Below are 72089 nucleotides of genomic sequence, written 5' to 3'. Positions count from 1 at the left end.
CTAATATTATTCATACAGATGGGGCACTGTCCACCCTAAATAATAAACCTCTGCGTAACAGTGATTTAAACATGAATATTGGGAATGGTGACACTTTTGTCACGCTGATCCTGTGCAAAGTGTTTTATAAAATAGACTTCATTACATTTTGACTTACACATATGTGTAACATCTCATAAACTCTGGAGATGCCATGAGACTGTAAATGTCGTAAATAAATGTGATGGTTAAGCACATTTTGAAAACAAAGTATTTACATTTAAATTGTTATCATTTCTAAAAAAATATAATAATATTAAAAAGGACACTAACAAATGCTGGGTGATTCAATAAAGCTAGATGGCCCACCTACAAGTAAGAAACACAAATGTGTGTTACATCTGTACACAATTCTTTATTTATGTTAATATTAATAATTGTAACCTTTTTTTTAACAATATTCCTTTTCAAGCTGATTATTTTCAATTTAACATAAATGGCACCCAGGAAGAAAAAATATTTGGTATAGGTAGCATTCACAATAATATCAGGACTGACCCCCTCTTCATCCAGCAGCAAGCATGCTTAGCAAATAATGGACTACTAGCCTTATTGAAAAACCTACTTCCTGATCAAAATAATTACTGTGTAGCATGCTAGCGGTCTCCCTCTTCTTAATATAATGTGCCAAAATCGAACTTTAATAACACCAAACAAACTATCCAAGCCTTAACAAGTAACAACCAAACCAACAGACACACACACTTCAAAACCTCATACTAGCAAAAAAAACAAGTAGAGCAATACAATACAAACTGACACAACTCACAAAAGTACAAACTATCACAAGAAACAAATGCTTCAAAATCCTCCAAAACCCAACAATTAACTAACAATCTACTAAATACCTCAACAATCTCCTAAGGCTCTCCCTCTGAAAACAAAAATGTTACTGTGCCCTTTGTGACAGTGTTCAATGCTCTATGATGTTTTGTGATGTATTGTACTGCCTTTCGCGTATGAAGTTACTTAAAACATAAATGAATAAGGATGCGTACTAAACGTTATGCAGCTGCCCACAAATATGAGGCTACATCCTCCAAAATTACGTTTTGTGACCCAGACTTTAATTTTGGGATTGATAATTTAGTACAGAGTGAGTGAATACTTTATTGTTTGGTTACTCAAAACCATTACATTAAAAACCAGAATACAAAATTACAAAAATTAAAATCGAGAGAGTATCAGCTAGCAAATCTGTATAGTGGTTCCTTGGACGCTGGTGAGTGCAGTGAAAAAGGGGATCATGGTAAGACAACCCGACATGCGTCTGCAATGTCTCTATTCGTGTATGCCCTGGGTGGCCATCAGCTTGGACCGTGTCTCATGTATAAACTTTCCAAAAGAGGCCATCTGTTTTACCATAGTTAGTGTGTATAGTTGGTAGATCGCCTCCTTTGCGGTGCGTGACCCCACTTGTCTTAGGATAGGCCTAAGGTAAAGGCTACGAGCCATGCACAGAGCCGGGCAGCGAAATAGAAGGTGGGCCAATGACTCTCGTTTGTACCTGCAGAGCCTGCATTCCCGTGCACCTGAGCCAGCCTGTTCAGAAGCGTATAGTTCTTTTAGGGGCAGGGGGTGTAGTCTGTAGGCTAAAATCTTGTGAAGCGCTGCGCGGCCCACGGCCTGCATAAGATGGTATTTAGGGTCGTGCACAGTGTGCGGCAGACATAGGGACTCGTGAAAATCTCTTTTTGCCAGTGACTCCAGGTCCAGTTCAAGCAAACGCGCGCGTACTTGTTTTTTGATCGCGTTTTTAATGGCAGTGTAATTAATGTGTTTGGGGTTCCAAGACTCTGTGGCAAGGTTGAGAAGGGCCTTTGCCACGTTAAGAGTGGCCGACCAGGGGTACCCGGGTTCCATGAAAATATGTTTCAAGACTGCCTTGAGTGTGTTCTTGCATGCCGCTGTTGTGAGGAAGTAATATTTACTTAAGGCGGCCATCTCTTCCAGATTTTGCTGGTTGAGCGAGAACTCTAGATGGACGAGGGTGTTTCTGGTACGCCTTGGTAAGTGGAACAGTCTCTTGTAAGCTCTGCAGTGGATTTTTTCTAGGACCTTGTTGAGTTTGCCCGGGAATGCTTGTTGAGCATAGTTGAGGGCCGGCATTAGCTTGGCTTTTAGTACTCTTTAAATAGCCGTTGTAGATGGGCTATGTAAAGAGGCTTGTAACTTGCAGAGGGCATAGGTGATGGTTTTGCCTTTGCCTTGAATTTTCTTTAAGTGGGCGCTTGAAAGCCCCGACTCTTAGTAGCAAAGGCCCAAGTAGATGTATCGCTGTGTGCTTTCCAAGGAAGGGTGACCAAGCCTCCATCTTACTGACTTTTTCTTTGGATAATGTCCGAAGATGATTAATTTTGACTTGGAGGGATTTGCTACCAGCCTGTTTTTGTTGTTATATACTGCAAGTGCCGTCAGTGCCTTTTGTAGCCCAATTTTAGTGTGGTCCAGGAGTACCAAGTCATCAGCATATTGCATGAATTGGATTTTGGTCCCTCCGATCTTTGGGGTTGCTAAGGCTGCCCCAGTCAAGGCCCTCGCCATATCCGCTGTGTATAGATTGAACAACAGTGGGGCCAAAACGCACCCTTGTTTAAGGCCTCGATCTGTGTCAATCTTCGCGGATGCGGAGTCCCTCGAGAGTTTGATTCTCACCCACGTTTTCTGGTACAAAGACTGGATCGCTCTGAGCAGGTATGGGTTGATGTTCCATTGGGCCAGCTTTCTCCACAGGATGGCGGAATCTACCCCATCAAACGCTGCTGAATAGTCAATAAAGCAAGTGAATATGGGGGGACTTTTGCGCGACCGCGCTTGGTGGACCAAAAAAGAAAGTGCGGTGATGTTATCTACTGTGGAAGACCCAGGTCTAAATCTGGTTAGGCAGAATGGGAGAAGGCCTTCTTCGCTCGTCCAGTCTGCAGGATCCCTCAGGATGGCACTAGCGTAGGCTTTTCCCTCGATGTCCAGGAGGGCATTCATGCGGTAGTTTGATGGATCTGTTTTGAGGCCTTTCTTGTGGATTGGATGTATGAGCGAGCCTCTCCATGAGTCTGGCACCTCCCCCAAAAGCCAGCATTCAGAGTACAGATGGGTCAGAGTTTCGGACCAGAATTCGATGGTCGCTTTAAATAGGTGGCCAGGAAGGCCATTCGGACCCGGTGCGCCATTTTGCCTGATGTTTTTTAGGATTTTAGACACTAACAATTTTACGGGTGGGGCCTTCTCTTCAGTGACCGAATCTGGCTCATCACCTACTATGGGAGCGTCATTTTGCTGGAATACAGGTCCGTCTTCGTTATAAAGTGCTTTTACGTGGGCAACCCAGATGGATGCTTCGAGGGAGTTTTGTCTATGGTTTATATATCGCCCAAGGTTGCTTAGATAATTCCAGAACTCTTGCGATTTCCCGGGACTCAGCAGTTCGAAGATTTTTAGCCATTGCGCTTCACAGTGATCACGTTTTGCAGCCCACACCTTCTTGGAATGGCTTTTTCTAGCTTCTTGTAGTTGTTTTTTATTTAAGCTTGTGACGGTTTTACGGAAGGCTTTTCGTTTCGTGTTCAATAGTTTGGCGCTTGTTTTGATTGCTTCATTGTATCCATAAGCAGTTGGGGGATGCCAATGAGTTGTTATATCTATGTCCCCATGAAGTATCGCCGCCAGGGTCCCGGTTATGCCGTTCCATGTCGCTATTGCGCCCTTCTTCTGTTCACTCGGTGGCCAGCCTGTCCAAGAGTTCTGGTTTGGGCTTGGTTCACTTCCCTGTTGCTTTGTACTTGCAAGTTGTATACTTGGTTTTGTATTGACGATGCTGAAGCTGGCTGAAGTGCTACAAAAGTAGCCAGCGTCGTCGGATCTGTTGCAGCATTAATTATGTCTGAAACTTCCGAGGTTGGCTCAGTTATTTCTACCCTTTTAGTAGTTGCTGCTAATTGGGTCGTTTGCTGACTCTCGGTGTGACCAGGCATCTGGTTGTCAGGCCGTAGCCATTGCGGATAGATCTGGATGCATAAGATTTGTTTTTGTTCACCTTGTTGAGTTTTTTTTTAACTTTTTCTTTTTTTTCCTAGATAGGATTTGGGGTTCTGGACTGATCGGTTTAGTAATGTGCTGAGGATCTTGGTTTTTAGCCTGATTCAAGGTGGCGTTTGTGCTGCTCACGTAGATCGTTCCTGGAAGCTCCGCGCAGGTGATCTTTTCTCCTTTATGGGTTTCTGTACTACAACTTCGGAAATTTGTTGAGCCTTGTGTTTTTAAAGAAACCTGTGCGGGATCCTGTGCGGTTACGCTCTGGTTCTTACTTGCTTCTTTCTTAAGGTCCTCTATTAATGTGGTCATGATATTTGGGAGTTTTTCTAAGCTGTGTAAAATTGGACTACAGCTGCATGGCTCTGGCTTGAAGTGTGTGCTGTCCTGTACTCTGCGGATCAGGGAATTAAGGTGATCCAATTTGGAGTCAATCCCAGAGATCAGGTTTGCCACAGTTTGTAGTATATTAATCTGGGAGTCAAGCTTGTCTGCATGCATTATTGCTGCGCCTGTCATTGAAATTAGTGCCTCGTTGATCAATGATAAATGGTCTGTGATGGCTGGGGGCTTCTCCCCCTTATCCGTGTGGCTACTCACTGATGTTGATGGCTGGGCCGTTTTGTCTTGTTCCGGGGTGTTCCATCTTGAAAGGTTCAGTGACTGGTTTTGGAGGGTGGCTGATGATTCTAGGATTCCTCCTTTGTTAGATGCGTGAATGCTATTAGGCACGTCGGGCGAGTGCACTCAGTTTGCCAAGGCTCTTCTTTCACTGTCAAAATGTGTGCTGTTTGATGCGTGCGCGTGGATGCTCCGTTTGGATTCGGGCTCAGTTGAAAGTCTTCCGGTTGTTGATAGGTCGGGGCTGTGATTCTGACATGCTGACCTGGGTGCAACCCTGTCAGATTTCTCTAATTTGGGGGGTTTTCCACCCTGGAGCCTGATTATTGTTGGTGAAAAAGGTATGCCTAATGCCTGGGTGGCTATAGGGCTTGGGGTTTGCCCGTCCTCCAATTCTCTATTGGGCGGTGAGCAATTTGAAGTCCTGGAGGATTCGGCTGAGTTAGTTGCTTTGGGGCACAGAAAGCTTCTTATGTCTCTGATCCCTGCGGTGCCATTAATGGTTTCTTTGGCGCCAGGCCGAGGTGTGTGGCGAGTTGACTTAAGCGGGCTATGGATCTTCCCCGAAAGAGTCTTCCCCGAAAGAGCGGCTGGGGTCAGGGCTGGGAACGATGTCAGTGCTGGAAGCACGATAGGAGGTTCCGGGGATGTCGGCGTTGCACCGGTAATTCCGGATGATCCTGAAAGTTCCCCGTCCCAATGCCCTAGCCCTGGGTGCAAGCCCCCGGCTCCTGGAGGATAGAAGAGCATCGCCTCCCGTCTCCTAGCTGATCTGTGGGGGCGGGGTTTTTCCTGTGATTGTATTAGAGTCGAGTTGCTTGTCCTCATTATTTGCCCAGTATAGTTGCTAGTATAGTTGCCTTCCTGATTCAACCAGGGGTGTGCCCACTGTGGCGGTGGGGAGGCTGAGGTCAACAAGTTCTCCTGCGGGGGTGACCTACCGCCTTAATGTGATAGGTAAAGGTGTCCTGCCCTGTCCTGCCCTCACCACGTGCTGCAACTGTTCCTGCTGTGCAGCTCCTACTCAGTCCTGCTCGATGCTGGGCAGGGCCCCTGCCTCTGTCCCAAGAGCTACCTGGAGGATTGAGGCTCTAGCTTTTGCTACGTGTGCACCCCCCCAGCGCGGGCCAGCAAGCTTCGCGCCTTGCCGCCTTGGCGCTGACTCACCGGCTCGCCAGGCCTCCTGTCTCCTGGCTCCTGGTTTTCCCTGATTTTTTTTTAGTTTGATGGTGGAGCTGGTGGGGGGGGCAAGTGCTGCTAGGCAGGGCAGGGCGTGGCAGTGACTCCCCCCACCTGCTGCTACAGGTGCAGCGGTGTTGTTATCGCAGCGCTTGACTCAGCGCTCACATCCGCCTGCAGCTGCCGGCTGCAGCTCCTCACACGCAGTGTGGTGGCGTGGCCACACGGCTGTCCAGCGGGGTGCAAACGGCTTCCGCGGCCCTAAAAGATTCTCGGCCAAGCGAATAGGCAGTGGGTGGGGGCCGGTGACCTAGTGGCCCGATCCTTTTGCTGCAGCAGTTTTTTCCGATTTTCCTCCGCGGCGGAGCGGCGATGATGGCCGCGTCTGTTGTGTTCTGGCGTTCTGCTCTCTAGCGCCACCTTGTGTTCACAACGGAGTCTATAATTTAGTATGCATTACTATTTCTATGCACTATATGTAAGTACATTTTTAAACAATGATTTAGCTAACATTACAATATAATACATTTAAAATGATTTAAAAAATGTAATATAAATGTGTGCACATTTTTCTATAAATTGTTTGCATGAAAATTAAATGATAGGAAATAATTATTATGACATTGTTAGAAATTAAGGGCCATATTAGCAAGAAGCTGGTTAAAATTATCACTGTTTTAGTGGCAGGAAACTGATGAGGCGATGCGTCGGTGACGGCCCACAGAGTGAAGGCGATTTCCAGGGCAATGAGCTGGTTCTGAAATACAATGCATCGATTTTCTCCAAGAAACAGTTGAGTTGCATCGGTTCCAAGGGCAATGCACTGCTTCCAGAAGCGATGTGCCAGTTCTGCTAGGCAATGCGTCAATTCTGTTCTCGCAGCAGAGAATGCTTCAGTGCTGAAGCAAAAACCTTAGGCCCACTTCCAATGGTACAGTTGTAGGAGCGGGAGGTTGGAAGTCTTTTAGGTCGCAGAAACTTCAGATTAGGAGAACAGCCAGCCTTTGAGTCACTCTGGGTACAAGAGAGGCAGGTCCAGTCCTTCTCACCGAGGCAAAGAGGGCAGCAGGTCAGCACAGTAAGAAAGCAGTTCTTCCAGAGAAGCAGTCCTGCAGAGTTGCAGCCCATCAGTAGCACAACCGTCCTTTTCTTTGCAGAGAATCCTCAGGTCTAGAAGTGTACTGAATTTGTGGGGTCTGAAGTCCAGTTCGTATACTCATTATTGCCTTTGAAGGGGAAGAGACATCAAAAAAGGGCTTTGAAGTGCACAGAGGCTCTCCCTTCCTGCCCTGGCTCTGGGGGTATGCAGCCCTTTGTGTGGGAACTAGACACATCCTATTCAGGAGTAAGTGTGAGGATGTGCCTAGCTTCTCTCTCCCATCCTGGCAGGATGACCAATCAAGGTCCATCAAGTCACACCTAAGCTCTGTTTGTGTGTGACTGCAAGGAATACACAAGGTCCAGCTGTCACCCATCCCAGACTGATCAGAGACAGACTACTGGCACACAGAGTAAAGAACAGGAAAATGCCAGCTTTCCATAAATGGTATTTTTGAAATTGCAATGATATATTCAACGTTACCAATAAAGAGGATTTGTCATTGATCATCGACAGCCCCTCCTAGAGCTTCACTCAACGCAGCTGCTAGACTCCTCACAGGCTCCAAAAGAAACAGTCACATCTCCCTGACCTGCGAGCCCTCAACTGGCTACCTTTTGAGGCGAGAATTCATCTGCCAATCGCTTGTATGACACACAAGGCATATCATTTCAAAACTCCGACTTATCTAGCTCAGAAACTGGTGTTCTCATGTGGTAATAGATCCAATAGGATCTCCAATAATCTCCTATTGAAACCACAACAATTCGTAAAGAAGAAAACGTACAACTGCACCTTCTGAAGAATGGCGCCCAGGATTTAGAATGCGAGACATAGACCGTCTACTGCATTCTTCAAAAAAGAAGTGAAAGCTATTCTCATGGCTAAAGTTACTTCAACTTTCCATATACACCTGTAATATATTTATTTATATAGTATTTGTGAACTTTCTGTATTTGACTCACCTATATCTCTCTACGCTTGTTTTCCATTACTTACATTTGCACTGTAACACGCTCTCATACCCATAAGGGTCTTGTTCGAGCTATACAAAACCTTCAAAATAAAATTAAAATAAAATAATTACAATTCCATGGGTACTTGTCCTATCTTCTAAATACATGCTACTTTGCCCTATTGGCTACATAGGACCTAACCAAGATTTGAGTAATATGTATCAAAAGGGGTGTTTAAGGCTTGCAGGGGGTTTCAAATGCTAAGTCGACATGACAGTTGGAACCGAATGCGCAAGGTCTGAAGTGGCACCCTTGAGACATGTTTTAGAGTGCTACCTGTGTGGGTGGCACAATGAGTCCTGCATGCCCACTAGTAGCATTTAATTTATAGCCCCTGGGCATGTGTAGGGCAGTCTACAAGAGATGGATTGATAAATTAATGATACCTGTTGTGGATAAGTCAATCAAACCATGTTTTAGGGGAGAAGCACATGCACCTTCGCACTGGTTGGCCAACAAAAAGAATTCAGCAAAATTGGAGTCAATCAGGCAAAATGTTTGGGGGAAGACCACCCTAAGGCAATCAGGTCTAACAAAGTATCTGAATAAATCAGCAATCTTACTTGAAAACTATATTGTTTTAATGAAGGTATAAATCATGTCATCATTTTAATATTATAAAGCATGATATTTTCCCTATGATTGAAAATTAAAATATAACAAGTGCAAAATAAATTGAAAATGAAAATAGAAACCAAAAATGTTTCATTCTATATTCACATGCAAATGACATTCTCTAAGAAGTAAGCTTCATGTAAACACTGTATTATAAAATAAACAAAGTAACAGCAACACAGAAGAGGTAACGGTATGGAGTAAGATGGCATGAAGACACGATCAGGAATCAGGAAGACCGTACAAGATTGACTGACTGATGTCTATTTGGCAACTTTATGACACACAATATATATATATATATATATATAAACATATATATATATATATATATATATATCTATATCTATATATATATATATATATTCACTGAAAAAACCATAGGTTATAGACCATATATAGTTAGGAATTTGCATTTACAAAACCTTGAAAATTCACTGAAAAAACCATAGGTTAGAGACCATATATAGTTAGCTGGACATTTTATTGACATAAAACCAATGAAATTCCATATATAGTTAGTTGCACTAACTATATATCGCGCACCCGCAATCCACTGCTGATGATGTCACATATTACATCATTCATGACATGGTCAGTGACATCACTGATGACATCACTGATGACATCTCAAATGACATCACTGATGACATCACTGATGACATCTCAAATGACATCACTGATGACATCATCTAGTGTCTGTGTGTTTTTGTAAAGTTTAAATATGTTTTACATATTGAAGAATGAGTGGATGTATGGAAGACTGAGTGTGTGTGTGGCTGGCTGGGAGGTGTGTGACTCTGTGCATATCAATGTGTACTTGTATCAGTGATTGTATAAGAGAGTAAGTATGTGTTAGTATATGTGTGAAAAGTATGGTGTTCTGTGTTTAACTGTATAGATGAGGAAATCGAAGTGTGATTGATTCTTCACAGGACTGACTAGGTGTATGAGTGCATATGATAGTGTTGTATTAATGAGTGACTGTATGTATGAGTGATTGTATGGGTGAATGAGTGAATGTGTGTGTAGACGTAGGAATCAGTGAGTGCGTATGTAGTAACTGGTATTGGTGTGTCATGATATCATCAGTGATGTCATTTGAGATGTCATCAGTGATGTCATTTGAGATGTCATCAGTGATGTCATCAGTGATGTCACTGAAGTATGGTGTTCTGTGTTTAACTGTATAGATGAGGAAATGGAAGTGTGATTGATTCTTTACAGGACTGACTAGGTGTGTGAGTAACTCCATGGATGAGTGGCAGTGTGTGAGTGTCTGCATAGGTGTATGAGTGCATATGATAGTGTTGTAATAATGAGTGACTGTATGTATGAGTGATTGTATGGGTGAATGAGTGAATGTGTGTGTAGACGTAGGAATCAGTGAGTGCGTATGTAGTAACTGGTATTGGTGTGTCATGATGTCATCAGTGATGTCATTTGAGATGTCATCAGTGATGTCATCAGTGATGCATTTGAGATGTCATCAGTGATGTCATCAGTGATGTCACTGACCATGTCATGAATGATGTAATATGTGACATCATCAGCAGTGGATTGCGGGTGCGCGATATATAGTTAGTGCAACTAACTATATATGGAATTTCATTGGTTTTATGTCAATAAAATGTCCAGCTAACTATATATGGTCTCTAACCTATGGTTTTTTCAGTGAATTTTCAAGGTTTTGTAAATGCAAATTCCTAACTATATATGGTCTATAACCTATGGTTTTTTCAGTGAATTTCATTGGTTTTTTAAAAGCTAATATCTATAGCTGTAAAATATATTCTTTATTACGTGACGTATCACGTAGCCACGTGAGACGCCTCATGACGCGTCGCATAACCGTGACGTATCGGCTCTGCAGCGCAAACAAAACCCGTAACGTAAGCGTGCCGGAGCACGCTTACAGATATATATATATTTTTTAACCTTAATTAGACAAAATCCACACGTGCACATATCTTGAGGCCTTGCAAAGGCACATCAAACAAACAGTCCCTACAATTTTGCCAAGTTTGCTGGAAATCTATTCCCTTAATTTTTTTTTTACTGTTTCTCTTGGTTTTCCCCTTGTTACGCTTACCGGGACGCTACCCGGTACGCGAACCGGACGCTCCAAAAACACAAGATGGCGGACTCCCGTTACGCTGCCGGTTAGCTGCCCGGTTCGCGTACCGGGAAGCGCCTCTACCGCGAAAAATGGCGGGGGACCTTAATATCCCCCTCATCAATCCTAGGGGGTCAGGAGGGGTTTACCTTGCCCCCTTTCCTTCATTTCCCCCTTCGTTTTTCACCACATCTTGTCTCTCGATCGTACCGAGAGACAAGATGGCGGCCGCTCCGGACTGTTTAGAATGTTGACAGACACCGGAGAGCCAATCAGCTTCGCTTCGCGAAGTTCCGTTACGCGTCAGGTACGCGAACCGGGGCGCTAACCGGAGCGCTGTCACAGATATATATATTTTTTTAAACGTTAATTTCTCAAAATCCACTGGAGCACATATATTGAGACATAGCAAAGGCACGTCGGGCAAACCATATCTACAATTTTGCCAAGTTTCATGTAAATCTATTCAGCCGTTCGAGCTAAAAGTGAGTCCAACCGCCCTATGGAAAAATGAATGGGAAAAACGCGTTTTGGGACCCCCCTTTTTTCTCGGCCCCCCTTGACGAAACCCCCCCCAAATTTTCAGGGGCTGCTCAGAAACAAAATGTGCCATTTTACTGAAAATTTCAGCCAATTCCGTCCACAAACGCCAAAGTTATTAGACATAGAATTTTCAGAAATCCCATAGAGAAAAAATCCTAACTATATATACCCACTGGCTATCGCCAGTAGGTAATATACATATATAAACATATATAATCTGCATATCTATATAAATATAAATGCATGCATACATATACATATATGCATACATATGCATGTTATTTACATGAAAGTTTTAAAAACACTAATAAAAGCAAAGCTAAAAAGCCACCTCATTACAAACAGAATGGCTTTAACTTAAACGAGGGCGAGATCTATTGCATTTTCAATGCTTGTTTACTTTGGTTCTACCAAGAAGGCATTCAGATGTGTCACACATTTGCCATAAATTCTGAATGTTAGCACTCTAGTTGCTCATTAGATCACTGTAGTAAAGCTAGTGCTCACCAGGGAAGTCTGCTGCTAATCATGGTTTGCAGCCATTTTCCCGCATTTTTTATCCCGCAGACTTTCAGTCCGCATACCATTATCCCGCAAGGTCATTGACCTCGCATACCATTATCCCGCATTGTTTCAAAACGCATGTGCATTTATCGCGCATGCCTTTACAAAGAATTACGTTTTAAAGGCATGTATGGTAAATGCATTTGCGTTGTGAAAACCACGATGACGAGAGAGGTAAGTGGGTTTGTGTTAATTTTTTCGTGGGTTAGTGATTGTGTAGTGTAGTGTAGTGTTGTGTAGTGTTGTGTTAGTGTAGTGTAGAGTTGTGGTGGTTGTTTAGTGTGGGTCATGCTGGGGGTAGTGTTTTAGGGTTTAGGGTTGTGTTGTAGTGTTTGCGTAGTGTAGGGTCATGCTGGGGGTAGTGTTTTAGGCTTCAGGGTAGTGTTGTAGTGTTTGCGTAGTGTAGGGTCATGCTGGGGGTAGTGTTTTAGGGTTTAGGGTTGTGTTGTAGTGTTTGCGTAGTGTAGGGTCATGCTGGGGCTAGTGTTTTAGGGTTTAGGGTAGTGTTGTAGTGTTTGCGTAGTGTAGGGTCATGCTGGGCGTAGTGTTTTAGGGTTTAGGATAGTGTTGTAGTGTTTGCGTAGTGTAGGGTCATGCTGGGGGTAGTGTTTTAGGGTTTAGGGTAGTGTTGTAGTGTTTGCGTAGTGTAGGGTCATGCTGGGGTGTAGTATTTTAGGGTTTAGGGTAGTGTTGTAGTGTTTGCGTAGTGTAGGGTCATGCTGGGGGTAGTGTTTTAGGGTTTTGGGTAGTGTTGTAGTGTTTGCATAGTGTAGGGTCATGCTGGGGGTAGTGTTTTAGGGTTTTGGGTAGTGTTGTAGTGTTTGCGTAGTGTAGGGTCATGCTGGGGTGTAGTGTTTTAGGGTTTTGGGTAGTGTTGTAGTGTTTGCGTAGTGTAGGGTCATGATGGGGTGTAGTGTTTTAGGGTTTTGGGTAGTGTTGTAGTGTTTGCGTAGTGTATGGTCATGCTGGGGGTAGTGTTTTAGGGTTTTGGGTAGTGTTGTAGTGTTTGCGTAGTGTAGGGTCATGCTGGGGGTAGTGTTTTAGGGTTTTGGGTAGTGTTGTAGTGTTTGCGTAGTGTAGGGTCATGCTGGGGGGTAGTGTTTTAGGGTTTTGGGTAGTGTTGTAGTGTTTGCGTAGTGTAGGGTCATGCTGGGGGTAGTGTTTTAGGGTTTTGGGTAGTGTTGTAGTGTTTGCGTAGTGTAGGGTCATGCTGGGGGTAGTGTTTTAGGGTTTAGGGTAGTGTTGTAGTGTTTGCGTAGTGTAGGGTCATGCTGGGGGTAGTGTTTTAGGGTTTAGGGTAGTGTTGTAGTGTTTGCGTAGTGTAGGGTCATGCTGGGGGTAGTGTTTTAGGGTTTAGGGTAGTGTTGTAGTGTTTGCGTAGTGTAGGGTCATGCTGGGGGTAGTGTTTTAGGGTTTAGGGTAGTGCTGTAGTGTTTGCGTAGTGTAGGGTCATGCTGGGGTGTAGTGTTTTAGGGTTTTGGGTAGTGTTGTAGTGTTTGCGTAGTGTAGGGTCATGCTGGGGGTAGTGTTTTAGGGTTTAGGGTAGTGTTGTAGTGTTTGCGTAGTGTAGGGTCATGCTGGGGTGTAGTGGTTTAGGGTTTTGGGTAGTGTTGTAGTGTTTGCGTAGTGTAGGGTCATGCTGGGGGTAGTGTTTTAGGGTTTACGGTAGTGTTGTAGTGTTTGCGTAGTGTAGGGTCATGCTGGGGGTAGTGTTTTAGGGTTTAGGGTTGTGTTGTAGTGTTTGCGTAGTGTAGGGTCATGCTGGGGGTAGTGTTTTAGGGTTGTGTTGTAGTGTTTGTGTAGTGTAGGGTCATGCTGGGGGTAGTGTTTTAGGGTTTAGGGTAGTGTTGTAGTGTTTGCGTAGTGTAGGGTCATGCTGGGGTGTAGTGTTTTAGGGTTTTGGGTAGTGTTGTAGTGTTTGCGTAGTGGAGGGTCATGCTGGGGGTAGTGTTTTAGGGTTTAGGGTAGTGTTGTAGTGTTTGTGTAGTGTAGGGTCATGCTGGGGGTAGTGTTTTAGGGTTTAGGGTAGTGTTGTACTGTTTGTGTAGTGTAGGGTCATGCTGGGGGTAGTGTTTTAGGGTTTAGGGTAGTTTAGTTGTTTAGTGTATGCTAAAGGCATATTCGTTCTAAAAGTTTTCGTTATTTTAATTTGCAGCCTAATAGTACATGCGGGATTTCGTCATATATTCGCTAATCATACTTTCTATGGCAAAATGAACCCCCTCATTTTGTTCCTTTTTAAATTAAATGTTTTAAGAGTTACCACTTTATTCCAATCAAGATGGCTTCAGGTGTGCCATACCTTTGTAATAAGTAGGACTGTTAGCACTCTAGTTGTTCTTTAGAACACTCTGGGACATTCTGTCATTGGGCTATAGTTGGGCTACATCTGGCTGATATTTGGGCTACATTTGTTTTTTTTGTCTCTGGTGGCCATCTTTGGGCTACATTGGGCTACATTGGGCTACATTGGGCTACATTGGGCTACATTTGGGCTCCAACATATATATAGCCCAATGTAGCCCAATATATATTTTTCAAAGTTAATTTTCGTAAAAACCACTGGAGCCTATATCTTGAGACATAGCAAAGGCACATCGGGCTACCAGTCCCTACAATTTTGCCAAGTTTGGTGTAAATCCATTCAGCCGTTCAGGCTAAAAGTGAGGCCAACCGCCCTATGGAAAATTGCATGGGAAAAACACGTTTTGGGACCCCCCTTTTTTCTCGGACCCCCCTTGACGAAACCCCCCCAAATTTTCAGGGGCTGCTCCGAAACAAAATGTTCCATTTTCCTGAAAATTTAAGCCAATTCTGTCCTCAAACGCCAAAGTTATTCGACATTTTCAAAAATCCCATAGGAAAAAAATCCTAACTATATATACCTACTGGCTATCGCCAGTAGGTAATATATATATATATATATATATATTGAGAGTTGTACTCTCTACGCATGCGCAGCCTCGTTTCCAAGCCCATGTTTCTTTCTTTTCCTTCAAGTTCGCCAAGCAAAGCTGTCCTCATTTCAGGTATTAAATTTGCCACTTTCTTTTCCCGGGCCGTGTGTGTCATCCGCTGCTATACTTTTGTAATATATTAATAAACATATTGTATTTATATTTATTTGAAATGTAGTGTCAAGGCACCAAACGTTGATTGCATACTAGTAGTTTTCCACCGTATTTTTATTATATCTGTTACTTTCATTTTACATTCCGCTTATCTTCTCTATGATCGATGAGATTTCTGCCACAGGCACCACGGTGTTTGTCCTTGCCCTCTGATGTTATTGGACTTGGTCACACGTATACCTAAAAACTAATTTGAAGCACCTAAGCCACCGCCATTACAACGCGTGTTCGTCAACACAAAGACATTATTATGATTATGCGTTTATCATGCATGGTAAATGTTTACTAGTTGTAAAGGCATGCGTGGTAAAGCCATATGCGTGCTAATGGCTTCATGGTGACGATCACGCGTGCTTATGACCGCGTTGTAATGGCTGTTGCCCTCAGGACACTGCAGCAACCGGGTCTGGGCGTGGCGGACTCCAGGGCACCAGGCGGAGGGCACGCAGCCCCTCTCATACAATATAGTAATCTTTGTAGGGTGATTGTTTCCGTGGTTTTAGGGGCGTCTTTGAGGCCCACACACTTAATTTTGTAGGGGGTTAGGTTTGCATGGGAAAATGTCGCAAGAGGTTTGTAAATGTGGTACACATTGTTTCGTATTACTTTGATTTCTTTACCATGTTGTAGTCTATCCAGAGAAAATATAACTCAGTACTTTTCAATCCTACTCTTGACCATCTTACTATAGTACTTCAACATTATAAATATTATTTTTATTGTGGACCGTCACCCCCTTCCACAAACAAGGTTTTTTATTAATGTTTATTAGAACAATAACTGTAAACAAAACTTATTGATAACTATATTATAAACAACTAGAAAAATAACTTTTAAAAAACAATATTATAAACAAATTGTGAAGTGGGCTCCAAAAGACCTACGATTGGTAATCTGCAAAACAAAAAAAAATTAGAGTTTAGAAGTATGTAGATGTGAGTATGCCTGGTACATTTCGATTCTATTATAGTGCTACGTTCAAGTAGTGTCTATATGGAAGTGCCTACTGCGTTACTGATATAAAAGTGGCACAACGAGATTGTACATAATGCATTGCAATGAAGGCATTGTATATCTAGGCCTCTTTGCTTACACTATAAACACTGCGGCCAAACACTGCGGCCAGTGGAATTCACAACTTCACTTTAGCTGTTGTTCTACAAGTCAAATCAGACAGCAGTGTCTATAAGTTTAAAAGAGAAAGAGAAATGATGTCACAGAGAGTGAGAGAGAGAAAGAAAGAGAAAACAACATTAAAACTGTCTCGCAGAGTCGGGAGTTGAGATTTTTTCATGACGTAGATTTACAAGCTCCTAGCATCATTTTTCCCATGGTAAAAGTGACCCAAAAGTGGCGTAATAAGCTTGTAGATCCGTTTGCCAGGCTGTTGTAACATATCTGTTGTCACTGCTCGGAGGTAATTATACATTTCAACACAGTGAAGCTGCTGCACACTACCCACTCTCTCCTTTCACAAATAAAGGTAACACTACGGTTTTAGGTGTGTAGTGTGCCTAGTACATTTCAGTTCTGCTATAGTGCAGCGTTCAAGTGGTGTGTATATGGAAGTGCCTACTGCGTTACTGACACAAAAGTGGCACAACGGGATTGTAAATATGCCGACTTATTTCAAATGCATTGTAATGAAGGCATTGTATATGTAGGCCTCTGTGCTTGCCGTTGTATAAACACTGCGGCCAGTGGAATTCACAACTTGAGTTCAACTGTTGTTCTACAAGTCAAAGCAGACAGCAGTGTCTATAACTTTAATAGAGAAAGAGAAATGATGTCACAGAGAGCGAGAGAGAGAAAGAGAGAGAAAAGAACATTAAAAGTGTCTCGCAGAGTTTGGAGTTGAGATTTTTTCTTGAAAAGTGAGACGCAGGTTTACCAGCTGCTTGCGCCACTTTTCCCATGTTAAAAGTGACAGAAAAGTGGCGCAATAAGCTTGTAGATCTGTTTCTTAGACTGTTGTAACCTATCTGTTGTCACTGCTCGGAGGTAATTATACATTTCTGCACAGTCAAGCTGCTGCCCACTACCCACTCTCTCCTTGCACAGATAATTGGTTGTTGTTTTGGAAACAAAATTCTTGTCACCTAGTGCCATTGGCATGATTGAAAGATGGTGCTCTACGTGTTGAAGAAGCCTTCACAGTAATCAAGAGAGTTCACTACTTCAACTCAGATAAGGTTGTATATAGCAGACTGGAGATAGTAGCGTCCAAAACTTTCAAAAAGAAAGAGAAACGATGTGAGAGAGTAAGAAAGAGAAAGAGAAAAAAGAACTTTAAAATGTGGGAGCAACACACACGACAGGGGAGGGGGTACCTGAAGCCGGGGGCGCAACCACAGTCAAAAATATCGGGGGGAGGGTTAGAAATAATTTCGGGGGGGTGTTAAGTTCAAGGAAAAAGACTGGAGCTGCAGGGGCTGTAAGCGGGGGGGATTTCAAAGACTCATTAACAAGCAAAATGTCTTTAAAAGACCTGTGAAGTACTCAGGTGCGACTGTTTGTGGGCACAGGAAGCAATCTCATCCTAGCTGAAGCTCCGAAAGCCCAATGTGTGTTTTGCGCGCCTGCTGCATACTACAGATTCTCTCCTTTCACAGATAACTTGTCGTTGTTTCAGAAACAAGCTTCTTTGCTCACCTTGTGCTATTGCCGTCGTCCTGGTTACATAATCCATCGTGAAGCTGTACATCTAAAAGATATTAAAAGAAAGATGTTATAATTGGTAATTGTTGCTATATTAATTTGGAGATAAATAATATCGCGCTTTTATAGACGTTCATTGTCACATTTCTACAAACTGTTTGTATTGTGAATATATTTCGGACATTTCAGTGATTATAAAAACTACTGCTTTTGGGAAAAAAAACTTAAATATGTAAATTAATACATTATATAATAGTGCGTTTGTCTAAAATACTAAGTCGCATTTTTGTATGTAGTCAGCTACAACCCTTTGACTCCTTCTGATGCGTACTCAAGTCTCACTGCTCACCTTTTCATGGAAAAGACACCTTCTTCATGATGTAGTCCCAATCTCCAACAAAGAAGTCTCATGGTGCTGAGTCTTGATATCTCTATGGCTAACAACATAATCGTGCTCCCATCATCATCATCATCGCAGGTTCTTCACCCGCTCAGTGCTTCGGGCACCACTAACTCAGTGACCAAAGAGGCCACACATGTAGTGGTGGGCCCCTTGTTCGGTGCTTTGGGAACAACTCTAAAAGACATACAATACGTGCACTCCGTCTTTTTCATACATAGGGTCACATGTGTATTGCGACGGATATGCTGAATGGGTGTGGTGTGGGTGTATAACAGCCATGAGGGAGTGTGTGTGTCGATCTGACAACTAGACTTGCAACTAAGAAATCACTACAATGGAAATTTGAGCCATGTACTGTTGTTGTGTTTTCCTGGTAGCGTAAGAGGGGCTTTCTTTTTTCTACGTGACGTTACGATACAGTCACGATGTATGTAGCCTATTTTGTGATGCATTTTATTGTATAATGCGTTTCAAACACTAGTTGTGATAGGGTGTTTTTAAATTAAACTGTGTACTCTGCTTACGAGTTTGTTGAGTGTAGAAGTATTTTTTTTCTATTTTCTATTCTATCATAATTGTGCTGTCTTTTCTCCTTTAGCGTGCAGTACAATATTATTTTATAAAATGTATAACTGTTGAAATCACCTTTGAAAGTAGAATGGAAGTGGAGGAGTGTGGCTCACTGATTAGAGCGGCAGACCCTGATGCAGAGGTCTGGCCCGGGACCAGGGTTCAATTCCCGACGCAGCAGGGTCCTGAGCCCAAAATGTCCACGGACTCGATAATTCTCGCCTCGGTGCCTATTCTAATCATGGGGTCCCACGCTGCAACTCTGGGCAATAGTTGCTTAATCTCTACTATGGCAGCCCACCCGCTGCGGGATGCCTGGCTTTCACCCTGGGGATACCCAGTAGGGGTTATCTCACAGGGAAAAGCCAGGACGGGTTCCCAAGGCAAGCGCCTTGATGCCTTCGGGTGATACGTGCGCTATATAAGTCGCAATACAATGGAAGCATGTAACCTGCTCTCTGTGATGAAAGCAATGCCGGCTCCCGCAGGAAGTGGTAGCCGGCTGGGACCGTGGAGGCCTTGGGGCTCTTCCCACGGTCCGCAACATTACATTTGAGTCCCAGGGGATAAAAAATTTGTGATAAAGGCTAATTTTTGGGTTGCTCTAAACAGAGCCCTTGTGTTTATTGTGAGATTTTAGTACCTACAAGTAAGTACCAATGCAGAGTCTATAGTTCAAGAGGAAGACTCTGTTTCCCTCATCTGTAAAATGTACACCGTCTCTCCTATAGATGTCATGCATATTGAAACGTAGATTTTTGTGGTAGTTGGACCCCATTCTATAGTCTCGGTAGAAACAGATTTATTCACATGTTTCCCAGCTTTTTCAATCTGTGGACAATAGTGGTTGGACAACTTCCATTTCTTCCTTTGGCATATATTAGAATAGACAAAGGCAGTTTTGGGGAAAAGTGTCATCAATTGTGCAAAGTGCTTCATAAGCATTTCCAGACCTACCCCTGTCAAAGTGCCTAGGTCATTGCCACAACAGTGCACAATTATGAGGTCAGCGTGTTGGATATGTAAAAAGGATTTCACCAATGGCCTCAATTGGTGCCACTTTAATCTTCTCTGGCCAATCCATTTAATGTCTACATTTGGTAAACGTAGGTCTGAGTGAATTATTTTCTGTTGTGCGTACCTTTGGCTCCAGAAAATATAGCTGTGTCCCACAATCCACACTCTTAGCATGTTGAAGAGAGGTCTGGATGCACTCTGAAGGTCTCTGTAAATTAAATGGTAGTTTGAAAAGTAAGATTTTTCTAAAATGGTGGACAATATGCAGTTTTGAAAAAAGAAAAGAAATGATTGGTTGTTCAATACCATTCTACACTAAGCTAGGATGCATGTTTCTGTTTTTTAAAAGCCTGATTTTTATTGGTTAAGAAAAACTGATAGAAAAGAACGGTACATAAGATAAGCTGGTATATTCTCAAGTCAAGCACACTTGCTGTTTTAATTTGCAACAATGTATGATGAATTTTTCTGTGCTGAGTTAGGTGTTCCCTGAAGTGTTTCTATGGTAACTGGCAGATTGTGGAATGGGGGAAGGGTTGAAAGTTTTGTCATTTGGAAAGGGTGCAAAAGTTCAAGCAATATAAAGGTGTGTTTCGTTTTGATTTATTGTGGGAATAAATGTGATTTTTTATTTATTTGTATATGTGTGTAGATTGAGTGTGTAGATTGACAGGAAAAGTTTGCTATTTGCTATAGGACTTCCTGTCCCCCTAGGACTGCTAAGGGGGCTTCACAAAGATCCCCAAGGTCAAAATCTTTATTGGCCTTTGTTGAGCCTTTGATGGCTCTGGGGACCACCACCTCCCAGGGTCGTCTCCTGTAGTGTTACGGGGTACCTATACCTAGGACACTGCTGTTTGCTAAGGTAGAGCGAGAGTTCTCTTTCAAGTATGAAAACAGGTTATGGTGTTAACCTGGGCTTCTATGGAAATTCACAAGGCCATATTATCAAGCCCATTATCGCCGCTTTAGCAACAGTTTCCTGCCGATAAAAGTGGCTATAATGTGTCACCCTTTCTTGATAATTTGGTCCTTTTGTCCCTTTTTCCATAATTTCTAGCCTCTCTTTTTATACTCCCCTCTCTCTCCTCTTACTCCTTTCTTTCTCTCGGTACTACTGTCTTTTTCTTATATTGTCCTCTGTGGTCATATTGCCCTTCTTTCTCATTATATTTTCCTGTTTCTCCTCTTATTCCTTCTGTCTCATCATTTTCTTCCCTTTCTCTTCATGTTTCATTTTTTTCTTGATATTCCCTGTTCTGTGCTCTTTCTCATTTCTCTCCCTCTGTATATAGTCTGGGTCGATTTACAAGCCCCTTGTGCGTCTTTGTTGTTTTATTGTGTTAGTTTTTTTGATGTAATAGTGGCAGAAATAATGTAGTAAATTGCATATGTATTTGGAAAATGAGTCAGTGTTGTTCACTGAAATGTAGTAATTATATACATGGAATATGTATAGTCACTTAAACGTTTTTCAGTAGTAAATGGTAAAATGCATGGTCTCATTTTTTTTGTCTAATATCACACTGTACATGTGTGTACATTAAGGAATTATATTCGCCCCTTTTTAAACGTTTTACAGTAGTAAATGTGTTTAGGTAAAATGCCTGGTCTTACAATTTTTGGGGTAATATCACACTGTGTATCTGTGTACATTAAGGAATTATGGGGCATATTATCAAGGACCGGTGTTAAAATTATCGCCGTTTTATCAGCAGGAAACTGCCGATAAAATGGCGATAATGGGCTTGATAATACGCCCTTGTTAATTCCCATAGAAGCCCATGTTCTGATGTTAACATGGGCTTCTATGGGAATTAACAAGGGCGTATTATCAAGCCCATTATCTCCGTTTTATCGGCAGTTTCTTGCCCGTCCTTGATAATATGCCCCTGAATTCGCCCCTTTTTTCATATTTTCTACACTCTCTTGTCATACTCCCTCCTCTCTCGTCTTAGTACTTCCTCTCTCATTATACTATCTTCTTTTTTTTATACTCTGCTCTCTTTTTATACTTTTTTTCATACTTGCTCCTCTTTTTGCATATTTGTCCTCCTCTTTATATTCTCACTTGTCTTTATATTCATCACTGTTGTCATAGATCTTACTGTCTTCTCATAGTACTCCCTCTCTCCTTATACGGTCAGTCTTCGTTTATATTTGGCTTTTCTCCACATTTTTGTCTCTGTGTCTTTTTACATTCCTTCCTCTTTCTTCATATGTACTCTTCTGTTCTTATTTTCTCTGTTTCTTCTTATTGTTGCTGTTCTTTGCAGGTACTCCCTAATGTTTTATCATACTTTTCTTTTTCTTCCAATACTCTTCTCTTCTCTCTGTACTCACATTTCTCCTCTCTTTTCTTATACTTTGCACTCTCGACTAATATTGCCGTCTTTTCTTATTGTCATATTCCTCTCCTCATTTCCCCCTGTTCTTGTACTCCCCCTTGTTTTCATATTCTCCTCGCTCTTCTCTTACTTCTCCATGTCTCCTCATACTCCTCATACTACTGAGTTTTTCTTATATTTTCTTTTGTCCTATACTCCTTCTCTATGTGTTCATATTTTCCTCTTTTTCTTCATATTTATTTTCTATTTTAATTTTCTGTACTGTTTATACTTCTTCAATCGGTTCATATTGTTTGCTCTCTTCTCTTACTCCTCCTTGACTCGCTGCATACACTCGGCAGCACTTTCCTCATATTCTGCGTCTTTTTATACTGACCTCTCTCTTAATATTTGTTTCTCTTGTCATACATCTGCCTCTTTCGTCATACACTTTTCACTCTTCATAATCCTCCGTCTGTTTATAGTCCTTCTTTTCTCCTCAGACTGTATCCTCTGTTCTTGTACACCCCTTTTTTCCTTATGCTCCACTTTTCCTCACATTCCCCATGCTCTCTTCTGGTACTGTTCTCTCTGTCCTTATACACACTGTCCTTTGCTAGTATTCCTTTTTTGTTCTTATAGTTGCGTGTCTTTTCACATATTCCTTCTTTTTTCTTTAGAGTCTTTCTCTCTCTTCTTATAGTGCCCCCTATGTCCTCTCACTCTCTTTTTTCTTCTTATATTCTTTCTTCTCTCCTCATATTTCCATCTTTCTCTTCATACTCTCCCTTACCTATTCATACTTTCCAGTTTATTCATACCTTCTTTATCCCGTTATATTGCAGTGTCTGTGTATACTCCCCTTTTTCGTTATATTTTCCCTTGTTTCATACTCCTTCCTCTCTTGTTGTAAGTACTTTTATTTTCATAGTCCCACGTTTGTCCTCATAATCCTCCCTCTGTTCTAATACGTAATATTATAGAATATTTTATATATTTATTTTTGTAATGTTATATATATTTTTGTATAATAGATTCTGTTTATCAATACTGAAAAAACTGTATCATGCCTACGAAATGTCAAAAGAGGAAACAACAAAAGAAAGGTGTTTATTTGAAGAGAAGTCATCCACAAGGTTTACATGAAGAACCATGTGTTAACAAAAAGAAAAATGTCCTGGTAAGAGAAGGAACACTATTCTGAGGAAAATATTAAAGACTAAGGGCCAGATGTAGGTGGCCAATTACCGGTCGGTAACGGCCGAATTCGGCCGTTACCGACCGGTATTTGGCTACCGAGATGTAGGGGGACTGTAACGCTGCAAATCGGTAATTTTACCGGTCGGTAAATATACCGGTCGGTACATTTACCGACCGGTATATTTACCGACCGGTAAAATTGATATGTAGGTGGGACTCTTCTGAGTCCCACAAGGCCTACAAAATCGGTATTTTACCATCAAATTGCATTTGATGTTAAAATACCGATTCAGGTGTGCATGCACATGTGTGCATGCACACCTGTGCCATATGACAGGCAGACCTGCCCTTAGGGCAGGTATGCCTGCCATATGGCCCCCGAACCTTTTTTGGGGGTGCCAGAGGGTGTCAAAGTGACACCCCCTGCACCCTTGTCAAAATCGGTATTTACCGATCGGTAAATACCGACCGGTAATGCCCCATTCATTCCTATGGGCTTCAAAGCCCATAGGAATGAATGGAGCATTACCGGTCGGTATTTACCGATTCGGTAAATACAGATATTTACCGATCGGTAAATTGGAACATCTGGATGTTCCTACATACCCCCCCTTCTTATTTACCGATTCTTATTTACCGAATCGGTAAAATTCGGTAAATAAGAATCGGTAAATAAGTTTTACCTACATCTGGGCCTAAGAGTAGTGTGCACAAAGTGAAAAATGGTATTAGTGATTCTGCAACGAAAAAGAAAAAGAAGAATAAAGAGAACATTCATGGAAAGTCAAAAATATTGTATAGTAAAAGGAGGAAACCCCAATTTATGGAAATTAGGAAAAAATGTTTTATAATAGAGTTGTGTTAAATTTAATTAAAGAAATTAAGGGATGTAAAAAAACAGCATTTTATAAGAAGAAGGAAGGTATAGAAAATGTAGTTGAGAAAGCTTTTGAATTGAAAACAAAATTGTTTATTTTAGTAATCAATAGAATTTAATCACTAGATAAGCCAATCCATTTAATGAAGGACAAAAGTAAGTGGAGAAGAGTAATTAACAGAAGTAATTTTTGTGAGTTTTTTTGGGTGAATGGAAACATAGTTCAAGTTCTGAGACTATTTTTAATGAAGATAGTTATCTTCAGAGTAATGATTTGTTGCATGCAGTTGACACTAGTGGTCATGCTTATGAGATTAGAAATGATTGTCCTATTGAGAAAGAGAAAATTGTTCCTAGAAATGCAGAAGAGGTGTTAGCTGATGAAATTTTAGGGAGACGTCCTAAAGCTCGAAAGTACACTTGGAATTGTAGTAGTATTTGTAGTGTACGGCAAGAATCTATTGATTTTTTACGCAATTTCTTACGTAACTATACTGAGAAAAGTGTTAAACAAAAGAAAGGTTAAGATGTTGCAAGGACTAGACCCTTGCAGAGTGAGAGAAAATACTGGTTTGCAAGGTCATTCTCTGGCTTGTGTTTCTAAAAAAGCATGTCGAAATGTTTTTCACCATTTCAGGATGTTAGCAGTATATCATTCTGAAATGAGGAAATTAGTCAGAAGATTGTTTTATGCAAAAAGTCCAGCTCTACTGTTAAAAAAGTTGAACAGTGCTCTTTTGCATGGATCTGTATCAAATGTAAAGAACGTTTGTGATGAAATTGAGGTTAGTTATTTTGGTCCTGAGGAAGACAGTGCAGAAATTGAGATATTAATAGAAGGAAACGTAGAAGAGAATGTACAACATTGTAGTACAGAAAATGTTTAGCAAGAAATTACAAAGTTTAAGGTGATTTCAGGTGAAAGGCCAAATTATTGTTGTGTCTGTTGTCGACAAACTCATTATAAAAATCAGACCAGGACTGTTGATTTGTATTTAAAAAGTGAAAAGGAAATAATAATGAGTGGCAGGATTTTGCTACTTTTTTGTTGGTAGAGAATTGTTTTAATTTGGGTTCTGATTAGCGTATTTGTAAATATTGTTAAAACAAATTGGACGAGAACAAAATGTCTGCTAGAGCTGTGCATAATAATCTTGAGTTGGTAAGTATTCCTTTTGACTGATGGATTTAAATACCTGTGAGTCTATTCTTATTCAATGTGTGCATCAATTTCAGGCTATTGTTCGTATAGAGCCAAAGACAGGAAAATTGACTCCTTCTGATTTACAGAGAGGATTAAAGGGAAGAGTTGTATATTTGCCTCTAGATTTAAAGAAAAATATTGAAACAATTGGTGTAGAAAATGTAGAGCATGAACCTTTAGTTATTCTTCTTAGTGGCGTTCCTACTAAGAGTAAGAAAATCTGGCAAGAATTAGTGGATGTTAGGAAAGTGAAAAAGGCAACGTTGTATCTGGTAAAAAATAGTCAATATTACAGAAATGTGTATGTGAGAGAAGAAGAAATAACTGTAGAAGAAGATAGTGACTTGCCATCTGGACAAATTGAAAAAGTGTATGTGTCCAGAACTGAAGAAATCTACGAACATTACAGTGTTCATCCACTGCATTCTAAAGAAGTGATGGGGAATACTATATATAGTTATTCCAAATTAAAGAAGCAAAAGAAAGTCTCATTAGTGTATGGGAATTAAACTTGGAAGCTCGTTGTTTCCCTTAGTTGTTTCCCACAGGAAAAGGAGGACGATATGATGACCGACCAATGCAGATTCCTGCATCTGAATACCGGACATTAAGATTATATGCAGAAGATCCAAGATTTCGACAATGTATTCCGTATTTGTTTCATCTTTTGTTTGATAGTGATTTGTCTGGACTTTCTTATGCAGTAAACCATATATTGAAAACAGGTGTACATCTGCAAAATGTTTCGGCAAAGGAATTTATGGATAAAGTACTGAAGAAAGATAATGTTTTGGAATCTCAGCTGATTAATCTCATGGCATGTCAGCGTGGTACTAATGAGTACTGGTACCGTCATCATGGAGAACTGAAATGTATGCTAAGGAACTTAGGAACTCCTACATAGTTCCTTACTCTAAGCTGTGCTGAATATGCTTGGGATGATTTACTTCAATATCTTCGAGAGGCAAATCCAAATATACTAAATATTGAATACAAGACACCTGGAGAATTGTGCTATTTGGATCCAGTTAATGTATGCAGGTATTTCAATCATAGATTTGAAGCTATGATGTCTTTTATCACCAATAAAAAAATCCTCCTCTTGGAGAGGTTCTGGACTTCTTTTGGAGAAATGAGTATCAAGCAAGAGGTGCTCCTCACATACACATGCTAATATGGATCAAAGATGCTCCCAAATTTGGAACAGACTCAGATGATACTGTGTTGTCTTTTTTTTTGTCAAATCTGTTTATTAGTATTTTGGAGATAATACAGTACATTAGACATTTCAATAACATCGGCTCAGTAATTAGGCATGCCAAGAGGGCATTCATACAATTACAACATTACAAGGAAGAAACGCCATGCCACAAATGCATTAAGTCGTATGCAAAGTGTAACCACCCAATACTGGCGCAAGTACATAGTGCCGGGACAACTGCCCCCAAGGTGGTCTGTGATTGTCCATGCGCCAAGCTTATGACATTAGCACATTTTAGGGTAGATCCTCCCAGCATGGACTTGCACACAGAGATGATTATTATATAAAAGCTGTGAGTGAACAAAAGAAAGAAAACACTAACGGCAAAAACCAACAACACTGAAATCAGTGAGTTCCTGTCCCCCCTCCACCTTACCCTCCCCACTTCCCTGTGGCCCCCCTCACCAGCCCACGTGCGTGCACTCCCCAGCCACAACTGAGACTGCACCTGAGACCTACAGAACTCCAAGAGTCAAAGACAATATCTAACTTATTCTTTAAACAGGAGGACAGCCCACGGCACACTCCAACCCCCGGGGGGCGCCACCTAACTCTCCACAGCCCCCGCACCCCAGCCCCACCTGGTAACTGCAAAGCATTAAGCATGTGCTCCCAGCGCCCCGCCATTGGTTCTTTACGAAGACCCACTATTTAATCTCTGCATATGGCCAAGCACTCTACCCGGGCCCATGCCTGAAAGGAGGATAACCACGCCTGCACACTTCCAGCGTCTCGTAAGGAGGCGTTTAGCCACCAACATCCCTAGGTCTAAAAAGTGGGACGACACCTTATCCCTGGGTGGCCTCCTTAAATGGTGCAAGATGTATTCCGGCCATTCAAGGGGTCTAGTACGACCAGTGCACTCCCTGAGCAGCTCACCAATTACGCTCCAGTAGGAGCCCATCCTGGGGCAGAGCCAAAAGAGGTGGAGGAGCCCCGCATCCACCTCACCGCATCTGGGACAGGACGCGTCTGCACGATGGAAATATCGATTGATAAGCTCAGGTGTGAGGTAGGCCCTATGAATAACAAAAAGTTGTATCTGGCGAAAGCACAGGTTTCTGGGAATGCGCACTGGACTTTTGAGGATCCTCTCCCATTTCTTATCGGAGAGTTGCCTGCCCATGTCGCGTTCCCATTTACCCCTGAGCGGAGCCAGAGAGGTCCCCCTGTGTATCCGCAGCGACGCAGCAAACCAGCGGACCAGATGCTTGCACCTCCCCATGACATGTAGATACTGCATAGTCAAATGGTGTTCGGGCTCCGACGCCACGTCTCCCCACCTGGCTGACATATTCGCCACTATGGAGCGATGCATCAGGAACTCCCCAGGGGGAAGACAATCCTCAGTGACCAGTGTCTCATATGCCACTAACGCACCGTCCCTAAAAAGATCGCCCAGTGTCTGGACGTCTGCCGCCGTCCAGCGCTCCAGCATGGGGCGTGTAAGGACCCCCTCACCTCCTGGAAAACCCTCAAGAGGCACCGCAGGCGCATACGGATGCACCCGTCGGGTGAGGAAAAGTGCTCTGCGAAAGCACTTATACACCACTGCCAGCAGCAGTGGAGTAGGCCGAGCAGGCGCTGCCAGAGGGTGGAAAAGCCGGGGACGATACGCTCCAGCGAGTACGGCGGCTCAACTGTGGCGGTGTCATCCCTACCCCTATCCGCCAGCCAGCGGACAATCCATTGGAGTTGCGTGGCCAGGTAATAATGCTCAAAGCAGGGGGCGACCAGCCCTCCACTATCAATCAGCAGGAAGAGCTTCACTAGCGCCAATCGATGCCGGGATGCTCCCCAGATGAAATATCGCAGCACCGCATTGAGCGACGAGAAGAAAGAGGCTGGGATATAGAGAGGCAGAATAACAAAGTAGTATAGGAGTCGGGGAAGCATGACCATCTTGGCAAGGGCCACCCTACCCGTAATTGTCAGCGGAAGTGAGGACCAAACGCGTATCTGGGACCGAAGCGCTGCCACCGCCCGTCCCAGGTTACCATCTAGTAGATCAGTCGGCTGCCAGCAGATCTGAATCCCTAGGTATTTGAAGGTGTCAGTCTGCCATAGGACTCTTGTGCCGTCAAGACAGTACCCCAGGTCCTCAACCGCAGCATCGAATGCGTAGAGACAGGACTTGCCCGTGTTTACTCGGAGCCCCGAGACAACTGCAAACTGTTCCAATAAGGGAGCTAACCGCTCCGGCATGCGCGTCACGTCCTTCACGAACACCAGCAGGTCATCAGCATAGAGCGATACCTGGTGGATCACATCCCCCAAGGTGATTCCGTCTCCCAGAGACTGCCACAATGCCACCGCTAAGGGTTCTACAGCCAGCGTGAACAATAGCAGGGACAAAGGGCACCCCTGCCAGGCGCCCCGGCCCACCGTCACTGCTTCGGAAATATAGGGTCCCAATCTCACCTTGACCACTGGATTTGTAAAGTGGAGCTCAACCATCTGCAGAAGCCCGCGTCAAGTTCGTACTGCGACAACACCGCAGCCTGGTACCCCCACACCAGGCAGTCAAAGGCCTTTTCCAGGTCAATTATCAAACACCTCACCTTGGGCCATTCCCTTGTAGCTTCAGCTACCACCCTAAAAAACGCCTAAGATTCAGGGAAGTGGATCTCGCTGGCACAAACTCATTTTGATCAGAGTGTACCAGGTGGGGAACCACTGGCGCAAGTCGCCCGGCAAGAATTTTGGCGAACACTTTATAGTCCACATTAAGCATTGCCAGCGGCCTGTATGAACCTAACGCGGTGGGGTCTCTATCCGGCTTGGGCAAGGAGACCAGAAACGCTTCCGGCATGGACGGAGGGAAGGAGCCGTCACCTATAGCTGTGTTCTTCAGCTGGAAGAGCAGGGGCGCAAGAATATCTCTGTTCGCCTTATAGTATTCTGCAGGTAGGCCATCCGGCCCGGGGGTTTTCCCCAACGCCATATCCCGGATCACTTCTTCCACCTCCTCCAGGGTGAGGGGAGCATTGAGCTTGTCTCGGGACTCCTCAGATGCCGCAGGCAAAATAACAGAGTCCAAGAACACCTCCAACGCATGCCTAGGGCCAGTGCCGCGGGCTTTGTAGAGCTGCTTATAATGGTCGGTCAGAACACGGTGGATTTCTCGTTGTGTATACACCATCTCCCCCTGGGCTGTGTGCATAGCTCCTATCGGGGCTCCGCGCCCATCCCTCTGCACTAACCAGGCCAGCAGTCGGCCAGCCTTGTCCGCTTTAGCATGCGTCCTAGCCGTGTGCGCCACATAGTTATGGCTCCGCAACTGTTCCATAAGGACCGCATGCTGGCTGCGCAGATCGCTGAGTGTGCGCAAGTGCTCACCCATCCCCTCACCTTCCCACTCATATCGCAAGAGCTCCAACTCCAAGCGCGCCAGGGAGGCTGACAACTTTCTGCGTATGTTTCATGTGACCCCCATACAGTGCCCACGAATAGCTGCTTTATGTGCTTCCCATTCCACCGAGGCGCTGCTCGCCGTCCCCTCATTGGCCTCAAAGTAAGCTAAGAAGGCCGTGCCCAGCGATGAGCGAAACTCAGCATCTTCCTGTGCAGTAGACTGCAGCCGCCACGAAGGTACAGGTGGGCGATCCGCGTCCCAACTAATCCGGAACCATAGGGGGTTGTGATCAGAGTGTGTTCTCCCTAGGTATTCTGATTTGGCAAGAAGCGGGAGCAGCGACTGGGTGCCTATGATCTGGTCCAGCCGGACATGCAGATCATGAACTGAAGAATAGAAGGAGTATATTCTATTGGTGGAGTGCTGCACGCACCAGAGGTCATACACCTCCCAGTGCGAAAGGCAGTCCCTAAACGCCTGCGCATTGGATGCAACTATCGCAGCCCAAAGGGGAGGGTAGGATCGGTCCAGATGCACATCTAACACCATATTAAAATCCCCTCCTATCAGCCAAGGGAGGCCAGCCTACGGGAGAAGTAGATGATTCAGGCTCTCTAGATAGGCGGACTGATTTGTGTTCGGGACATAAAGGGAGCCTAGCAGGATTTCCTGGCCATTCAATCGCCCTTGCACTAGTGAGTACCTCCCCGCCAGATCTACCAGCGCTTCCTGACAAGTAAAAGGAACCCCCGCCCTCACCCATATCAAAGTGCCACGTGCATGCGCAGAGAAGTTCATACCAAATATCTGCCCCCTCCAGCACTTTCGGAGTCTATCGACCTCAATCTGTGTCATATGTGTCTCCTGAAGGAGAGCAATCCCCACCCCATGACACTGCAGATAGGAAAAGACTGAGTAGCGGCGTGACATACTGCGGATGTTCCAAGTCAGTATGTTAGTATGTGTCATGTGTCAGGATCTTACACACGCGCACAGGGCCAGGAGGACACAGGAGGGGAAGGGTCCTACAAGCACCATCAGGGAAAGGAAGGTCAGTGTGCCGCAACTGTAACATGTGAACAATCACAAACAATGTAACAAAAAGGGGCGAGCCCCCAAGAAGGCATACGTCCAAACCTCAAAAAGATCCACCACACAAGAATGTGTTAGTTCAGCACAATGGCTGTCTGGGTGTGTGTGCCGCCAACAACCACGCTACATTGCACCCCTAACTCAGACCACCCAGATGTTCAAGAGGTGTTAGAGCAGCTAGGACCTATAGACAAACCAGGCCAGTGCAGGGCGCCGGCAGGAGAGCCCGCAAGTGTAGTGTGCACCCCATATCCTCCGGCCCCAAGCCCACCAGGACGCCCACACTCAATCAGGCTCATAACCATCCGCAGCAGCTCAATCGTGCTCGAATAAGGGCAAACATAGCACATCAGCGCACACAGCAATAGCATGAGAAGGATATCATAATCAATTGCAAAGACCGAGGCAGGAGCCCCTGCATGTCAGCCACATGCCGCATGACATAAGGAGGTCAGCTGTTTGTGGTGTTACCACTGTCATATTCACGTCTTCTGAAAATACTGTGGAAGGGGATGACGAGCCACTCATGTCATGGTCGATGCGTGTCTGAGAGTCCCCTCGGACCACACCTTGCACCGCTCCCAGGGTTGACACTGCCTCGAGCGGTTCCTGTCATTCAAGTCGCATTTTCTCTGGACTTGGCGCAGCTGGACCAGGGCCTGAGCCGCGGCGTGTGCCCCGCTTCCTACGTCGTCTTGACCTCTGTACCTGCCATTCACCCTCCTCCGTGTCTGCCGATCGTGGGCCCTTCCACTGTCCCGTCTCCTCAAGCCAGTCCCAGACATCCGACGGTGCATCAAAGAAGTGGGCGCCCTTTTTAGTAATCATGCGGCGTCGAGAGGGGAACAGCAAGGAGTACGGCAGACCTAGTTCCCTCAGCTGCTTCTTCACCACCAGGCTGTTCTCCACTGTCAGGCCATCCAGCTTTCTGGTTTCACGCAGCACCACGTCCCGGTCACGGTAGTTAAGCAGCTTGAAGAGGAACGGGCGAGGCCGGGTTCTGGGCCGAGGCTTCTGCGCTGGTACCCTGTGTGCTCTTTCTACTGGAAAGTGCGGGGACATCATCCCCGGGGGCAGGAGCTCCCACAGACAGTCATCGGTATACCTCTCCGGATCGTTCCCTTCTTCGTCCTCCGGGAGCCCGACCACCCGAACATTATTGCACCGGGAGCGCCCTTCCGCAACCTCAGCACGATCCTCCAGCACCTGGACTCTGTCTATGATGTCTTGGAGCGCCGCTGCGTGGTTCTGCAACACAGGTTGCAATTCTTGGAACGACTGACGCTGCACAGCAACTGTCTCCGCCAGTTTACGGTGATCTGCATGGAGTAGGGTAAAGTCGGACGTGACCTTGTCAATCTGGGCCACCAGGGATACCTTAGTTTGTTCCAATGTTGCGCCTCTGCGCTCCACCGCCGCCAGCACGGAGTCCATCTTGGTTGCAAGGGCCGCCACCGGTCCCACGCTATCGCTTTGTGGTCCATGCAAAGAGCCCGGCCCATCGACCACCTGCTGCTTCTGCAGGGACTTATCTCTGAGCCTGCCCATCGCCAGCTGTTGTGCAGAAGGCATCCACGCCTGCCGACAATACTGTGTTGTCTTTTATTGAAGAATATGCTACATGTGATATACCCAAAAGTACACAAGACAAGAACTTAAGACAACAAGTCTTACGATTCTAAAGCCATCGTTGTGGGAAATACTGTCGTCGAAAGTACAAATCTACGGACAAATTCTACACCAAATGCCGTTTTGGATTTCCACATCCAGTAATATCTATCACAAGAAAGTCTCCAAAAAATACCTCCAACTTAAGAAGAAATGAAGATTCAAAATACCTAGTCATTTTGTCCATGTGGAATGCTAATATGGAACTTCAATATGTTGCAGAAAATTCCATTGCTGTTGCTCAATATGTAACATCATACATAACAAAATCAGAAAAGACAGATTTGAAGGAAATGTGGGAAGAGATTTCCCACAAGAAAAGTCTAAGTAAGAAATTATACACTTACAGTCCCCCAAGAGTAGAGTTTAGCAGGTGTAAAATATATATCATAAATAGTCTTATACAATTGAGCTTTCAAGTTAGAAGAGATAAACAGCTTCGTTAAAAGGGTTAATGACAAATCGATGTCCACATTAGGATTGTTTAGTTTCCTTGACCAGCTTGCTTCAATAGTCTCTACGTCATCTCGTTGGTTTTCGATTAAAATATCATATAGAGTACCAATCCTAGTTGAACGTCTAGCCATACAATCTATCAGGGGAATACTATCCAGTAAAATAAGAGCACTTTTTACATTGAGAATCGTATTAATTTGGATAAATTTAAATACACTGCTATTAGGAATAGAAAATTTGCTTTGAAGTAGTTGGAATCTATTGCCGTAGGGAGAAAGTAGGAAATCTCCTATTGTTAACATTCCTAAAGTTTCCCATCTTCTAGAGATAACATCATATAATTGTGGTGGTAGTATTCTAGAGTGCCATAATGAAATATACTTATTATATTTAGAAATTTTAAGGTACCTCACAGTTTTCTTCCAAATTCCCCAAACACTCAATATGGTTTTGAACTTCACTTTCTTAAAGTATGACGGTTCAAGCTGCTTTAATAGGAGGCCATTAGCCTTATCTCCAATAACCAATTCATATATTGAGGGTATATAGATCCCCTACCACTAATTCCGATGTTTTTATAAAAAATAATGACATCATCTGTTGAAGCAAAGCGGCCCATAAGTAAAATCCTAAATTAGAAATTGCCAAACCCCCTCTTATAACTGGTAAAGAGAGGAACCGGATGGATCTCCTTATCTTCCCATACCCCCATACAAATTTACTCATCTGGGATTCCAGGGCCTTGATAGTTTTATCATCCACTAATAACGGAATCGCACAGAACAAGTATAGGACCCTAGGTAGAATATTCATCTTGAGAAAATTCCCTCTTCCAAGAATCGAGAGATGCAGGCCGTCTATCCTTTTTAAATCCTTCTTAACCTTTTGAATAAGAGGATCATAATTTATTTTAATGATCTCATCAATTTTGGGGGATATGCGGACTCCCAAATATACATCACTTTCTACCTTTCTAGGGTCCTCAAAGCGAGTATTCTGAGTGCAAATAACCATTGTTTTGTCCTTATTTAAGGAATACCCCGAAAGCTGGCCAAAGACTTGAGTAATCTGTTCAATCTCAATTATTGCCTCCATGGGGTGAGATGTTACGACCGCCACATCATCGGCATATGCTAATATTTTAGTGTCAAAGGGACCCATGATGATTGGTTTGATAGCCTCAGCATCTAACAGTTTTAAAATAAGAGGATTTATGTATAGGGTGAATAGAATCGGAGAGCATGGGCACCCCTGCCAAGTCCCACGGGATATATCAAAAAGCATAGACTCCTGACCCATTGCCTTAGGTGAAAAATACATCGCCTTAATAGACTTCACAAAACTGGGTCCCATATTATTTTGATCTAAAATCGCCCACAAGAATGCCCACGAAACCCTGTCAAAAGCCTTCTCGGCGTCCAGGAGGACCATCGACATCCGGCCCCCCGCAACACTCATGGCATCAAACAGTGCAATAGCCCGACGGGTATGATCCGTAGTGCCCTTGCCCGGAATGAAGCCATGTTGCCACGGTGAGACCAGACGTTCGATGATCCCCCTGAGCCGATTAGCTAAGATCTTAGAGTATAATTTCGAGTCAGAGTTTATAAGAGAAATAGGGCAATAAGATGAGGATATGTTGCGGGGCTTATCTTTTTTTTGGAAAAATCACTATATTAGTTTCCATCCATGAGCTAGGAGGGGTGCCACTCACTTGAATCCCTATAAATAAATCAAGAAGTAAAGGTGTTATGATATTGCCAAGAAGTTTATAGAGCTCAAGTGGTATTTTGTCTGGGCCTGCGGCTTTCCCCGAGGCTAGCTCAGCGAGGGCTATTTGCACCTCCCTCTGAGTTATGTCTCTTTCGTTTATCCTAGCTGCCTCTTTCCTCTGCCTGGCCACATAACTAATTGTCTCCCCATGAATTGACGCCTTGAAGCAGTCCCAGACCATGTTTCTAGACGCGCTATAGCGATTACAGTCAATAAATCCCTGCGCCCATACCTTCATATACTCTATATATTCTATATTGACAAGCAATTTCCTATCAAAGGACCAGCTTGAACGAGGTCTAGTCATGTTATTAATACATACAGTAAGTAGTAGAGGATTGTGGTCCGAGATAATCTTTGGGAGTTTATTAATTTGTGCTCCACTAGCACAGTTACTTGACATCCAAATATAGTCGATACGGACATATTTATTATGGGGGTGTGAGAAGTACGTATACACGGGATCCTGATGCTGTTTCAGATCCCATATATCGGCCAAGCCTAAACTTTCTTTGAGTTGTGAGATAGTGCTATATACTTTTGGCTTACGACCAACGTATTTATATTGACCTTGGTTGTGTGTTAATCCAATTTGAGTCAAAGAGATTTTAAAGTCTCCACAAAATATCAGTGCCTGTGGCCAGGATGCTAGTTCCATTTCAAGATCAATAAAAATAGAAGGATCATCCTGATTGGGAGCGTAAATAGAGCATATTGTAATTCCAATTTTAAGCTCTGCAATCACCCACCTACCCATAGGGTCAGCAGCTTTACGTGTGGCCTGCCCGAAAAAAGGTTTCGTTAGAATAGCAACACCTCTTGTCCTTGTGGTATGAGTTGTATATACCAATAAATTAAACCCCGAAACCCTCAATACTTCCCTCTCTGCCCATGGGATATGGGTCTCTTGGAGACATATTATTTCGAATGCATTTTGGTTAATTATCTCACACATTTGATCCCTTTTCCCCCTATCGTTAGGCCCTGCAACATTCCAGGAACAGAGTTTTAACCTAGCCATATTGTGCTGTATAAGGCGAAAGCCAGTGTTATCAAGATTTGGAAATCAATTGAGAATTGGAGTAATAATAACAGAGCTTTCAATTGAATTGTGTTTGTTAAGGTAAAAAATTGCCTTGACTATTCTATTTATTTCTATGTAATCTGTTATGTATTCTATGTTTTGCTTCTTGTCTGTGTATCCGTTGTGTATGATAAATCATGTTAATGTGGATTTCTAATCTGTTTCTGCAATTATTTGTTGCCAAATAAAAAATATTTAAAAAAAAAGGAAATGTAAACATTTGGTCATATTTTGAGTATAAGGAACTTATTACAAATATGCGACAGGCAAATGATGCTGATTATGGAACTATTCTTCAAGATATAAGAATTGGAACAATGACTGAACATGGCAAACAAGCTTTACAGAGACGTTTACTTTCCAATTTGTTTCCAAATGAAAATATTGTCCCAGAGAAAATATACATGAGAATTGCAGAAAACAAATCTGTAATCTGCTTAATGCCAACACTACGTGAATGTTCTATATTCAATGAAGAAATTATAAAATTCGAAGCTGTTGATAAAATAGAACATGAAGGAACCACTATTATTTTGACTGAAAAGTTGAAGAGGAAATTGGATTCTTTAGAGAAATCGATAAGTAAAACTGCTGATTTAGAAAAGAATTTGTATGCATGTGTAAACTGTAGGGTAATTTTACGACGTAATTTGAATGTGGAAAAAGGTTTAGTAAATGGAGCAATGGGTAAAATTGTTGATTTTGTTAATTATGTAAATAGAGATGGATTGGATTTTTGAAAATCAAATTTGATGAAATTGCTGAAGTACAACAATTTAGTTGTTGTTCATCTCAGGTTTTTGCTTGTAAAAGATTTGTATGTACGCAGAAAACAGTTTCCTATTTGTTTGGCATATGCAGTGACCATTCATAAATCTCACAGGTTAAGTGTAGATAGTGCTTTAGTGAATATTGGAAGTACCGTGTTTAAAGAGGGTATGGCATATGTTGCTTTGTCTCGAGTCTGAACTTTATCTGGATTGTACTTGATTGATTTTGATGAGACAAAGGTTAGTGCAGATGCAAATTGTGTGAAAGAGTATAATGGGTTAAGAAGAGAATATGCACCCAATGTAGGTCAAAATCTAGTATTTGAAAAGCATGTGGTAGGTAGAAAAAGAAGATTTGAGAATATCTGTAGTGAAACTGTAGAGAAAGAAAAAAAACAAGATGAAGTTGCGCCTGCAAGCAAAAAGAAAAAGGACAGTGTTGGTCATCGGCTTGAAAATAGTTGTAGTGTCAACTGCTATGCTAATGTAGTTGTTAATGTTGTTTTTGTTCTTGAAAGTTTGCAACAGCAAATTGTTGAAAATCGGGACGAAAGATTCTGTTCATTGTTGTATTCTGTTTATGAGAAATGAAGTAGTGATAAAAGTAAAATACAAAGTGTTTCTGATATTCGAAATGTTTTGAACAAATGTTCTAGTCAATTTACGTAGAATATTCAGCACAATTGCCAGGAATTTTTTATGTTTATGCTTGGTGCACTGGAAGATGAAGGTATAGGTATTGAAAACCTTTTTGGCCTTTCTTATAAATGGCAACATGACTGTCAAAAGTGTTCGTTTACATGTAGCACTAACATAGACACTGAAAGATTCATCTATTTGACTTTACCTGACTGTGAATCAGTGTCTTTTAACAATCTAATTAGAGGAGCAAGTCAAAACATGGAGTTTAGCCAATGTAAATCAGAAATGTCATCAACATTATTTTTACAAAGATATGGACAGTATGTAGTTTTAATGCTGCAACGTTGTAGAGCTGATGGAAAAAATTGGAAACTTTAATTAAAAATGTTGTAGCTGGTCAAATTTCAATATCAGGAAGAACTTTTGTAGCTGTTGCAATTATTTTTCATGATGGACCTTCTACAACATCTGGACATTCCACTGTTTATTTAAAATGTCTAAAATGTTGGACACATTGTAATGATAGTCAATTAGTTTTTAAGCAACGTTTGCCTAAAGAGATACCAAATTCTTACCTAATGTTTTTAAAGCCAACATTTTAAGATCAAAATTTGGCCTTTCAGGATTACTGCTGTTAAGGTAGATTAGTCTGGTGTTGTAGAGTATTTTGTAAGTGAGGGTGAGGAGCTTGAAGGTGATCCTCTTGTTGATATTGAGGCAGTGTAAGTGTATCAGGTGGTGAGTGATGTTGCTGCAGCACGGGACATTGATGATCACTTAGTTGGAGGTCTTTTGGATTTGTTGTAGTTTTTCTAGGTGTTTGGCTGGAATTCCTGTGTAGAGTGTTTTGCCACAGTGTAGTCTGCTGCTGATGAGGGACTGTGTCACTGTTCTTTTTCTTTTGGTTAGGATCCACTTGTAAATGTTGCGGAGCATGTGGAGGGTGTTAAAGCAGTACGAGGAGACAGTGTAGACTTGCTTACACATGGAGAGAGAGGAGTTGAGGATGAATCCTAGGTTGTGGACATGGTTGGTAGGTGTTGGTACTGTCCACAGTGTAGTCAGCTAGCAGGAGTCGTCCGAGGCTGACGGGGTGGGTCTGAGGATGAGTACCTTCATTTTGTGCGAGTTCATGTTTAGAGAGCTGCTCTTTATGTAGTTGGTGACGTCCTTCATTGTGTCGTGGAGGTTGCTTTTGGTGGTATGTGGCGTCTTGGTGAGGAAGAGGATGAGCTTGGTGTTGTTGGTGTCGGAGATGTTTTTGAGGTTGCGATGGTGGGCTACTTGTGTGAGGATGGCCATGTAGATGTTGAATAGCATCGGGTTGAGGGATGAGCACTGGGGGACGGTGCGAATGATGTCAGTGGTTTTGGATCAGAAGGCTGGGAGGCAGATGCTCTGGATTACTATTGAACAATTTCCAAAGTAAGAATTTTACGCATACTATTTGGTCGTACGGAAAAGTATGTGAAACCAATAATGAGTTTTTGTTGTATATTTTGTCAGCATATATTTGCAAGTAACATTATTTAGAGTGTATGAACATGAATCATAATGTTTTGTTATTTTATGATTGTTTGAGATGTGTCATATTCACGTAAGAAATTGCTCTTAGATAAAAACATTTAAGATATGTTTTATTTATATTGTTAGATTGTTATTGAGCATGTTGAATGGGTTTTTTAAGATAATCTTATTGATTGTCTTTTTGTGCTCGCTGTTATGTGATGAGTACTATTGAACTCACTGTTTCTAGCGAAATTCAATATATTCTGAGAACAGCAAAAAAGGCAAATGTAATACTTTACAAATTATTTTGTGTTGTAAAAGATATATTGTAACTGTATTTTTTTGTGTCTTCCACAGATGGTAATTTTATAATATATAATTGTTTTATTATTTATTATGCTTAAGGTTAGAGCAAGTAACTGTTCAAAATGGTCAATAGAATGTGCTTCAACCAAGCTGAAGTAACAAAACATGGATGGAGAACATAAGTGTGTAAAGAAGGTTTGTATCTTTTAAAGGTATTTCAAAAATTTATATACTGAGTGTACCTGTCAGAACCCCTAATCATTCAATGGATACGATAATGCCTTATCTAAACCCTAGCTGGCGCAGGAGAGATGAAGAATCCGCAAGGAAACAGACTTGGAGTGCTTTAGTGCAACAGAGGAATTCTAAGTTGGCCGCCTCGAGGAAAGATGCGGTGGCGGTCTAGTAATTTACCACACACATGTGGAGAATCCTTGGTGAGGCGCGCGCTCCCTAACGAGTGCACACTTCACCTAAGACGTTCCCGAGTTCAGACCCATTTTCAATTGCTCCATAAATATTCCTGAAGCGAAAGCACAGATATTTCTGAGAGAGTTACATAAGGTTCCTGGTTAAACTTACCTTAGTTATCGTGCCGCAACTAGAATTCAGCTTCCGAGTTGGAAGAAGCCCGAACATTGTACAGCGGTTGATTTTCCCGTCGCTGCTCCTTCCGGGCAGACGGACTCAGTCGTGTTCGGCACCTGAAGAGCAGAGAGAACAATAGGAAAATAATCGTATGACAAGTTACTGAGTGACTAAACTTACCTGACATTATAGACAATATTGAATGTACTCATTCGATGTATTTTCTCAAACCTAAAACAAGAAATGATAAAATTCGTGATAAGCAAGGTCTTAAGGGAAAAGAACACATTGAGTAAGGAATACCAGAAAGACTCTTCAATTAAGAAGGAACATTAGTGAAAAACACAAGATATTCAAGGATTGACAGTATAACAAGCAATTGCATAAAGAAAGGTTGGTAGAAAAACACAAGGAAATTAATAATATAAAAATTAGACAATAAACTGAGAAGCCTAGTTTAACGAATGTTATGTAATTATAGGTTATCAGCAGTGAGAAAAATAAAGAACCGCAAGCTACAACGTTGCAGATAAACACTAGAGGAGAGGCTAGTTTGAAAGACCAAGGGGTACTCTTGGGGACATATTATTTCGAATGCATTTTGGCTAATTATCTCACACATTTGATCCCTTTTCCCCCTATCGTTAGGCCCTGCAACATTCCAGGAACAGAGTTTTAACCTAGCCATATTGTGCTGTATAAGGCGAAAGCCGGTGGTATCAAGATTTGGAAATCAATTGAGAATTGGAGTAATAATAACAGAGCTTTCAATTGAATTGTGTTTGTTAAGGTAAAAAATTGCCTTGACTATTCTATTTATTTCTATGTAATCTGTTATGTATTCTATGTTTTGCTTCTTGTCTGTGTATCCGTTGTGTATGATAAATCATGTTAATGTGGATTTCTAATCTGTTTCTGCAATTATTTGTTGCCAAATAAAAATATTTAAAAAAAAAGGAAATGTAAACATTTGGTCATATTTTGAGTATAAGGAACTTATTACAAATATGCGACAGGCAAATGATGCTGATTATGGAACTATTCTTCAAGATATAAGAATTGGAACAATGACTGAACATGGCAAACAAGCTTTACAGAGACGTTTACTTTCCAATTTGTTTCCAAATGAAAATATTGTCCCAGAGAAAATATACATGAGAATTGCAGAAAACAAATCTGTAATCTGCTTAATGCCAACACTACGTGAATGTTCTATATTCAATGAAGAAATTATAAAATTCGAAGCTGTTGATAAAATAGAACATGAAGGAATCACTATTATTTTGACTGAAAAGTTGAAGAGGAAATTGGATTCTTTAGAGAAATCGATAAGTAAAACTGCTGATTTAGAAAAGAATTTGTATGCATGTGTAAACTGTAGGGTAATTTTACGACGTAATTTGAATGTGGAAAAAGGTTTAGTAAATGGAGCAATGGGTAAAATTGTTGATTTTGTTAATTATGTAAATAGAGATGGATTGGATTTTTGAAAATCAAATTTGATTAAATTGCTGAAGTACAACAATTTAGTTGTTGTTCATCTCAGGTTTTTGCTTGTAAAAGATTTGTATGTACGCAGAAAACAGTTTCCTATTTGTTTGGCATATGCAGTGACCATTCATAAATCTCACAGGTTAAGTGTAGATAGTGCTTTAGTGAATATTGGAAGTACCGTGTTTAAAGAGGGTATGGCATATGTTGCTTTGTCTCGAGTCTGAACTTTATCTGGATTGTACTTGATTGATTTTGATGAGACAAAGGTTAGTGCAGATGCAAATTGTGTGAAAGAGTATAATGGGTTAAGAAGAGAATATGCACCCAATGTAGGTCAAAATCTAGTATTTGAAAAGCATGTGGTAGGTAGAAAAAGAAGATTTGAGAATATCTGTAGTGAAACTGTAGAGAAAGAAAAAAAACAAGATGAAGTTGCGCCTGCAAGCAAAAAGAAAAAGGACAGTGTTGGTCATCGGCTTGAAAATAGTTGTAGTGTCAACTGCTATGCTAATGTAGTTGTTAATGTTGTTTTTGTTCTTGAAAGTTTGCAACAGCAAATTGTTGAAAATCGGGACGAAAGATTCTGTTCATTGTTGTATTCTGTTTATGAGAAATGTAGTAGTGATAAAAGTAAAATACAAAGTGTTTCTGATATTCGAAATGTTTTGAACAAATGTTCTAGTCAATTTACGTAGAATATTCAGCACAATTGCCAGGAATTTTTTATGTTTATGCTTGGTGCACTGGAAGATGAAGGTATAGGTATTGAAAACCTTTTTGGCCTTTCTTATAAATGGCAACATGACTGTCAAAAGTGTTCGTTTACATGTAGCACTAACATAGACACTGAAAGATTCATCTATTTGACTTTACCTGACTGTGAATCAGTGTCTTTTAACAATCTAATTAGAGGAGCAAGTCAAAACATGGAGTTTAGCCAATGTAAATCAGAAATGTCATCAACATTATTTTTACAAAGATATGGACAGTATGTAGTTTTAATGCTGCAACGTTGTAGAGCTGATGGAAAAAATTGGAAACTTTAATTAAAAATGTTGTAGCTGGTCAAATTTCAATATCAGGAAGAACTTTTGTAGCTGTTGCAATTATTTTTCATGATGGACCTTCTACAACATCTGGACATTCCACTGTTTATTTAAAATGTCTAAAATGTTGGACACATTGTAATGATAGTCAATTAGTTTTTAAGCAACGTTTGCCTAAAGAGATACCAAATTCTTACCTAATGTTTTTAAAGCCAACATTTTAAGATCAAAATTTGGCCTTTCAGGATTACTGCTGTTAAGGTAGATTAGTCTGGTGTTGTAGAGTATTTTGTAAGTGAGGGTGAGGAGCTTGAAGGTGATCCTCTTGTTGATATTGAGGCAGTGTAAGTGTATCAGGTGGTGAGTGATGTTGCTGCAGCACGGGACATTGATGATCACTTAGTTAGAGGTCTTTTGGATTTGTTGTAGTTTTTCTAGGTGTTTGGCTGGAATTCCTGTGTAGAGTGTTTTGCCACAGTGTAGTCTGCTGCTGATGAGGGACTGTGTCACTGTTCTTTTTCTTTTGGTTAGGATCCACTTGTAAATGTTGCGGAGCATGTGGAGGGTGTTAAAGCAGTACGAGGAGACAGTGTAGACTTGCTTACACATGGAGAGAGAGGAGTTGAGGATGAATCCTAGGTTGTGGACATGGTTGGTAGGTGTTGGTACTGTCCACAGTGTAGTCAGCTAGCAGGAGTCGTCCGAGGCTGACGGGGTGGGTCTGAGGATGAGTACCTTCATTTTGTGCGAGTTCATGTTTAGAGAGCTGCTCTTTATGTAGTTGGTGACGTCCTTCATTGTGTCGTGGAGGTTGCTTTTGGTGGTATGTGGCTTCTTGGTGAGGAAGAGGATGAGCTAGGTGTTGTTGGTGTCGGAGATGTTTTTGAGGTTGCGATGGTGGGCTACTTGTGTGAGGATGGCCATGTAGATGTTGAATAGCATCGGGTTGAGGGATGAGCACTGGGGGACGGTGCGAATGATGTCAGTGGTTTTGGATCAGAAGGCTGGGAGGCAGATGCTCTGGATTACTATTGAACAATTTCCAAAGTAAGAATTTGACGCATACTATTTGGTCGTACGGAAAAGTATGTGAAACCAATAATGAGTTTTTGTTGTATATTTTGTCAGCATATATTTGCAAGTAACATTATTTAGAGTGTATGAACATGAATCATAATGTTTTGTTATTTTATGATTGTTTGAGATGTGTCATATTCACGTAAGAAATTGCTCTTAGATAAAAACATTTAAGATATGTTTTATTTCTATTTTTAGATTGTTATTGAGCATGTTGAATGGGTTTTTTAAGATAATCTTATTGATTGTCTTTTTGTGCTCGCTGTTATGTGATGAGTACTATTGAACTCACTGTTTCTAGCGAAATTCAATATATTCTGAGAACAGCAAAAAAGGCAAATGTTATACTTTACAAATTATTTTGTGTTGTAAAAGATATATTGTAACTGTATTTTTTTGTGTCTTCCACAGATGGTAATTTTATAATATATAATTGTTTTATTATTTATTATGCTTAAGGTTAGAGCAAGTAACTGTTCAAAATGGTCAATAGAATGTGCTTCAACCAAGCTGAAGTAACAAAACATGGATGGAGAACATAAGTGTGTAAAGAAGGTTTGTATCTTTTAAAGGTATTTCAAAAATTTATATACTGAGTGTACCTGTCAGAACCCCTAATCATTCAGTGGATACGATAATGCCTTATCTAAACCCTAGCTGGCGCAGGAGAGATGAAGAATCCGCAAGGAAACAGACTTGGAGTGCTTTAGTGCAACAGAGGAATTCTAAGATGGCCGTCTCGAGGAAAGATGCGGTGGCGGTCTAGTAATTTACCACACACATGTGGAGAATCCTTGGTGAGGCGCGCGCTCCCTAACGAGTGCACACTTCACCTAAGACGTTCCCGAGTTCAGACCCATTTTCAATTGCTCCATAAATATTCCTGAAGCGAAAGCACAGATATTTCTGAGAGAGTTACATAAGGTTCCTGGTTAAACTTACCTTAGTTATCGTGCCGCAACTAGAATTCAGCTTCCGAGTTGGAAGAAGCCCGAACATTGTACAGCGGTTGATTTTCCCGTCGCTGCTCCTTCCGGGCAGACGGACTCAGTCGTGTTCGGCACCTGAAGAGCAGAGAGAACAATAGGAAAATAATCGTATGACAAGTTACTGAGTGACTAAACTTACCTGACATTATAGACAATATTGAATGTACTCATTCGATGTATTTTCTCAAACCTAAAACAAGAAATGATAAAATTCGTGATAAGCAAGGTCTTAAGGGAAAAGAACACATTGAGTAAGGAATACCAGAAAGACTCTTCAATTAAGAAGGAACATTAGTGAAAAACACAAGATATTCAAGGATTGACAGTATAACAAGCAATTGCATAAAGAAAGGTTGGTAGAAGAACACAAGGAAATTAATAATATAAAAATTAGACAATAAACTGAGAAGCCTAGTTTAACGAATGTTATGTAATTATAGGTTATCAGCAGTGAGAAAAATAAAGAACCGCAAGCTACAAGGTTGCAGATAAACACTAGAGGAGAGGCTAGTTCGAAAGACCAAGGGGTAGGTAATTAGTAGCGTTAGACTAAGCTAGAGATAAGGAATAGAGATAGAGTAGGGTAGGTTATTAAATAATTGTTCTTTGTTAGTTTCCGTTATGTATCCATGTGAAGGGATTGTCTGTGAATAAAACAAGACAGCCAGAGAGAAGGTGCCATGGTGGAAATGCAGAGGTCGCCAGCCAGTCTCTTCTTCTTTATTATTTTTTCCATCCCCCATCTCCCATGTGTTTTTTTTAGAGATTAGATTACAAAGTTTGGTCTCTGGAGGATCCTGGAGGGGGAGTTGGGAACTAGCGTCATCTGTTCCTGTGCAAGCATTTGGTAAGTGTTTCAGCTTACTGTTCCTGACAGGACCAGTAGTCTATACCTGTTGTTGTGAGTATTTTCGACTTGTATAAGGAATTACTACTTTCTAATTATGTTAAAAGGTAAGTACTGGATAGGTCTTTAAGAGTTTATTTGTGTGAAAACACATGAAGTATTCAAAAAGTAGTGTGATAAAGATATCTAAATATACACAGATACACACTGTTATTCTGGACAATCAATAGTATCTCTTGCATTTTACTAAAACACATTTACTATTTTGGAATGGGTAAGGTGAATAGACATATTCTACATTTTTTAGTACTGTATTTTACTATAACAGCCTGAGTCTTTTCCTATAGTCATAAGGAGTAACTGGTTTCAAAATTTAAGAAAACCTAAGAACAGAATATCCTTATAATTAATTATATTTATATAACTTTGTAAAGGAGTAAAACTCTACTAATGGAATGTTATTAGATAATGGTATTTATATAATATTTTGTGTAGGCCAAAATAGGTGAAAACACTAGTTTTGTATTATATATTACGAAAACTAATAAAATTAACTGTTTATATTTTTATACAAGGAGCAACAACATAAAGGAAACATTATGGAAAGAGAACAGCCTCATACTGAGGAGATTTTGGATATTACCTTGAGTGTAATTGAAGAACTAATCGTATCTGTCACAGGCAATGAGAGTGAAGAAGGGGAAATTAGTGCTGCAGACATGAGCTATGATTATGTTGAAATTTTAGAACACATTAATTCCAAAACTGCTAACGAGGGAATTGATGTGTATGAAATAAGTGATAAACTTGTTTTAGAAGGTGTGTTAAATTGGGAGATGTTAGAAGAATACATTTGTTGTTTAAAAATAATAAAGGTTTGAGCACTATCTACTAATGTATTCATTGTACTAAAAGTGAAGCACTTATAGATTCAGTTGTACATTCTTTACATTGTTGTATTGATTTAAAATATGCAAAGTGGTTCTGAGGGTATGGATTGCTTAAAATCCCTATGGAGTATACATGCAGTCTTCTATTCACCTGCAAACATGTGTTTTATACCTTCAATTCCCCAGTCTGTATCCTTAGACTTCCACCAAACAATCTGACACTGCTGTTTTAGTATTGTAGTGAGCCAGTCAGCAGTATGTTCTTTTCCATTGTACCGTGGTAAAACTGAAGTTGTAATAACTTTAGTGAGGAACTTTCTTTGCAGAACTGTAATGATCCACTCACTATCTAGATACTCATGGATTAAAACATGCCTTAGCCCATAGACTGTTTCAAAGCCCTATAGACTGTGCATGCACTGTTCTATGCACCAGCAAACTTATCTTTTATACCTTTAATTCCTCAATGTGTATCCTTACACTTCCAGCAAACACTATCATACTACTGTTTCAGTATTGTAGTGAACCATATAGTAGTATGTGTTTATCTATACATTATTGTAAAAGTAAAGCTGCTATGCATTCAGCCACACACTCTGCTTGCAGAATTGTAATAATTCCGTCAGTACCTAAGTGCTCTTGGTGCAAAGTGGGCCTTAGGGCATGGACTGCTTGAATCTCCTATAGACTATGCATGCACTGTTCTATGCACCTGCAAATTTACCTTTTATATGTTCAATTCCCCAGTCTTCATCCTTACACTTGCACGAAACACTCTGTCATTCCTGTTATAGTTTTGTAGTGACTCATTAATCAGTGTGTAGTAATCCATTCACTACATTCAAACAGTAATCAATCAATCAATCACAGACATTTATAGAGCGCACTACTTACCCGGAGGGTCTCAAGGCGCTTGGGGGGGGGGGCGTGCTGCTACTGCTCGAAAAGCCAGGTCTTGAGCTTCTTCCTGAAGGAGAGGTGGTCATGGGTCATGCGCAGGTCGGGAGGGAGGGAGTTCCAGGTCTTGGCGGCCAGGTAGGAGAAGGACCTTCCTCCTGTTGTCGTTCTTTGGATGCGGGGGACGGCGGCGAGGGCGTGACTGGCTGATCGGAGGTGGCGTTTGGGAGCGTAGAAGTTGATGCGGTTGTTGAGGTAGCTCGGGCCTTGATCGTGTAGGGCTTTGTGTGCGTGGGTGAGGAGACGGAAGGTGATTCTTTTGTTGACGGGGAGCCAATGCAGGTCTCTCAGGTGTCCGGAGATGTGGCTGTGTCGTGGGATGTCGAGGATGAGTCTGGCAGAGTCGTTCTGGATCCGCTGGAGTCTCTTCTGGAGCTTTGCGGTGGTTCCGGCGTAGAGGGCGTTGCCGTAGTCTAGTCGGCTGGTGACGAGGGCCTGGGTGACCGTCTTCCTGGTCTCGGTGGGGATCCACCGGAAGATCTTCCGTAGCATGCGCAGGATGTTGAAGTCCAAGATGAACAGGTTGCGTGCGTGGTCTGTCGGTTTGGGTGCGGTGCCCAGGGCGGGGGGCCACCAGGAGTCGTTCCAGGCGGAGGGCGAGGACCCCAGGATGAGGACTTCCGTCTTGTCTGAGTTCAGTTTCAGGCGGCTGGTCGTCATCCACTCGGCTACGTCTTTCATCCCTTCGTGAAGGTTGGCTCTGGCGGCGGCGGGGTCGTTGGTCAGAGAGAGGATCAGCTGGGTGTCGTCAGCGTAGGAGATGATGTTGAGGTTGTGTTGGCGTGCGATGGCCGCGAGGGGGCTCATGTAGACGTTGAAGAGGGTGGGGCTCAGTGAGGATCCTTGAGGGACGCCGCAGATGACTTCGGTGGCCTCTGACTTGTACGGTGGTAGGCGGACTCTCTGAGTTCTTCCGTCGAGGAAGGAGATGATCCATTCCAGAGCCTTCTCCTGGATTCCGACGTTGCTGAGGCGCTGCACTAGGGTGCGGTGGCAGACAGTGTCGAATGCAGCGGAGAGGTCTAGGAGGATGAGGGCCGCTGTTTCTCCGTTGTTCGTCAGGGCTCGGATGTCATCGGTGGCAGCGATGAGGGCGGTCTCGGTGCTGTGGTTGGCTCGGAAGCCAGACTGTGAGGGGTCGAGGGATCCATTTGTCTCGAGGAAGGCGGCCAGCTGTTTGTTGACGGTCTTCTCGATGACTTTGGCTGGGAACGGGAGGAGCGAGATGGGGCGGTAATTCTTGAGTTTGGTGGGGTCCGCTGTAGGTTTCTTTAGCAGGGCGCTGAGTTCGGCGTGCTTCCAGCACTCTGGGAAGGTGGCGGTGTCGAAGGAGGTGTTGATGATGTCCCGCAGGTGGGGTGCGATGACAGCGTCGGCCTTGTTGAAGACGTGGTGAGGGCAGGGGTCGGTTGGAGATCCGGAGTGGATGGAGTTCATCATGCGGACGGTGTCTTCGGTGCTGATCGGAGTCCAGGCGTGGATGGTGGTGGTGGGCGGTGGTTCGGTCGTGGCGTGCGTCGGTTGAGCGCCGAAGCTGTTGTGAATGTCCGCGATCTTGTTGTGGAAGTAGGAGGCGAGGGAGTTGCAGAGGTCTTGCGATGGGGTGATGTCGTTGTTTCCGGCGTTGGGGTTGGAGAGCTCTTTCACGATGTTGAATAGTTCCTTGCAGTTGTGTGCGTTGTTGTCCAGCCGGTCCTTGAAAGCAGTTTTCTTGGTGGCGCGGATCAGTTGGTGGTGTTTCCGGGTGGCAAGCTTGAGGGTGGTCATGTTGTCCGGTGTTGGTTCCCTTCTCCAGGCTTTCTCGAGGGCTCGGCAATTCTTCTTGGAGCTCTTGAGTTCGTCGGTGAACCATGGGGCCTTCTTGTTGCTGGGTCTGCTGGGCGGGGTCCTCAGTGGGGCGAGTTCGTCCGCGCAGCTGCTGATCCACTTCGTGAGGTTGTCGGCGGCCTGGCTGGGGTTCGCTGAGCTGGCGGGAGGGTGCTGGCTCAGGGAGGCGGCGAGCTGGTCGGCTGTGATCTTGTTCCAGCTTCTTCGGGCAACCTGTTGCTGGTGGTGGTGGATCGTCGTTTTTCTGAAGGTGAAGTGGACGCAGCTGTGGTCCGTCCAGTGGAGTCCAGTGGCGTGGCTGAAGGTGATGTCTTTGCTGGATGAGAAGACGGCGTCGAGTGTGTGTCCGGCGAGGTGGGTGGGGGTGGACACCAGCTGCTTGAGTCCAAGGTTGTCGAGGTTGTCGAGCAGGGTGATGGTGTTGCGGTCGTTGTTGTTCTCCAGGTGGAAGTTGAGGTCTCCCAGGAGGATGTAGTCAGCGGAGGGGAGGGCATGCGGGCTGACGAAGTCGGCGATGTCCTCGCTGAATTGTGTGCGTGGTCCCGGGGGATGGTAGATTAGGGTGCCTCTGAGGGTGGTGTTCGGGTCGGTGCGGATCTGGAAGTGCAGGTGTTCGGCGGTTGTCAGGGTGTCGTCGGTGTTGGTCGTGATGTGGATGGTGTCCCTGTGGATGATGGCGATGCCTCCTCCCGTCTGGTTGACGCGGTCCCTCCGGGTGATCTTGTATCCCTCTGGGATGGCGATGGCGATGTCGGGTGCTGAGGAGTCGTTCATCCAGGTTTCCGTGAGGAAGGCAACGTCAGGAGCTGTGGTGTCGAGGAGGTTCCAGAGTTCGATGGCGTGTCTGTGGACGGAGCGGGTGTTGAGCAGGATGCACTTGAGGTGGTTGCTGCTGGTGCTCGGCTTGGCGGTGCTGGTGCGAGGCAGGTCCGGATGCAGGTGAACTTGCAGGCGTGGCAGCTGAAGGGTCCGTGGGTGTGCTTCGGAGTGGCTTGGTAGCATCCAGGGATCCCGCCGGTGTTGAGTGCGATGAGGTCGGTAGCGTTGTAGGACAGTCGGGTCGTCTTCCGTCGGTGGGGGCCAGGGGTCCTGGCGCTGGGCGCGATCCGGTCGCGGACGGGCGCAGACGGGCTTACCTTTGGCGCGCCTTCGGCGCACAATCGGCGCGCCCGCTGCGCGTGACCGCTGCGCGTTCGCCATATATGGCGAAGTGCGAGGGAGGGCGGAGCAGCTGGGAGGCGGGAGCGGGGAGGGTACAGAAAGAAAAGGGGGCGTGGTTAGCGGCAGTGGCGGGAAGCGGGGAGCGGGTAGGGAGGAGACCGGGGGGAGCGGGAAACAGGTGACAAAAACAATTATACAAATACACAAAGCAATACAAAAGAGCAAAATAGCTCTACAAGCAGAGGGGGACACAGCAAAAGAACGGCTGCAGGTCAGGCGAGCACAGCGCTACGCCGTGGGAGACCCCGCCGCTCGGTGGCAGGGGACGTGGTCACACGGCGGCAGCCGGGGCAGCGAGGCAGGCAGGCGGGGAAGCCCACGCAGCAGCTGGTGGCCGTGCGGCGCGGGGGGTGTCCTAAACTAGGACACACTCACCTGTGTCGCACGGTTGCCATATATGGCCAAGTGCGAGGGAGGGCGGAGCAGCTGGGAGGCGGGAGCGGGGAGGGTACAGAAAGAAAAGGGGGCGTGGTTAGCGGCGGTGGCGGGAAGCGGGGAGCGGGTAGGGAGGAGACCGGGGGGGAGCGGGAAACAGGCGACAAAAACAATTATACAAATTCACAAAGCAATACAAAAGAGCAAAATAGCTCTACAAGCAGAGGAGGACACAGCAAAAGAACGGCTGCAGGTCAGGGGAGCACAACGCTACGCCGTGGGAGACCCCGCCGCTCGGTGGCAGGGGGCGTGGTCACACGGCGGCAGCCGGGGCAGCAAGGCAGGCAGGCGGGGAAGCACACGCAGCAGCTGGTGGCCGTGCGGCGCGGGGGGTGTCCTAAATCAGCAGATGTACAATAAGTGGTACATCCCCAGAGATATGCAAGTTATTGTGCACTGTGACATCACCACCATGGATGCACTGTATTTACAATGTGGTGTTTTATGGGGCAAAAACTGTACAGATATGTGATGTATTTGTGTTGTGAAGGTGGCACATTGCTTGACTTGCGTTGGAAACATAATGCAGCTCCAGCAATGCTCGTGGGGCCCTATACTTACAATGCTGTGTCAATCCTTACTCCTGTTTCAAGAAGATGCAGGGTTTTGATGCAGCATAAGCATAAAAGTGACTGAATTAAATCTTATAGATTTCACTTAGTCACTTTTAGGAGGCATTCCTGCACCAGAACACCTCCCCCCCCCCACCCCTCTGCGGAGGAAAGCCTCCTTCTGGCGCAGGGCTTCACAATGTGATGCACCTTCCATATGCATGTCATTGAGAATACCACACACTATGGCACATCTTTTGCATCACCGCTGCATCACAAAAGTGACGCAAAAGATGTATAAAAACAGGCAAAAGAGCGTTGTAAATCCATTCCTAACACATACAAATTCACCTGGGTAGTTTCACTAGCAGTGCAAATTGAAGCATAGACTTGTAACATATTTATATGGATATGTTACATTCAAGTGCTTCGGAAGTACTACACTATACTATAAATACCTTATATAATTATGCTGTAGCACTTCCTTATAGTTCTGTGGTTTCATATTCACCATACAGTAGTAATGTATTCATTCATTCATTTATGAAGTACACATTCATTCAGAAAAACTTTTACAGACTAACATTGAAATATAGTTCTTTCTTTGAGCAGTGTAGGTAGTTTTAAAAAGAACCATTTTTTGTGTTTTTAGTTTTCTATTTTTTTTGTATTTTTGAACAAGTTTTTTTTTTTTTTAAACTAAAAAAATACAACAGGAAAACCAAAAAGTGCCCAACTGGAACAAAAAGGGCTTGTGTCTGGACAAAGCTATACCTCTCTGAAGAGCTCTACTTAGAGCAAAACACTGTGTCAGGGATAGCTTTTGCTAATTTCAGGTTGGCTTGAATTGGTATTTCACCGTTTCAAAGCTGTAATACTGTTCCTGGAGTGATAAATGGCTTTTGTCATTTTACAGCTCAGCAAGGACAGCACTGTGCTAGTCCTATGCTTAAAGACTTTGTTGTAGAAATGGCAAAAGACTTTGTCGTTCTCTATCTCAGCGTGGATGGGACTTTTCTAATCCTATGCTTAAAAACTTTGATAGAGAAACAGACATTTGAGGTGTGCATATCTAGATGTCGCTGGTGTTGCGAGTGCTCTAAGAGGAGCTGCTTTCCACCTAAACTTGAGAACTACCCAGAGTTCTCTCCTTCTTTTTTGCATATATATATATATATATACATATATATATATATATATGTGAAACACCTTCTCCACACGAAAGAAGCGGGACCCACTTGAGGATTAAAAAGGGAGACTTTATTTAGCCGCTCTTGCAGAGGTGAACAGGCACAACGTTCTTGCGGCGTATGCATTTCGGCATCCCGCCTCGTCAGCGCCGCTTGCGTGTCTGTGTGAGAGCAGGGCGTCACAGCTCGATTTAAATATCCCGCCCTCTCTCTGAACTAATGAGCTGCTGCCCCCCAGGTGAGTATGTTCCAACACCTGACTTATATATACAGAGTTTGATGGAGAGTGCGTCCTAAAGCTTGGGCATTGTGAAACTTGGATGTTAAACACGGCTACCCAGCCGTGAGGGCCGCACCATGCGCTGGACTGAGCGTACCTGCAGGCACCCCACATGGGGAGTCATGTTCGGTCCATCATTATGGCAAGTAATCTGAAGCAGCACACGACATGGCTCACGTGGAGCCCACTAATGGCTGTATTGGACTTTGAAATTTATAAGCGGCAGCAAGTTTTATTATGAACTATGGCTTATGCAAATGACTACTGATCCCAGAAAGCACACTGTGATATCATGTGATGCTCCACCTGTGAGTGATTAAAGGAACTGATAAAGTGATTGGTAGTCTTACGCCATTTCTACTAACTGCTGCTTATGCCTGTGATCAAGGATGTGAGTTATTCTGAAACGCGTAAGGCAATGCAATTTACCGGTGAAGCCGCAGACTCCACTCTATGTTATAATGCAAACTTACACTGAGGGGTTGACAAGTCCTCAGGATTGGCTATATTGGTGCACTCAATTTTACCAACCATCTAAAGTACTATGAGTGTTGCAACCTGCTCCTCCATTGGTGTCAATTCCTCATAGATATCTGGACCGCCAACAGTTTGTATTTTAGCTTTTCCATCTCTTGCCAGATTTTCCTTGGCTTGTGCTTGTAATCCTGCCTCCTTTCCTTGTATTGCACAGTTCTGCACGTTACTGCTACTGCATATCAACCATACCTCTCCACAAAGCGTCTTTCTTGTATAGTCATAATTTCAAGGTGGCAGACAGATACTTTTCTTGTTTTGTCACCTCAGAAATGTAAAATGTAATTATGCTTCTGTGTGAAGTTGACCTTTCTTTTTCTGCTTTTCTCTTCAGCAACCCATCTGTTTTTTATGGACACTCTTCTGGGTGGTGTCATCATCCTGGCTGGCCATGTTGAAAGAGCAGAAAGGTTGTGTGGTATTTGCATTCTTTTTAAAACAGAAAAGTGATGTAAAGATGTCTTGCATTTGTCACATAAGCAGTATTTGCATCACACAAAGATGAGTTTCATTAGAGCGCATTGCGCTAGCCTGCAAAGTTTTACTTCACAGTGTGACACATAGTAGATATGGCACTGTCCTTATCCAAAAATGTTGCATAACAAAACACAGGTCAAGGAGGATGATGGCCGTGGTGTGTCCCTGGTCAAGCAGCAAGCAGATGTCGCCTGGGGTGGCGTGGAGGGCGGTCTCAGTGCTATGGGTGCCGTGGAATCCAGACTGGAGGCGTCCAGGATGGAGTTTTCTTCAAGGAAGGCGGTCAGCTGGGTTTTCACTAGTCTCTCTGTGACTTGGACTACAAAGGGGAGGAGAGAGATGGGCCGGTAGTTCTTTAGTTCCGTTGGGACGGCCGATGGCTTCTTGAGGAGGGATTTAATCTCTGCTCACTTCCAGTCATCAGGGCAGATGCCTGAGCTGACGGAGGCATTGATGGTGTGTTCTAGTTCAGGTGCGATGACCTGGCGGCCCTGTGGAAGATGTGTGGTGGGCAGGGGTCCGTGGGGGATCCGGAGTGGGTCTTCTTGATGATCGTAGTGATGAGTTCAGCAGCTGCAGGGTTCCAGGATGTGATTGCGGGCTTATCTGTGGTGGTGGGTAGGGCGGTGGTCCTCGTCTAAGGTTCACTGAAGTCGTCATAGAGGGCCTTGATCTTCAGATAGAAGTAGGAGCTGAGTATGTTGCAGAGTTTCTTGGAGGGTGTGATGTATGTGGCTTTGCAAGTGGGTTTTGCGAACTGATGTATTATGTTGATCAGTTCCTTGGCATTGGTCATGTTGGTCTGAACTTTGTCTCTTATGAAGGTCCATTTTGTGTCTCTGATGCGCTGTTGGTATTCCTTCAGGGCGCTCTTGTGATTGTTCCGTGCTACCGTCGTTTTCAGGTTTCGCCAGGACTTCTCCAGGCGTCTGGCTTCTTGAAGCTCTGTAGTGAACCGGGTGGCTTTCGGCGGGTGTTGTTTTGCAGGGTGGTGGAGGGGTGCAAGCTGGTCGGCACAGTGGTGAAGATCCCTGGCTGCAATGCTCGGGTCTGCCGTGGCGCAGGTAGGGTGTTGGCGGAGGGTGGTGTTGAGGAGATCCTCTGTGATCCTGCTCCAGTTACATCGTGGTGGGTGTGGGGCGGGCTTGTGTGCGGAGGTGGTGTTGAAGGTGAAGTGGGCGCCGTGGTAGTCAGTTCAGAGGGGCTGGGTGATGTGCTGGAAGCGGATGTTAGTTCCTCATGCGAAGATGGGATCGAAGGTGTGGCCCAGCCTGTGAGTGGGTGTGTTGATGAGCTGCTTCAGTCCTAGGTTGGCGAGGTTGTCGAGGAGAGCAGTGGATTCAGGGTCGTTCTCATTGTCGAGGTGGAAGTTCAGGTCACCGAGCAGAATGAAGTCCGTGGAGGTGATGGCGTGGGGTGCAGCGAGTTCGGCGATGGTTGCTGGGTGGTGGGTGCGAGGTCCTGGTGGTCTGTAGATGAGGGTGCCACGTAGCGTGGTTCTGGGGTTTGTCTGGATCTGGAAGTGGAGATGTTCTGTGTTGGAGTGGGGTCACTCGTGCTGGATGTGGAGAGGCGGAGGTGGTCTTTGTGTGCAATGGCTAGTCCTCCTCCAGGTCGGTGAGGACTGTCCTTTCTCTGGAACCTGTAGACATCTGGGACGGCCTCAGTGAGGTCGGGACCTCACTTGATGGTAAACAAGCATATGGAGGCCCGATCGGGAAATTGCAAGGCCAGTAAGCTCCATTGTGAACTCTCAACAGCTGCTCAGGCTGCCTGCATACAAATGAGGATGTGATGTAGTATAATCGTGCCGGTGGTCACACTGTAACTCATACATAGAGGGAATCCAATTGGGGAGTAATACTCCTTGGCCTTAAAACAGATCCATCAAATAGATTTCCCTCTTGGATGCTTGTATAAAGGCTAGGACCCCATGCTTGAATTTGCTGCTATGGATGTAGGTCAGAGGATCCTTCCTCTCCTTGGTCTCATTATTCATATTTTGATGCCAGGTGAGGGTCTCCCTTTTTCTTCCCCCTGAGTTGTTCAGGGAGACCAGCCAGGAATCCTGGACTTCAGTAGCTACCGGAGTGGCCAACAGCCCTGACCCAACTCAAATTTGCTGTGCTCCACTCTCCTTGGGGTCTGCTGTGGAACCTTGGATCAATGCAAGCCTACTTAGTGGCTTAACTAGTAGAGGAAGAGACGGACTGTATACACAAAGCTTGCCACAAAGTGTAAGAACAGGAAGAGGCACAAAGGGTGCAAAGGAAGATGTACATGTACACAATTCCTACCCTGGAACCGGCTCGGAGCTCTGAGGAGGCATGAAGCACACAGCGGTTACTGGAGACTGCCTTAATTCAAACTATTCTACATGCAACTCAGGCTTCTTGAGCGCCTTTAGTGTCCAAAAGAGGTGGGGTGGGGGGCAGATATCATGCTACTCAGGAAAGACCCACGAAACATGGTTAATAGAGTGCCACAAGCCCAGGGTTACATAGTCATATAAGAGACCTAGAGACCAAAGTGACCAATCTTTCCTCAACCTCTAACTTCCTGGAGGACTTAGCAGAAGACGTGAAGGGGAGGTCTTGAAGAAACAAGCTCAGCTTTGTGGGATTTCTGGGAGGAGTAATGGGACTGAGCCAATATGAATTTCTTAACCTGTGACTTACTTCGTGGATGCCTTTGAACCATCTTTTCCAATTGTTCATCCTATAGCTGGCACACGGGGCATTAGCACGGAGGCTGACACTGGGAACCCCCTTCAACCCTCTAATCTCCAAACTCCTGGACTAAAGGGACAGGGGTATAGTCCATAGAGCTGCCAGAACCAGGAAAGCACTAACATACTAATCCTTGAATATTGTGAAATTCCAAAATTACACTTTCCATTCACAAAAACTAGGAAATCCTTCAAATATGGTAAAGTTAAGCTGAGGGCCATTAACAATGAGTATATGCTCCTTCCCCTTCATTGTCACACCTGAGGAGGCCTGGGACTGGGTGGCAGAAAATAAATATCTGCAAAGGCATCCAACAGGGCCCGAGCATTACTCTCTCCTTGGAGGGGTTGTGGGTGCAGGGTTCACAGGAGAGCACTCCTGACAGAGATGACAATATAGGAGAAATTGGTGAAATTGGAGAGACCTACTAGATACCTTGGGAATGGGAAAAGATCAGACCCAGGAGTACACTTCCATTCCCCAGGGCCTTAGGCTTAGAATCTCACACACTGAGACAGACCAAAAAGAGGCCAATAGCGGGGTCCAGTGTGGGTCAAGTCACAACTGGTCAACTGGACACTTCCAGGAAAATAACTCATGCAGCTTGTTGTGTCCCTAGAACTGCACAGGAGGTCAGTCAAGTGACCTTTGGAGTCTACTTTCCTTCAATGCTCCTTTCAATTCACATACAGCAAGTCCAGTCCTCTTCTGTTCTTCCACAGGGCCAGAAAGTGTCCTTCCTGTTCCCTGAGCTGCCACATGTATGCTTGGCCCCAGCTAGTAGATGGGGATGCATTCTGAGCATCCCGTAACTAATTGGTTAAAAGTTCTTGGGGTAGCCTTACCCACTTACTCAATAGTTCATGTTTTCTTTACAGCAAACCGGTCCCAAATTCAATGTTTAAGGGCATTTTCAAGATGGTGAAAGTCTTCAACATATGGGTATGTAGGGAAATGCACTATGGTAATTATTTGTGTCCTCCCACAGCGAACACTAAAATTCAGCTACATTACCCACAACAAACACAGACCAAGACGTTTGGTAGGACAATATCAGGGTGCTTCAGCAATCAGACAGAGATTATACAAGTATTGTTCTGGCATCTGCCTTTCAAGAGTGCCAAAGTGACAAATGTGTTTCAAGGCCTGTCAGGCAGAATGTGACACTGTGGTGCTAACAGAATGCCCACATCCATTAAACTGCATATTCGATGGACCTCAGAATAGTCATCTCTGCCGATTCAGGTCAGTCTATTGTGTGCTCCAGGGAGTAATTTCATACCTCTTCCACACCTCTTCCCTGTCTGAAAACAGGCTGGGAGTTGCTGGAGAGTTATTGCAAATTACTAAGGGTGGGCATAGTGTTCGTAGTGGGCCTACGCGAAGCTACGCAAAGTGGGCGAAAAACAACGCCCACCTGTGCACTTCGTGGAGCCCCACTACGCGCTGCATGCCCCCTCCCCTAAATAGCTAAATGCAAATTTCTCACGAGAAATGCGCATGCGCGGCCGCCTGCCCATGCGCATTGGTTAGAAGTTGGCGTCGTGAACGAGCAGAGGGAGCCCCGGGACGCCGCGGACAAAGTAAGTGTATTTTATTTATTGTATGGGCCCATTTAATTAAATTTAGCTATGTTCGGGAGGGCGGGAGGGAGGCGGGTGGCGGGCAACTTCGCTACGCCCAAGGAGTGGGCGTAGTGTTGCCTACTTTGCCTACTTTGCACGCGAAGTTGCCCGCCCAGGGTTACAAATTACCCTCAGGGAATGGGGAAGGTTACATTTTTAGAAGACATTTTTACCTATTATATTTTAAGATTATGACTTCACAATTGAATTTGTGTTTTAATAACTATTAAAAATAGTTGTTTGATTATTTTTCTACCTATTGTCATTCCTGAGATACAGCATCAATATCTTAATCTGCACTCCGATTTCCTACATAGGGCAGCTAGGCCTGCCAAAGTGAAAATAGCCTTTAGGTCCTTGTCTATGTAGGGCAATGTTAGTTTCCTACCTATCCAACCTTTAAATGCCATGCACTCTTCCTTGTAGGCTATAAGGGAGATATTTACATGTCAAAAAGGGTTACTCTATGTAGGTCACTCTGCAGGTTTTACACATCAGCAGTTAAAGTGCACAGAGTAGGTCTGTAGACATGTTTGCCCTGTCACTGTATTTGATGGCATAATATATACTGCAATCCACGTGTGGATTTTAACTTGCAGGCCCTAGGTGCATTTTCTACACCATATACAAGGGACGTTTAATCTGGTAATTAGGGATAAACCAATTTAACCATGTTTAAAGGCAGAGCACAAACAGTTTACTACTGGTTGTCATGGGAAAGTGCACAGAATTCTAAAGCCAGTAAGAATAGTGTTCAGAAAAAGGCAATCTCCAGGGTGGTCCATGAAGAAAAGGTGATCTTTCTACACAAGCGCACTTCTATTGATCGACTTGATAAGGCCTTTGAAAACCTGAATTAGTCCATCCTATTCCACGTGCTAACACAGATGGGTTTGCCCATGCTTGTTTGTCTTATTCTAGGGTTCTGTATGCTAGCCCCCATGCGCTGGTTAAGATTTATGAAATTCAATGACCACCATTCTCCAATTGGTGAGGCACCAGATAGAAGAGTCTTGACGCCCATTGGGCTAAGTAGCGCTATATAAATCGGGTTTCATTCATTCATTCATTCATTCATTCGCCCCCCTTCTCTTTGCTTTGGCTATTTGGCCACTGCAAATGATGTCATGCTCTTTTGTGACTTTGCTCAAGGAAACTAGGCTCAGACTAATGAAAATAAGTGAATTGTTCCTGTAGGTTAACTTTGCAAGGTCCAACCTGGTCCCACTTTGTCGTACACCACAAGACATGGCCTGGCAATATCAGCTTTCGGTTAAAACTACAAGCTTCAGATACCCCAAACTGCACATAACATTAGATCGAAGGTTAACACACAGATTAAATCTGTGTGCACTAATATCCAGAACACAAATAGACATGCAAAAGACACACAATTGATGTACAGAATGCAGAACAATTCAAAACATTCACCACAGTCAAGAGATCTGGGTTAAATCCATCATTCTTTTCCTCAACATGCCACTCCAGTTTAGACCTGGTCATATGCAAATCAGTCTTCACTCTGTGCCTCATGGGAACAGTCCAACCTGAACTGCCAAGCCAGGTCCTCCGTGGACCAGAAACAAGCATCCTAGGATGGGTTTAGTGGTTTCACCCCTCATCAGCCAGGATAGCATGAATCCAGTGACATTTGTATTTATATATATGTAGCTATATATATACATGTAACAACAAGTCCAGAAAAGGTGTACACTCAGGATCAGACAAGTTGCTGTGAAGATACTTTATTTCAAAATTCTCATAATGTGTTTTGACTGCCCCAGAAGTCTTGATCACATGAGAAGACACCCTGAGCGAGTGTCTTCACATAGCTAATGGATAGACATCAATGACAGACTGTAATACATCAATGACCCGATTCTGATGTGGTTTGGAAAGCTTCCTGACCGAATGGGTTTGGGAATGGTTGCTGACAGAATTGGATCAGGAGAGTACAACCGACAGAGTACGATGCATCAGGATGCATCCAGATACGATTTGGTTGGACTCCCATTGACTTAAATGGGAGCCTTTGTTCCGACCGAATGCATAGTCCCCCATTGAAGAAAGGGGTGGCTGGGGAAACTAGGGCACCCTGTGGCGGGTACCCCCTGGTACCTGCCACACTGTGCACGACTGCTAAGGGAGGACCCATGTGTATCCCGAAGAGCCTGATTGGGAAGGGCCTGATTGGGAAGGCTCCAGGTGGAGGGGGGCCCACTATGGGCCCCCAAAGTCTGATTCCAACTGCTGATTTGAGTCAGACGGCATGAATGAGAAAGGCTCTCCAAATCATTTGAGATGTCATCAGTGATGTCATGAGTGATGTCACTGATCATGTCATGAGTGATGTAATATGTGACGTCATCAGCAGTGCATTGCGGGCACGCGAGTTATAGTTAGCTGAACTAACTATAACAGGGGAATTTCAATGGTTTTGTACGAGTGAAATGTCCAACTAACTAGAACGCCCTTGAAACCTATGTTTTTTTCAGTGAATTTCAAAGGTTTTTTAAATTCTAATTCCTAACTATAAATTGCCTGAAACCTATGGTTTTTTCAGTGAATTTCAAAGGTTTTTTAAATGCTAATTTGTAACTATAACGTGCCTGAAACCTATGGTTTTTTCAGTGAATTTCTAAGGTTTTTTAAATGCTAGTTTCTACCAATGACTATAATGACGGATCACTGAAATAATATCGACTACCAAAATATCGACTACCCAAAATATCGACGAGAAAATATCTACAACCAAAATATCGAGTTTGTATGTACAAACAGGTAAGTACAAAAATATCGAGTACAAAATATCGTTAACAAAAATATAGTTGTAAAAAATATCGACTTTAATAAAAACAATGTTTAATTACATGAATATAAAAAATTAATTACTAAAATATAGTTAACAATACTTAAAATAACTTTTAATATTTAAATAATTAATGAAAGTAAAAAAATAATATTTTTTTAATCATATTTCTTAAAACATATATATATAGTAACAAAATTTAATTAAATAATAGCCAATATTATTAACGTACAAATACAAAAGAGTAAAAATTACTATTCCCACTGCAAAGAGTGCAACAGTGGATATATGACGTTACAACGCAACTTTTACAACGCACTACCATTACAATGGTAAGTATATAATAATTTTTTTTAATTTAAATTATTTAAAATTATTTAAATATAATTTAATTTAATTTAATTTCATTAAATTAAATTAATGTAAATTTAATTTTACTTTATTTTTACACTGTACCCCTGTACCCCTGTACCCCAAAACTGACCCTGAACCCTAAAAAAACCCTTTACCCAAAAACCCAAAACTGACCCTGAACCCTAAAAATACCCCTTTACCCAAAAACTAAAAACTGACCATGAACCCTAAAAATACCCCTTTACCCAAAAACTAAAAACTGACCCTGAACCCTAAAAAAAACCCTTTACCCAAAAACCCAAAACTGACCCTGAACCCTAAAAATACCCCTTTACCCAAAAACTAAAAACTGACCCTGAACCCTAAAAATACCCCTTTACCCAAAAACTAAAAACTGACCCTGAACCCTTAAAATACCCCTTTACCCAAAAACTAAAAACTGACCCTGAACCCTAAAAATACCCCTTTACCCAAAAACTAAAAACTGACCCTGAACCCTTAAAATACCCCTTTACACAAAAACTAAAAACTGACCCTGAACCCTAAAAATACCCCTTTACCCAAAAACTAAAAACTGACCCTGAACCCTTAAAATACCCCTTTACCCAAAAACTAAAAACTGACCATGAACCCTAAAAATACCCCTTTACCCAAAAACTAAAAACTGACCCTGAACCCTAAAAATACCTCTTTACCCAAAAACTAAAAACTGACCCTGAACCCTAAAAATACCCCTTTACCCTAAAACTAAAAACTGACCCTGAACCCTAAAAATACCCCTTTAATTTAACATAATTAGCAATTAATCAATTAAATTCAATTAATTACCAATTACATTTTAATTAATTAACAAATATTATTTAATTACCAATTAATTAAATATTACTACCAATTAATACATTTACATATTTAATAAATAATAATTAAATTACTTCCCACCCTATTCCCCTATAAACCCACAACCCGCTACAGGAAATACATTATTTTAATTTACATAATTAGCAATCAATTAAATTAAATTAATTACCAATTAAATTTTAAATAATTAACATATAATATTTAATTACCAATTAATTAATTATTACTACCAATTAATAAATTTACATATTTAATTAATTATAATTAAATTACTTCCCACCCTATTCCCCTATAAACCCACAACCCGCTACAGAATAAAATTACACAATAATTTAAAAAAAATCATTAATTAAAAATAATTATAACATAAAATGACACTTTTCACACATATTATAACATAAAAACACTATAAATAATTACATATTATATAAAAAACGATATTTTTTACTTTCGATATTATTTACAGTCGATATTACTTCACTTACCTTAAAAACGATATTTTGGCTGTCGATATTCTGTCCTGTCGATATTTTCTCCAAACGATATTTAAAACTCGATATTCTGTCCAAACGGTATTTTGGAGTCGATATTATGTCTGTGCACCTATAATGACTATAGAGGTACGACATGTGAAGAAAGAAGAAAAAACACACAGAAAGAGGCAAAAGAAATGCCGAAAGAAGCAACAGAAGTCCTCAAAGACGACGAAAAGTGCAGGAAGAAGGAATACGTGCAGAAAGAACACACAGAGGAGCAGAAAGAGGACTTGTTGCAAAATCATCCTCTACCTTCAACTTTTTCAGATGGGTACTGGTGGCAACGGACTCTGACTAACCAGTCCAAGAGCCAGTGCTATGCTAAAAGACACTTAGAATACAGTTAAAACACCTACATACTCTAGGGAACACTATGCGTTGGGTGCCCCTGTGATTAACATGGCCTCCTCTGTAAGCCCCTAGTACATAATAGGGCAGGGGGATTAAAACTACCTCTTAAAATGCACCACAGGGCGTGTCTGCACACTGGTGAAGGGATGGGGGGTCCTGAGGTGACATGTGTGCAAACACACCCTATGGCAGTGTTAATTTGGGTGATAAAGTCCCCTTGAATCCTGAGTGTCCCTTGTGTCCAACTAGTCCACTAGGTATCTCCAGGTAGTGCCACAGAGCTGCGTTGCAGAGAGGTGTAAAAAGGGGCACGGCCTGGACCACTTATCTGCAACACAGCGCAGTGGCCCTTACTGGAAGCACCTGGTGTGCTAGTTGGCCCCCAGGGGCCCTCAGGATTGAAGGAGAATTATTCACCCAACTTAAAACGCACAACAGGACGTGTTTGCACATGTCACCTCAGGCCCGTTCCCTCCCTTCCCCACTGTGTAAACACGCCCTGTGTCCTTTTTAAGTTGGAAGATTAAGTTCCCTGGAACCCCGAGTGTTCCTATGGTCCAACTAGCCCACTAGGTACCTCCAGTAAGAGCCACAGAGCTGCATTGCAGAGAGGTATAATAAGGGGCACGGCCTGGACCACCTCTCTGCGACGCAACACAGTGGCGCTTACTGGAAGCACTTGGTGGGTTAGTTAGTACCCAGGGGCCTCAGTATTGAAGGAGAATTATTTCCCCAACTTAAAACGCACAACAGGACGTGTTTGCACACATGACCTTAGGCCCGTCCCCTCCCTTCCCCACTGTGTAAACACGCCCTGTGTCCTTTTTAAGTTTGGAGATTAAGTTGCCTTGAATCATGAAGGTCCCTAGGGTCAAACTAACCCACTAGGTACCTCCAGTAAAGGCTGTTGCAGAGCGGTTTTAAAAGGGGAGCGGCCTGGACCACCTTTCTGCAACGTAGCACAATGGTGCTTATTGGAACCACCTGGTGGGCTAGTTGGCCCCCAGGGGCTCTCAGGATTGGAGGGGAATTATTTCCCCAACTTAAAACACGCCACAGGGCGTGTTTGCACACGTCACCTTAGGCCCCGTACCCTCCCTTCGCCCCTATGTAAACGCGCCCTGTGTTAGTTTTAAGTTGGGAGATTAAGTCCCCTTGAATCCTGAGGGTCCCTAGGGTCAAACTAGCCCACTGGGTACCTCCAGTAAGCGCCAGAGAGCTGTTCTGCAGAGAGGTGTAAAAATGGGCGTGGCCCCAGCACACCTCTCGGCAACGCAGCTCCCTGGCGCATACTGGAGGTACCTAGTGGGCTAGTTGGCCCTCAGGGACCCTCAGTATTAAAGAGGAATTAATTCCCCAACTTACAACTCGCCAGCGGGGCAAGTTTGTACAACGATGAAGGAAGGGGGCGGGGCCTGAGGTGACATGTCTGCAAACACACCCTGTGGCGCGTTTGGTGGGGAATTAATTCCTCTTCAATCCTGAGGGTCTCTGGGGCCCAACTAGTCCACCAGGTACCTCCAGTATGCGCCAAAGAGCTGCGTTGCAGAGAGGTGTTCATAGACCACGCCCCTTTGAGCCCCTCATCCATGTATTCATGTAGCCCCGGGGGGGCAGTCCCCTGGGTTTGGGGGGGCCTTTGAGACCCCAACCATTTATGTTTGAAGCCCCTGGGGTTGGTGGTCCCTGAGACTGGGGGGCTGTGAGTCCCCCCCCGCACATATTGTATTAAAGCCCAGGGGTGGCGGTCACCAGGGCTGGGGGGTCATTACATAAAAATATTGCCACCGGGACTTGGCCCCCCAGGGGCTAAATAGTAGCGAAGAGCGGGATCCAGCGCTTCATTTTGTTTTTGCGGCTGGATCCGCAAATGGTCCGCGGATTTAGTCAATTTTTTTATAAATTAAATAAATTGGGGGGGTCCTTGGGGTCCTTGTGGGACCCCTAAGCAGGCGTAGGGGGTCAGGGTGTTTCTACCCTTCCCCCTTTTCCCGTTTTGTGCATCTCTTTCACTAATTTCTTCTGCCTCGGTTCTACTGAGGCACAAGATGGCTGCCAACACTTCCTGGTTTGGAGTGTTGACAGCCAATTACCATAAAGCTTGTGATCGGGATGGTGCGTGGATCCTGCGCGGCCATAGATATTGAAAGTTTTTTACTTTTGATTTTCTCAGCAACTACTGAATGGATTTACACCATTTAACAAAAAGGGATCTTTCTGAACCAACCGCTACTTTTTTTGCCAAATTCGGTGTAATTCCGTTCAGCAGTTTGGGCTGTAGCCGTGTCTAAAGTATCCTATGGGAAATTGCATGGGGAGAACACGTTTTAGAACACCTTTTTTCTTGGCCCCGCTTTCCGAATTACCCTGAAACTTTAAGGATAGGAGCGGACTGGAGCGGGCCATAAGTTTTGAAAATTTCCCACAGATTCACCAATCGGCGCCGAAGTTATTGCAAATAGAATGTTCCGAATTTCCTATGTAAAATAGGTCCTAGCTTTAACTATATATATATCTCAAACAAACGCCCTTGAGCTCCTAGGGTCCAGCATCGTAATAGCAAGATATATTTCATTTGGGTGCACTGTGCTGTTTCTTCGCCCAAATGAAATATGTCTTGCTATTACGATGCTGGACCCTACTAAGGAATTAATGAATGTCTTATGTATTTTGCGCAGGGAATCTTACTCAGGAATTGAACTTTGATAAGGACCAAACTACAAGTCCCAACATGCCATATGAACTTGCAATCAACCAGCAAGGCCCATTGGGGGCCGTGAACCAATCGAAGGCATGTATATAAACGGAACCTGATTCCCTGCATAAATGACAATGGGCCTCTGAGGAAGTGGCGTTCCAGCCACGAAACGCGCCAGGCTGCAATTAAAATTACCAGAAGGTAAAGGCAAGCTGATAATGAAAGCCGGAAGGCGGGCAAGCTGTAGTGTGCGTCCTGGGAGCTCAAGGGCGTTTGTTTGAAGAATACTGACACGGGGGCCTGTACCGTGCAGGACAGCACCATCTTTCAACGTTAAGAGGCTGCGGAGGGAAACTTATTCCAGTCCGAAGAAACAGCACAGTGCGCCCAAATGAAATATGTCTTGCTATTACGATGCTGGACCCTACTAAGGAATTAATGAATGTCTTATGTATTTTGCTCAGGGAAACTTACTCAGGAATTGAACTTTGATAAGGACCAAACTACAAGTCCCAACATGCCATATGAACTTGCAATCAACCAGCAAGGCCCATTGGGGGCCGTGAACCAATCGAAGGCATGTATATAAACGGAACCTGATTCCCTGCACAAATGACAATGGGCCTCTGAGGAAGTGGCGTTCCAGCCACGAAACGCGTCAGGCTGCAATTAAAATTACCAGAAGGTAAAGGCAAGCTGATAATGAAAGCCGGAAGGCGGGAAGCTGTAGTGTGCGTCCTGGGAGCTCAAGGGCGTTTGTTTGAAGAATACAGACACCGGGGCCTGTACCGTGCAGGACGGCACCATCTTTCAACGTTAAGAGGCTGCGGAGGGAAACTTATTCCAGTCCGAAGAAACAGCAGAGTGCGCCGAAATGAAATATGTCTTGCTATTACGATGCTGGACCCTACAAAGGAATTAACCCCTTCAGTGCTAATGACAAGGGTAACTCGTCATGGAGTTTCCATTGATTTCAATGGAAAGTCAATGGAAGTGCATCATGTGCCTTAGCAGCCAAGTGGTTAATGAATGTCATGTATTTTGCGCAGGGAAACTTACTCAGGAATTGAACTTTGATAAGGACCAAACTACAAGTCCCAACATGCCATATGAACTTGCAATCAACCAGCAATGCCCCTTGGGTGCCGTGAACCAATCGAAGGCATGTATATAAACGGAACCTGATTCCCTGCACAAATGACAATGGGCCTCTGAGGAAGTGGCGTTCCAGCCACGAAACGCGTCAGGCTGCAATTAAAATTACCAGAAGGTAAAGGCAAGCTGATAATGAAAGCCGGAAGGCGGGCAAGCTGTTGTGTGCGTCCTGGGAGCTCAAGGGCGTTTGTTTGAAGAATGTATATATATATATATTCACTGAAAAAACCATAGGTTTCAGGAGTTATATAGTTAGGAATTAGCTTTTAAAAAACCTTTGAAATTCACTCAAAAAACTATAAGTTTTAGTGGTGTTATAGTTAGCTGGACATTTTACTCATACACAAGCATTGAAATTGCTCCTATATAGTTAGTTGTACTAACTATATTTCGCGCACCCGCAATCCACTGCTGATGATGTCACATATTAGATCATTCATGACATGGTCAGTGACATCACTGATGACATCTCAAATGACACACGGGTGCCGGGGGGGGCGATATTTAACAAATTTTTCTTTTTTTTTTTGCCAGAAACCTTAGCAGGAGTGTACTCAACAACTTTTAACAATTATTTTTTTATTTATTTATTTTTTAGCCAGAAACCTTCGCGGGAGTGTACTCAACAACTTCCCAAAGTTTCCTGCCGGTCGGATGAATGGTGTAGTAATGGATAAAGGACAAACGGACATACTTTGGTTTTTATATATATAGATTATATATAGTGTTTATACTTACCTGTAAAATACTTATATTTACAAACGCAACCTTGAGCATGCAATGTCTGCCTTTGCCAATCATGCAATTACAATGAAATTCATTGTAAAGGCAGGCGTTGTACAGGCATATGCATGGTAAAATCTTGCCTTGTCAATTACAACAAAATATTTTACCGTGCATATTCCTTTACAATGCATGCCTTTACAACGTATTTGTAATGTAATGTGTTGTAACGGCCCATGCGTTGTTGTGGCATGTGTTGTTCCAACATAATCCTTTCACAATAGAATCCTGCATATGTAAATGGAAAATGGAGCTCGGGTCACCCTAATTTGTGAAGTAGAAATATTACAATATGGGATTGGTTTGAATGTAAATGGAAGTTGCCTCCTCTGTGAATTGATGTGCGTGGTGGTAGAAATATACACAGTATTATCTTCCAAAGGATATTAAGCTGTGGCTGTACTTTCCTGGAGAGTGTGAGTCTGTAGCCTAATGTCTTGTATTATCCTACATGGATTTTTTTTAAACACGCAACTCAGTTTAATAACCCATGTAGGCGTCTCTAATTAACAGAAAGTTCACAGGAATTTGCAGGAGTGCTTATAATAATGTGCATTCTTCATAGAAATAACTGGATTTAGATAGTTACCATCAGATGACATATAAAATGAATATATTTTTCCTTGCAAGTGTCTTTCCGTTGAAAATATGCAATGTAATCTGAATTTCTGCCAGCGCATTAATCTCACGTTTATCTGGATAGAGAGAAGGATGGGGCGGCAGTGTCTCTTCAAGGAGTGAAATGGGTATTTTTTCAGTGAAACGGATTCATCTGCATTTGTTCATCAGAAACAAGGAATACCAACTTAAAATCAGCATGATGATGAAGTAAAAAAAACTGCCCACAGGTAAAATAACAGACTTTACAAATCAGAACAACAGCAATTTGCTTGAGAGGAAACAAATACTGTTACTGAAAACATAATGATTTGGCACCGCGATAATTCAAAGGCAAGCAAAAATGAGAGGAAAGAACATTAGCCTTTGAATTAAAAGCTGTATTCATTGGTATCGCGACCCCAGTCGCAGCATTTTTATATTTTACATTTTTATATGATTGCAAAGCAATCAGTCTCGTTGTGACTGCGAAGAATGATCAGGGAAAACTATGGGATGTGAAGTATGGTTCTGGGAAAAAAAAAACATTTTCTTCATTCAATCTCGGTTGTTACAATCAAAAATAAAAATAAATAGTTTCCAGTACACTTGCAACTTATGGCAGCAAGCATATGTACACCACAGAGTTGTGTAACACCATTCTATTTAAATGTAATCCAGTCAACCGGTTCTATGACTGAGGCACGCTTGACTAAACCACATTTGCCTCTACAACGCTGCACCAACAACACTCATGCCTTTACCACGGACTTTTGTGGTGAAGGCATGACTGGTAAATGGATATGAGTGGTAAAGATCACACCCCAGCCCCCACGCTGTGCCTCCTAAAAAGAAACCTGACCGCCCCCTGAGCGAAGTTGCGGCCCGTGGAGGGAGTTCCGTGGGGCAGAAAGGCGGGGTGGAGAGGGTAGTAAAGACCAGACTATAGATGATTGGAGGTAAGTAAACAATTAAATAAATAAAACGAATTTCGTTGTGCGCCCTGCATCGATGCAGATCGCACAACGAAATTCGATTTATTTATTTAATTGTTTACTTACCTCCAATCATCCATATCCCGGTTTTTACTATCCCCCCCACCTTTCCCCTCCCCTGCCCAGCCTTTCTGCCCCACGGAACCACTGGCCGCAACTGCCTGCGCCCTAAAACCACTCTGACCCCTGGCCCCGAGCCCTATAACAACCCAGACCCCCTCAAGACCTACAACCAACCCTGACCGCCCTGAGCTCTAAAAACAACACTGACTCATCAAGCCCTAGGAGCAACCCGACCCTCCCGATACTTCCTCTTCCTGTGCCTGCCCATCTACGTTCTAGACCGCGCACTGCCTTAGGCATATGCATGGTTATGGCATATGCATGTTTTTAAAAAAATGTTTGTCCTCATCTCACCATAAACCATGCAAATATAAGCTAGAAACCAGCCTTCTATCTTGTGCACCCGGGGTTTCTGCTGTTGCATTCGCTATGGGCCAACCAGGCCAACTTTCTTTTTTTTTGTTGTAAAAAGCCTGGTGTAATCATTGGACTAAAAACTTAGAATAGCCTCATTTCTTTGCCCCAGTCGAGAAGCTGTGTCCAAATGCTGGGCTCGTCACTGACCAAGTGACCCAAGTCCAACTGAGCCATGGCCAAGGCACCCCAAAGCCATTTCTCATAAAGCAGGGGAGATGGATCCTTCCATAGCCTACATATCTCTCTTTGGGCTGATAAAATCAAATACATTCATTAAAAGGCCTTTCTGCCTACCAGTCAATGTGAGCAAGGGGTTGTTGTCTATGCCAAATATAACCATAGAGAGAGCAAGCTTGAAATTAACTTTCAAAATGGCACCTAGCGCACACTCTACGTTTTGCCAGAACCCCTTTGAGGCCCCACATTCATAAAATATGTGCAGGTCGTCAGCCTGGGTGGAGTCACATCTAGGGCACTTTGTAGAAGCGAGGGGTGCAAATTTGGCAATTTTCTTTGGAGTGTAATATAACCTGTTGATTATGTAAAAATGGTTCTTCTTTAAGGAAGCAGGTTTAACTACTTTGTATAACATCTGCAATGAAAGCTCGAACATTTCTGGGGCCACAGTCTCCAGCACTGATGAATCCCTGACTACATGTTGTGAAAGACCCACAGTTTCACTCGCTTCCAGCATCTTCCCATACCAAAATCGAACCTCTTTTTTAATTGGGTGGATATTCTGGCATTGGAGCTCGATTTCCCAGTTACCATCGATGTATGATTTCTCCGCAGCATACCAGGAGGTTAGTTATATATATTTAAATCTGGAAATGGAATCCCCAACTTTTAGCCTTAAAACCTCCAAGGGGTGCACCCCATCTGAGGAGACAAGATCTGACCAGAACCTAAGCCCAGCTTTCTTAATGGGGAGTACTAGACTATCCATTAAACACTCAGGTAGCCCCGGTGAATCCCAGATAGGGGCAAAGTAATAGCCTAACCCCATATTTGCCTGAGCCTATACCACAAATTCAATGCAGCTGTCAAGACCTTCAGACGGACTTTCTTAAAATATCTGGGTGCACCAAACTTATACAGAAAACCCTCCCCACCTCCTTCAAAAGCCACCATCTCATTTAAAATCTTTCCCGCAGTTAGATTCCACCTCCATAGAAAGTAAAGACCGAATATTTTTGAACTGGAACGCATATGAATATCAGAGTATATCTGTGAGTGCCAGGCCACCTTTCTGGAGTTTGCGTTTTAATTTTTTCCATGACAATCGGGCCGATTTGTTGGACCAAAGCGAAGAACCTATTTTACTTTGTATTTTCCCTATTTCTCTTTTGGGGGAACTCTAGGGGAATGGTGCTAAAGAGGTAAGTTAATTACGGCAAGACAACCATTTTAACCCGGTTTACCCTGCCGTAAATTGTAAGCGGTAGATTAGCCCATCTTGAAAACAGCCGATCAATCTCCCTAGAGATCCTCTTAAGATTAACCCTTGGTATATTAACTATGTTGTTCTAAACTGTGATACCCAGATATCTGAATTTACTACTTGTCTTACCAGTCCAATTGTCGACGTTCCATGTCATTACATCAGTTTTCGAAGCGTTTACAAGATAACCTGAATACAGGCCAAACTCCTCAAGGAGGGCCTCCACTCTTGGTAATACCTCGGCAGGGTTGTTGGTGTACAGCAGCAAGTCGTCAGCATAAAGAGCAAGCTTGCTGCTGTAGGAGTGGATTCTGAACGGAGAAATTAATTCATCGAGTCTTATAGCCTGAGCTAGGGGTTCAATGTAAAGGTCGTAAAGTAAGGGCGAGATGGGACAGCCCTGCCTTGTTCCCCTTAAGTTATTAAAACTTGCCATCACGATACCATTAAGCAATATCACTGCCAAGGCGCCCTGGTAGCAGTTGATTAGTGTCTGTATGAAGACTGGGCCGAATCCCATTGCTCTTAGGACCTCCCACAGGAAGGCCCAACTCACACGGTCGAAAGCCTTCGCTGCGTCAAAAGCTGCCACAGCAAGGGGAGATGGTACCGATCAGCTGCAAAGTCTGTTCCTGTATATACCTACCTGGGATAAATCCCTTTTGATTTGTGTTTACTAACTGCGGGACTATTTTGGCCTTACTTCCTGCTAAGATGGACATAAAAAATCTTATAGTCAGTGTTGAGCGGAGAAATTGGCCTGTAGGAGTCTACCCTGCATGGGTCCTTTCCTGGCTTTTGTGATGTATTCCTATAGGTACTGTATCGATTCCCCTATTCCTGACCCTGGTTTGGTTAATAATTAACTAGCAGCCATCCAACGGTGCAAAAACCGTTATCTGATTAAGCCACACCACAGCACAGAAGCGCGTTATCTGATTAGGTCATAACGCATGCCATCTAATTAGACAAGCGATATTCCTCCAGCCCCTGATAAGGCATACGGAGTTCTCAAAACAAATCAAACCTACAGCGACCTGGGAAATTCCCATAACCATTGTTTTGATTTCACCGAGAACTTCAGCAAAAGAATGTGCGAACGAGCCCGTTCATATGACATCCTTATTGACGTATATATGTCCATCCTTACG

This window comes from Lissotriton helveticus, chromosome 7, assembly GCF_964261635.1.
Source record: "Lissotriton helveticus chromosome 7, aLisHel1.1, whole genome shotgun sequence".
NCBI classification, from domain to species: domain Eukaryota; kingdom Metazoa; phylum Chordata; class Amphibia; order Caudata; family Salamandridae; genus Lissotriton; species Lissotriton helveticus.
Note: the sequence above shows the minus strand (reverse complement) of the source record.